This window comes from Jaculus jaculus, chromosome X (genome assembly GCF_020740685.1).
Source record: "Jaculus jaculus isolate mJacJac1 chromosome X, mJacJac1.mat.Y.cur, whole genome shotgun sequence".
NCBI lineage: Eukaryota > Metazoa > Chordata > Mammalia > Rodentia > Dipodidae > Jaculus > Jaculus jaculus.
Window position 1 is genome coordinate 56,964,284 of NC_059125.1, and position 72,089 is coordinate 57,036,372.

General features: G+C 40.2%; 2 protein-coding genes and 1 pseudogene across 2 annotated transcripts; 2 read left to right on the forward strand and 1 right to left on the reverse strand.

Moving 5' to 3' along the window:
* The first annotated feature begins 429 nt into the window (after positions 1-429).
* On the forward strand, positions 430-4,964 carry LOC123456725 (zinc finger X-linked protein ZXDB-like). Its single transcript, XM_045140972.1, has one exon. The coding sequence runs from the start codon at positions 430-432 to the stop codon at positions 2,869-2,871; it is 2,442 nt and encodes an 813-aa protein (XP_044996907.1). The 3' UTR covers positions 2,872-4,964.
* Positions 4,965-20,698: 15,734 nt separating this feature from the next.
* Positions 20,699-21,105, forward strand: LOC101607557 (annotated as a pseudogene).
* A 32,366-nt stretch (positions 21,106-53,471) lies between these two features.
* Positions 53,472-56,470, reverse strand: LOC101607259 (zinc finger X-linked protein ZXDB-like). Its single transcript, XM_004660920.2, has one exon. The coding sequence runs from the start codon at positions 56,468-56,470 to the stop codon at positions 54,029-54,031; it is 2,442 nt and encodes an 813-aa protein (XP_004660977.2). The 3' UTR covers positions 53,472-54,028.
* Positions 56,471-72,089: the final 15,619 nt, after the last annotated feature.

The window sequence follows — 72,089 nt, forward strand, 5'->3', positions numbered from 1 at the left end:
ACCCACTGACGTGCTTAGCCCCAGGAGAGACCTGCATGTGTGTGCTTGGCGTAGACCAGGGTGAAGTAGGGCTTGAAGAGGAGTTCTCCCTGGACAGCCAGCCAGGCACTGTAGTATCCTTATGAATGAGCTGTCATTCATCCCTCCCTTCACTTCAAAGAAGACCTGGATTATTTTCTAATGTCGACGGTGGGAGTCCTTTATTCACACGAGACTCTGTGCCTGGGCTCTCTATTCTGTTCCAGAGCCCAGTGCGAGAATATTTAAATCAGTGTGGCGTTAAATACGTTTTAATATCTGATAGGGCCAGTTTCTGCGCATTGCACTTTTTTTTTCCCTTTCAGGGACGCGTTTGGGCTCGCGGCAGGGGGCGGGGTCGCGCCTCCGCCTCGGCTCTGGTTCCAGCCGAGCCTCACGGCCGCCGCCGAGATGGAAATCCCGAGGCTGCTCCAGGCTCGCGGGCCACCCCAGAGCGGAGGCGGCGGCGGCGGCTGCTGCCCGGCGGCCGGCGGCGGGGTCCACCGAGGCCCGGGCTCTGTGGCTTGTCAGGTCCCCGCGCGCCGCCTCCTGCTGCTCCGGGGGGCCCAAGATGGCGGGCCCGGGCCGCGGAGCGAGGAGGCCCACAGGGCCGCACGGGGCCCGGGCCCGAGCCCGGGTCCCAGCCCGTTGGCGCCGAGGCCGGATCACCCGAGCGGCGGCGGCGGCGACGACTTCTTCCTGTTGCTGCTCGACCCGGTGGGTGACGAGGTGGAAACGGCGGGCGCGGATCCGGCCGGAGGGCCCGTGTGGAGGGAGGAGGCCGAGGCGGGCCTGGGGCCCGAGGGGAGCGAGAGCCGTGCTCAGCCCGCGGGCCGCCCGGCGCCGGGCCCCCGCTGCCCGCCCGTGGTCTCGGCCCCGGTGCCGGTGCCGGTGCCGGTGCCGGCCCCAGGCCCGGGCTCGGGCCCAGCGACGGCCTTCGCGGGCACCATCACCATCCACAACCAGGACCTGCTGCTGCGCTTTGAGAACGGCGTCCTCACCCTGACCACGCCCCCGCTGCCCGCCTGGGAGCCTGGGGTCGCGCCTGGCCCGCAGGCCGGGGGTCTCCTGGCCCCGCAGGCGCAGGCCGGGTTTCCGGCCGCCTCGCAGCTGGGCGACTGCCCCGAGCTGCCGCCGGACCTCCTGCTGGCAGAGCCCGCGGAGCCCGCGGCCGGCCCGGCGCCCGCGGAGGAGGCGGAAGGCCGGGCCGCCGCCCAGAGCCCCCGCGGGCCGCTCGTCCCGGGCCCGGGCGTGGTGCTCTACCTGTGCCCGGAGGCGCAGTGCGGACAGACCTTCGCCAAGAAGCACCAGCTGAAGGTGCACCTGCTGACGCACAGCAGCAGCCAGGGCCAGCGGCCCTTCAAGTGCCCCCTGAGCGGCTGCGGCTGGACCTTCACCACGTCGTACAAGCTCAAGAGGCACCTGCAGTCTCACGACAAGCTGCGGCCCTTCGGCTGCCCGGCCGAGGGCTGTGGCAAGAGCTTCACCACCGTGTACAACCTCAAGGCGCACATGAAGGGCCATGAGCAGGAGAACTCCTTCAAGTGCGAGGTGTGCGAGGACAGCTTCCCCACGCAGGCCAAGCTGAGCACCCACCAGCGCAGCCACTTTGAGCCCGAGAGGCCTTACCAGTGTGCTTTCTCCGGCTGCAAGAAGACCTTCATCACGGTCAGTGCCCTCTTCTCCCACAACCGTGCCCATTTCAGGGAGCAGGAGCTCTTCGCCTGCTCCTTCCCTGGCTGCAGCAAACAGTACGACAAGGCTTGTAGGCTCAAGATCCACCTGCGCAGCCACACTGGCGAGAGACCCTTCCTGTGTGACTTCGACGGCTGTGGCTGGAACTTTACCAGCATGTCCAAGCTCCTGAGGCACAAAAGGAAGCATGATGACGACCGCAGGTTCATATGTCCCGTAGAAGGCTGCGGCAAGTCTTTCACGAGGGCTGAACATCTGAAAGGGCACAGCATAACCCACCTGGGCACAAAACCTTTCGTGTGTCCCGTCGAAGGCTGCTGCGCCAGGTTCTCTGCTCGGAGTAGCCTCTACATTCACTCCAAGAAGCACCTGCAGGACGTGGACACTTGGAAAAGCCGCTGCCCCGTTTCCACCTGCAACAAACTCTTCACGTCCAAGCACAGCATGAAGACCCACATGGCCAAAAGGCACCACCTCGGCCAGGATCTCTTGGCCCAGCTAGAAGCTGCGAATTCTCTCACGCCCAGCAGCGAGCTTACCAGTCAGGGACACAGCGACCTCAGTGGCGCAGAGATGGTGTCTCTCTTCTCCGATGTGCCTGGCGGTGGTTCTGCCGCAGTGCTGGACACGGCGCTGGTTAATTCTGGAATCTTGACCATTGACGTGGCATCTGTGAACTCGACCCTGGCAGGGAGTCTCCCTGCTGACCATAATCATTCCTTGGGGCAGGCTGTGGATGCGCGGGCCTTGAGGGCCACCAGTGACCTTCCTCAGAGCCTGGATACCTCTCTCTTTTTCGGAACCACGGCCACTGGTTTTCAGCAGAGCCCCTTAGATATGGATGATGTCGCCGGTGGGGGTGTGGGGCTCTTTGGCTCTTTGGCCATGAAAAACTCGAATCCAGAGCCCCAGGCCTTGACACCCAGCAATAAGTTGACAGTGGACACTGAGGCCCTGACTCCCTCCAGCACCCTCTGTGAAAACAGTGTCTCCGAACTACTGACGCCAGCCAAAGCAGATTGGAACTTACAGCCTGACTCTGACTTCTTTGGGCAGGAGGAGGAAACCCACTTTGGATTCTCCAACCCAGCAGGGCACCATTGTTCTCACAAAGAAACAGACCTTATCACAGTGACTGGAGGCTCGTTTTTGGTATGAACCAAAACTCTACTTGTCCCTTGCCGTGTGGCTCGCTTTTATTACACTCAGTTTGGAGGGTATTCTTCCGCATTGAAGGCTTACAGGCACTCATTGCTTCCTGGTGTGCAAAAGAACACATCCCTGGACTGCCAAGGTTGGAGAGAGATGTCAGTGCCCATCTTGAGTCTGGAACTGACAAGTTCTGGGACCCTGAGCAAGTCCTTTAACCTAACTGAGCCTTAATTTTCTTACTTACAGAAAGGAGGTGGTTTGAATTGATTGCTTCTCTGATAATTTCACCTCTATTTTTATGATTTTTCTGCTCCTTTTGGAAAACTGTAGGGTATTTTACAATGATTGTATATGCTTATATATATAAGAAAAGGACATTGCCCCTTTTGAACATTATAAAAGGGAGGAACTGGTGTTTAAATTTTTTTATGGTAAATTTCCATAGTTCTCTGGTATTAATTATTAGTACAGTACAAAACCGATAAAATGTGAGTTGTTTTTATCTTTTCAGAACTCTAGTGTCATTTTTCCTTCTATTGCTTCTCTTTCCTCTCCCTCTGCTCTCCTCCTTTGTTGTTTCTTTTTCACGGCTTTGATATAATACAAAAACTGAAATATTGTTTTCTTCCCGATTTAATAAGTGGCCTTATCTACTTAGTCTTGCAGAGCCTTACTTTCCTAGTTTTAAAATAGTCAAAGAAGTGTACATTCTCCTGGTACACATTAAACCTTTTCTATGGTAGTAATTGGTATTGAAAGTAAAATCTTATATTTTGGCTTTGGTGAATCTATTATGTTTCTGGTCCCCATAGCTCCCTTCTCAAAGTGAAGTTTCCAAAATGTAATATACTTTTGCAGGCAATGAAGTTTATGATGGTTCAGAAGCATAGATGAGAATTTATTTCTTCCATAAATTATGAATGCATTTCTTTCTATATGTTTCTTATGTAATACTGCCCGCAGTTCCATTAGTCACATTTGCTAGTGCCTGCTCTGGGTTCACAGCCAGCTCTTTGCCTGACTGTATAGTCTACTGTTCCAATAAAGTCTGGGAATGGGCCTGAGGGAAATTTTTTCTCCTTTGCCCTGGAGACAACATTGCTTGCCCTCTCTGTAATGAGAGCTTTGGTCTGCCCTATGTTGAAATATTATTAATATTAACATGAACAGTAAAAATTTATATAGAACTGGCTCAATTACTGTATTTCATCCTCACAATCCTGTTTTTATGACAAAGTCTGAACTTCAACTGACATTAAAATTTAACTGATACCACAAATGAATTTAATTTAGTAAATATTAATATATATGCATACATATTGCAAAATAAGGAGGAAATATTTCTACCTCTTCTATTCCATTTTTCTGAATTTCATGATCATTTTGTTTATGAATATTTGATCTGTTCTACCCAAATCTGTACCTGTTGCATTCTGTCTGTCCTGGTTCCCCTTTACTCTATTCCTTTGTATATGTACCTCAGTCCTTGCAACCTCTCTGTTTTATTTATTATTTTAATTAGATAGATCTCTTTTGTGGTTACCATTTCTCAAGTCATTTTCTGCATGGTCCATTCTTTAGTCAGTATTTACTACAGTCAGTGCATTCACTGAGAAATTATTTTCTGGATTCAGATGTAGTGTTTACAAGAATCAAATGATGAGGGGGTTATTTTGTATAAGTTCTGGTGGCAAGTGTTTCTACTTTTCAAAATTTCTTTCACTATGTAGTTCAGCTAGCAGATACTATTAGTTGTTTTAAAACATTCAAATTCAGTACTGTGTGCATGTAGATACTTGAGGATAATAATTGTCATAGTACTCTGACAGTATACTTTATAATTTGCCACTTTGAAATGCATCTGTACTATCTTTATAATTTTTAATTGGTTGTACTTATTCAGTAAAAAGGTGAAAATATACATAAATTTGTAATTCAAAGAAGTAGTCAAAATTTTATTGTGTCCAAGCATTTAAGAGGTAACAGCACTTTGGAAAAAAAATTTAAGCCTGTTTTAGAAATGCATGTCCACTAGAAAAAAATAATAATTTCTTGTAATCTCCTTTTCCCAATAAAATGACTGCAGAGGCCTGACATAAGCACAGAGTTCATGGGCATCTATTAAAATATATAACCATAAAGATGTCTTAAAGCATTTCCTCCCATTAAAAAGTATATGGGGGTGGGAAAATGGCTTAGTGGTTAAGGCATTTGCCTGCAAAGCCTAAGGACCCAGGTTTGATTCCCTAGGACCCACGTAAGCCAGATGCACAAGGGGGTGCATGCCTCTAGAATTCATTTGCAGTGGCTAGAGGCCTTGATGTGCCCATTCTCTCTTTCTCTCTCTCAAATAAATAAATAAATAAAATTTTTTTTTAGAAAGTATATGGTATAGTCTATAGAACTTCCAAAGGACAGATTTTATTTTTCTTGGGATAAAAATCTTATAATTGTCTTTAAGATTTCCCTCAATACAGTTTTGACAGCAGGATGATGGCAATGATATCATAGTCAGAATTGTGACTATAAACATAATGGTTACATTTCTGTTGTGATATAAGTTTGCCCTTTTATAAACAATGAGGGATGATTTAGTTTTATCTCCTTTGCTTTTTGTGGCTCTTCAAACTTTCTTGATTTATTAAAAAATTTCACTTGAATACATACATAATACAAAAATGCCTTGTAAGAAGGTTGATGTCAGACAGCCCTGTTAAGCATGTTGATCATATTAATCTTGACATTTTGACACTGATTTCATGATAATATTGCATTATATATAACATGCATTATAATAAGCCTTGCGTAGCTGAAATGAAACCTAATAGAATATGAGAATCATCTTTTTTTGGTGGAGGAAATTGTTCATATTTCCATCTAGGAGAAAGGATTTCATTTAACAGGGTATTTAGATTATTCCTTGATTCCACATAAAACAACAAATTAACTCTCTGCTTGGGGATACTCTTAAGCCTTTAGTACTAAGCATATTCATTTGGCTATTTTACAGTACAAAATTATAATTTATATGCAGCTCACTCAAAATTACATGATCATTTAAGTAAAACAGTTAAATTTTATTAGTGTATTGCTTTTACAAAATTGGGGCTTGGGGAATTGGAAAAGAGGAACAAATAATAATGCCCAGTAACCACAAGTCTTTCTTGGGGATACTGACATGGTTTAAATGGAGGTAGAATTGAGGAAGAGAGGTAAGAGGTATGCATATTTAAGCAGTCCTGGTCAAGATGTGATCTAGTTGATCATTGTCTCAGCTCTGGTTCAGCAAGGTGGTCCTAAGAAATTGCTTGAGAGGATCAGTGTGTTCCCAACAAGATAATTACTTTTCTTCTTTATGGGTTATTACCTCTTGGACGTGGGCAGGTTATTGTCCTGCAGTTTTGTTCTTTCAGGACTCCAAGATACATGTTTAGGATTATGGCCCCTTTATGCCTTCAGCCAAAGTAAAAGCAATAGATAAAGAAGGCAGATAGCAGACTCTTATTCTGTTCTTAGTTACTTATTGCCCCACATGAGGAAATGATGCTCTTTAGCAAAAGTAGCATCTAACTGCCTGTTTCAGTGATTGAATATGTAGATCCATCAATCAGAAAGAGAAAGAAACCAAAATTAGAGTATTTACAAGCCTCAGAGGACACCAATAATGAGCCACATCACCTTTTCTTGCTATTTGTGTCTTACTACTGTTTCTTAATACAGATATCCAACATATTTTATATGGTTTCTTAGTAATACTACACATCTTTTCTCCATATTTAAAATTTACTTATTTATTTGCAATCAGAGAGAAATAGAAGAGAGAAAAAGAGAGAGAATGGGCATGCCAGGGCCTCCAGCCACTGCAAATGAACTCCAGGTGTATGCGCCTCTTGTGCATCTGGCTTACGTGGGTCCTGGGGTATCAAACCTGGGTCCTTTGGCTTCGCAAGCAAATTCCTTAACCTCCAAGCCATTTCTCCAGCACTTTCTCCACATTTAAAACATAATTTAATCATTAATTTCAATAGTTTCTCATGAAAAAATCTTGGTTATATTTTTACTTACTGTTTTGTGTAAGATTGGAAAAGACAAGACCAGGAGTGTTCACAAACCAATTTCATTGTGACTTTGGGTTTTTTAACAGTCCTCTGTTAATAGCTTACATTGTGTATCAAGTGATGGTGTGAGAATTCAAAGGGATGATATTCTGTTTTCTTCTGCACACTCCCAACATATTCTCTACAATTTGTAGTTTAAGTAACAACTAAGGGAAATAACACAAAGAGAGTGGATGACAAAAAGAGACAGTGAATAATTAGCATAAATCAGTACCTAGTGATTTAATTTCCTTTAATTATGAATTTTCTGTCCTGAATTGTAGCCCAATTTATCTCATTCTAGTTTGCTGCTGACATTAATGGACATATAAAACACATTGCTGCTGCACCTATGTGAAAGAAATGAGTATTTTACTAATACATTATTTAAGCTAATATACTCTTGAATATTATAATAATGCCTCTTATTAATGTCAGCTTATTAAGCAGCTGTTAAGTTACTTATTTTTGAGCCCAGATGTGACATTCTGCCTTTACGCACACACATATGACTTAGACAAAAAGAAAAGGAAATCAATGGAACTATATATAATTAGTTTTAATTGCTCAAATATTAGAATAATATAGGTATAAATAGATTAGTACTTGTCATTCTAATTGTATGGACTGAAAATTACAATAAAGGAAAATTTAATGTGCAGACTATTATAAGCTATTTCATAAAGATATAATAGCCCCAAATTTGTATATTTTTAAAGACAGCATCTTCTTTACCAAGGCTACCTTCAAACTTGCTAAGTAGCAGAAGACAACTTAAACTTCTGGTTTTCTTGCCTCTACCTCCCAAGTGCAGGAATTACAGACATGTGTTACCATTCCCAGTTCCTTTCAGTGTTAGAGAATCCAACTCGGGGCTTTGTGCATGCTAGCCAAGCACTCTGCCAAATTGAGCTACATTTGCCACCCTCCAAAGTCTAAAATTAATATAGCATATTGCAATAAAGATAAATTGTCCTTAATTAAAATTTAAACAGAACTGAGAGTAGTAGTTTTATATTAAAAACACTTGGAAGTAAGTCATTGATTGTGTTCTATTTAAATGTATTTTATATTTGAATATTATGTATTATATCAGATATTGGTTTTCAAAATTTATAAGACACATATGCTATTTTCAAGTAAGGAAATCATAGCATGTAAGCAAATCTATAAGGCTTTTATTTTTCTAAATAAAACATTATTTTCCCAGATACAAAAGCAAATTTTAGCCGGGCATGATGGCACACACCTTTAATCCCAGCAGTTGGGAGACAGAGGTAGGAAGATTGCCATAAATTCAAGGCCACCCTGAAGCTACCAAGTGAATTCCAGGTCAACCTGGGCTAGAGCGAGACCCTACCTCAAAATAACAAAACAAAACAAAAGCAAATTGTAATTTTCAGAAAAAAAAAAACACTTTAAGTAGAAAGTAATTATTACATGTAGGTACACTAGAAGAAAAAAGCATATAAGCTTCAGGTGATATGGAACTGAGAGCTAAAAGAGCTAATATTTCACCAGTTGTGTTGAGGATGGATGAGCAAACATCAGATTCTGAACACATTATTAGTAACTAAACATAGTTGGCAATGGAAAAATTATCCTATGCAAAACAAAACTTTCGGGACAGCACTAGATGTTCAAGATTCAAAACAATCACAAAATGCTAGCGCAAAATGAAAATATTCCAACTATCAAGCATTCATACTTTGGAATAAAGACAATAAATGATTAACAGAATAGCACTTGTCATTCTCACAGCATGGACAGACTGAAAACATCAATAAGGAAGAAGAAAATATTTCAACTTAGGCATTTGTGATTTGGAATAAAGACAGGAAGTGATTAATGGAATATCAGAATCTTCTTTAGCAGGATCTGTGTCCCATTCCTGTTTACATAAACAGTGAATGGATATAATTGCAGTATTAAAATCTATTATCCTACATGTGGAAGAAGAAAGATGGTCACGTGTCCGTTTGTGGGAAAATCAGCACAAACAGAGCTGAAATGGAAATTCCACAGGCAATGACTCAGTAAGTATAGCAGCAGTTCATTCCAGGCTAAGTCCAATTTTAGAATATGTACTGCCAAACACAGGGAGTAGTGTTGGCATTAGTTAATTAATGCTAAACTTAGCACTTGATATTTTCAGATAAAACAGTTTTCCCTTAAAGTCATCTTGTGTTCTTGTGCATTGTGGAGCTATCATTTTGATTAATTTATGACAATATCAATATGAATTGCATCAAATTTCATAGTATTTCTTATTTAGTCTTCATTTTTAAAAATCTTAAGTAAATCTTTTCTATTTTTAATATGAGATATCACTTTCCCCTTATTCATGTGACTATAGTTTGTATACTTAACAATAAGGCTTGCTAAAATAAGTGTTCACCATTATAACTTTAAATTTTTGCCTGCATTGAATAAGAGAAACCTATCTTAGTGAAATTCTTTTCTTAGATACCAGAAATGGCTTACAGAAAAGAATGAAGTGCAGATTCATTTGAAAAATATTCATTTCTATTGTAGAATCAGATTTTGTGTATATCAATTTTTCTAATAAAGCCACCCTAATACATCATTCACTATATTCGTCCATTTTAGAATACTACCTGCATAATTGAATCTTTATGTGGGAGCTTTAAATTTTGACATACTTAATTGCTTTGTAGTTCCTTTTTATTAGTATAAAACAATTAGGATTCATTATATTTTCAAACAACATTTGGGTTTTTTTTGTAATTATTTATTTATTTATTTGAGAGTGACAGACACAGAGAGAAAGACAGATAGAGGGAGAGAGAGAATGGGCGTGCCAGGGCCTACAGCCTCTGCAAACAAACTCCAGACGCGTGCTCCCCCTTGTGCATCTGGCTAACGTGGGACCTGGGGAACCGAGCCTCGAACCGGGGTCCTTAGGCTTCACAGGCAAGCGCTTAACCGCTAAGCCATCTCTCCAGCCCCATTTGGGTTTTTTTGTTTGTTTGTTTCTCTCCCTCCTCCCCATTGTGCCCTCCCTCCACTATAGCTTCCTTTCCACTTTCATGTCAAATGTATTCTTCTACCCCTGTTACCTCCTTTTCTCAACACCTTCCTCTCTTGTGGTCTGTTCCCTAGTTTCATAGCCCATACCCATTCTCACATCCTCTTACTTACATATACATGATCATTGAAAGTTAGGATCCATATGTGAGAAAGAATATGCCAAGAAGACATTTCATTTTCACAATGGTTATTGGACAGTCCTTTTCACTGTTCGTCTTTGTATCAAGATTCAATTTTGTCTATAGCCAAATGTTTTGATCTTGTCTAAGTGTTCTTGTTTGAAAACACATTGATTAAAAACATAGTGGCAATTGTGAAGCATGTTCATTGTTTTCAATTTACAGTTAGCAATAAAAATTCATCAAATAGATTGTAGCATTGATCATCTGTTTCCAATACTACCTGACTTTTGAAAAGCTAATGAAGTTAGTAAGAAGTAAAGAGAAAAATTTCCAATTTTGTAGGACCTGGCTATGACACGGTGAAATTCTGTCAAATCAGATAGTGTTGTAAGTATGCTATGTCAGAAACATAGATGGACATATGTGTATCTTTTCACAATATCAGCACTTATTGAACAATAAGTTTACAAGGTATGGTGATTTCAATAGCAGCAGTTTGCCAGATATTCCAATTTCTTTGACACACTTGGCCAATACAAACATAGGTTCTTTTATTCCAGTCTTACTAATGTTAGCTCTCAAATCACTGATTATGCTTAACACAGTAAATATATCTACAATATGTAGGTTACAGAATGACTACAAAGGATTAAAAAGGCAGATTTTCAAATAAACCTGAAGAGGAGAGCTGGGAAACTGATAGAAATGCAAAAGTCTCTGTGTTGGTAAGATGACCCGTTGCAGTAGAGGCTAGAGGAGCTACTGCTGCTAAACATAGAGTGGAGCCAGGCTTCAGGTCAGCTGAACTGCAGAACCAAACAAAGTGAATGGCAGGACTTGATCCAGAAGAGTGGACAGATGGTGTAGAAGGGTGGGTAGGCAGCTGGGCAGACAGCAGTTGAGTAGACAATATCAACAGTGGTGTAAAAGTTGAACTGAATCGTCTGGAACAGTCAGGAGTTCCCTGATAGACAAGCTGGGTGATCAGATAACAGGACATTGGAGAGGACATTAACATTATGGTGCAAGGTGTTCACTTCATAAGTCTAAATGAGGGAGTTACATCCTTTCCTTTGGTGTATCCAATAAGTTCTCTTGCCTGGTTTTACTGATGTGATTGTAATATGCTCATATAATCCCAATTCACCCCAATAAATGTACAGAGCACTACCCTTTCTATTCCCAAGAGTAAGTCATTTATTAGTCTATGTCACATGGGTGTTGCTGGAAAGATGGTACCATTCATGTGTCCACCCAGGTACGGCGTTAACCCCTACCCTCAAAATGGAGTCAAATGCTCCTTGTAAAATGGAGTGTCTGATGGCAAGGCACAATCTGAAAAGCCACTGCTTCACACTATCTAGAGGGATTTAGAGCACAGTCTGATCTCAACAGATGGTGTTGATTATTTTACACGATAATCTTAAGATGTGAATTTTTAATTTTTTACCAGTTTTGTTTTAAAATTAGCATAACAAAATAATGGAATTCATTATGGAACTTTCATACATACTTCGTTATTGTTTAACGTCTTACACCAATTCCCCCCAAATAGTTGGTGTTGTTCCTCCAAATATTTTTTAAAATATACTAAACTCAATGTGAATCTTTGATTTATGCCATTGAGTTACTAATAAATTTTTATTTTTCTCTTGAATATTGTCAGATTATTCATTTCAATAAGCATTCATGTAACAACTTATGAATTATTCATTTTGAAACTATATTGTATATTTAAATCTTTCCTTGATTTAATTTTACCATATATTGAATTATAACTGGCCCTGTAAGGCATTCCTTAATCTTTCAAATTTATTACTTTTCATAATTTTTATTTAAATATAACATACACTACAGCACTGCACAAGATATAATAGAGGCATGTGTAGTTTCACAATGTGAATGCAAGTATGTATCTACTACTCACAAGAAATAGAACAATATTAGAACCCCCAAACTTTTTCAGGTCCTCTTTCAGTCACTACTATGCTGAACCAAAATTAAATCATCTTAGCTTCTAAAAGTACAGATAGAAGTTTGTTTATTTTTTATTATTCAGACTGAATTTATTTAACACTGTTTTAAAGTGCACAAATCAGTGGTTTATCATATATTTCCAGTGTCGTGGAGCCATCTCAACTATGTAATTCCTGAACATTCCATCATTCTAATAATAAACTCTCTAGTTCTTAAGCACTCATTCACCAGTTCACCCATCTTCTGGAAAACATTAATTCAGTTTCTCTGTGTAGATTTGCCTGCATTGTAAATTTCATATGAATGAAATTACATTATCGCTGACCTTTGTGTCTGCTCTTTTTTTTTATTAGTTTTCTACTGTGCAAGTACAGGTAGTTAGGTACCATTATTAGGCTCATCCATGACCTACCCCCTCCCCACTGGCCCCTCCTTGTTGAGGTATATGGGTCATGCATTGTGGGGTTAGCCCACAGTTATTGGTATGATAAATGTCTCTGTATATCATGACCCAACATGTGGCTCTGACATTCTTTCAGACTGCTCTTCCGCAAAATTTCTCTGAGCCATGTTGGGTTCATATTTGGTCTGCTTCAGTGATGAGGTGTTGGGGGCCTCTGGAGCTCTGGCTCTCTGATTTGGTAGGCGTTGATTTTTCTCTGTGTTGGTCTCCTTCCCCCTTGTGCTGGTATCCGGTTCATCAGGAAAATAGCACCCTTGCTTGTTTTGCCAATTTTCCTTATTTTCAGTCAGGGCCCTTTTGAGGTATGATGGGGTGGCTCTCTCCTTAGGGTCTACATCTATCTGAAAAAGAGAAGCAGGTTCTCCAACAGAGAGTAAGTTAGCACCAGGTCAAATGAGATAACCCTTACTTTTTTTTTTAATTTTTTTTAAATTAATTTATTTATTTGAGAGCGACAGACACAGAGAGAAAGACAGATAGAGGGAGAGAGAGAGAATGGGCGCGCCAGGGCTTCCAGCCTCTGCAAACGAACTCCAGACGCATGCGCCCCCTTGTGCATCTGGCTAACGTGGGACCTGGGGAACCGAGCCTCGAACCCGGGTCCTTAGGCTTCACAGGCAAGCGCTTAACCGCTAAGCCATCTCTCCAGCCCAACCCTTACTATTTTATAGAGAGTTTAATAAGTGTAGGCCCTCTTGTAGCCCATGATTGATGGTAGCTTGATATTGGAGTGTGGGCTTATGTTTGAATATGGTTCTTGACATGTTTCCCAGCTCCAGCTATGGGTCTTGTACCACTGAGGGGATCAGTGGGCCCAAATCAAGAGCAGCTGGTTCCCCACCATGGCTGTGCCACTATTTGCACTTGTGTGGGCATCACAACAGGTTATTTGCTGCTATGTACGTTGGACCATGAGTTGCTTGGACAGATATTGGTCGTTTCCCCCAGTCGCCCATGTAGCACCTTCTGGAACTATGTGTCTGCTCTCTTTTAGGACAATATTTTTAAGGTTCACTCATGTTTGAGCAAGGATGATCAATAATTAATTCTTTACAGGGCTGAATTATATTTTATTATATAGAAGTGCCAAAATTTATTTATTTACTCATCTATTAGTAGACATTTGGGTTGTTTATACTTTGGACTGCTAATAATAATTCTGTGAAACTTACATGTATGTTATTACATTTATATGTTAAAACTACAGATCAGTTTAACTTTTAAGCTTCATTGAAAGTGTACTTTTTTGCTATTTGTCTTGTTTTACTCAATATTTTGGTTATGAGCTTCAGCCATATTTTTTCATGTAGAATACTTGATCCATTATTGTACAGAGTTCTAGTATATGCCTCTCCCATAATTATTTATACTTCTTTTATAACCTTTTTATCTTGTGTCTGATTACTGACAAGAGCTAATCATATGTGACAAACTTTCAAATGTACCTTTTTTAGTGATTGTACTAATACAGTTCTAAAATGCCAAAGAAATGCATATTAATATACTTTTCAGCTTTATTGAAGCATAACTGACAAATAAAAATTACATGTATTTAGGGGCTGGAGAGATGGCTTAGCAGTTAAGTGCTTGCCTGTGAAGCCTAAGGACCCCAGTTCAAGGCTCAATTCCCCAGGACCCACATAAGCCAGATGCACAAGGTGGTGCATGCATCTGGAGTTCATTTGCAGGGGCTGGAGGCCATGGTGCGTCCATTCTTTCTCTTTCTCTCTCTCTTACTCTCTTTCTGCCTCCTTATCTCTCTGTCAGTCTCAAATAAATAAATAAAAATAAACATAAGTTTTATATAATTAAAGTGTACAATGTGATGCTTTGATAAACATACATTATAAAAAGATTGCCACAACAAAGCTAGTCAGCAATCAATTTCCTCAGTCACATTTTTAGGGAGGATGAGAACATTTAAATTCATTCTTTTACCCAATTTCAAGTTCAAGCAAATTATCAAGCATGCTTGACCTATTATCTTGACTCTATTAGCTACATCACCATTCTATCAAATAGCTCAATGTTTGTACCTTGTCATTGCCATTTCACCATCTCCTCCTCCACCATTCTGCTCCCTGCTTCTTATGAATTTTAATATTTTGGAGTCTGACTTACAAAATTATGAAGTACTTATCTTTCTTTGCAAAGCTTATTAAAATCAAAAGCCTATTATAATGCTAATTTGTATAGTGACTCTTTTTATAGTGCTGGAGAATGAATTCCAGGGCTTTGGGCAAGCTACCGCTGAACTATATTCCTGGCAATTCAACAGTTTAAGCAATATCTCTGTATGTTGTTACTGTTCTCTACTAAGTCTGTGTTGTTAAAGGCCTTGAAAATATCTAATTATAAAGTTATTGGAGAATTTTTAAGATAAAATTGAATTTGGGTCTGGAGAGATGGATCTGTGGTTAAGGCACTTGCCTAGAAAGCCTAACACCTGGTTTCAATTCCCTGGGACCCATGTAAAGCCAGTTGCACAAAGTGACACATGCATCTGGAGTTAATTGCAGTGGCTAGACCTTCTGGTGTGCCTATTCATATTCTCTCTCTGCTTACAAATAAATAAATAAATTTGGTATGTGATTTTGAAGTTCCTTTGAACATTAGGAGATAATATATGAATAAAATATTCACATAAAGCCCACAGTTTCTATGTGATGGAGTTTTTCTAAATATTATGCAGCACATAGTTTGCCTGAAAATGTCCACTTGCCTTTTCCATACCATATGTGAAGGGATGAAAACATTAAAAATATAAAATATGATGGCAATGCAAGGTCAATAATCAGGAGACAAATGTGAGACATTTGCAGGGAGCACTGCCCATTTCACATCAAAGACTCAAAACATTTCCATAATGCAAAATTAGTTTCTAAATAAAATACTGGTGCTGGGAATATAACTCAGTTGGAATGCTTGCTTAGAACATATGAAGACCTGGATTTGATCCCCAGCATCACATGAACCAGGTGTGTGGTGCACTTGGGAAGCAGGGGTAGGAGAATAAAAAGTTCTAGGTCATCCTGAACTACATAGCAAGTTCAAGGCCAACCTGTGCTACATAAAACCTTGTCTCAGAAAATAAAAAGAAAATGAAAAATAGACATTATTTTGATATAAATAAGTATGGCAAATCCAATTATGCTCATTAAGGCAAGTACTTGTACTTGGTGGAGAAAGCACTATTTCAATATATAGCACTGGAACTTTTACTCAGAATTTTTAACTGAACTCTAGGTGCCCAATGTCTTGGATTCAAATTCAGGTCTGCATCTTTATAGTGGAACATTGAGCAAAAAGTTTTCATCACTAAATGGTCCCTTGTCTTCATGATCAGTCAAAGTTGAGTGTATATAAAATATATTTGCCTTTTATATTAAATATAAAAGTCTTTAAACTTGTAATAGTACATAGATCAAAGGAAAACCTAGAAATAAAGAATTATTAAATCTATTTTTAGAATAACTAAGTTTTGCAAAGCACAATTCTAGAGAGAAAAAAACAAACAAAATCTAATCTAACTAAAGAAACTGGTCAAACTAAATCAGAACCAGGTTAGAAGATATTTATAATTTAGATTGGGTTTAAATTTTAAAAATCTAGATAAAAGTTTTAAAATAAAATATACATTATGCATAAATGGTTGCCTATTTGTACCAACCTATGCAATGAACTCAGGAGAACTTAAATAATTTACTGTATATTATAACTTTGGCAAATAAGATAACCGTTTCTATTTCCATTTAGCAGACAAAGGAACTGATGAAAGGACAGATCCAAGGGCAAGACTGAGCTCATGTGGTTACTTACTGATAAATCAAGCAAAGAATAAAGGCTCCTCAACTCTCTGACTTGTGATATTAGTATTAACACTGTGCAGTGTACAAAATTTTAAGTAGCATGGAACACAAAGCAAAATTTAACTTTACTAAAAGCCATGCACTTTTGAAATGTTATATTCCTATTCTGTTATGCTATTCTCTATTTTATTCTATTCTAGTCTGTTCTTGACAATTCTATTTCATTTAAAGGAAATGCTGGCCATGACCCCCTAAAATGATTATATAAAAATATTAAATTTTTACTGCTGTATTACCTATTACCTCAAATTTGGCACTGTAAAACAATATTTATGTATTAGCTCTCACTTACTGGTCTTAAGTCCAGGCACATTGTGGCTAGATTCTCTGCTCAGAATCTGTCAACACAAACACACATCTCTCACCTTAAAGGCATTTCCTTTAGTTTATAGCTTCTTCTGGAGCCAAACATGAGTGACCATAGCCTGGGACCATGGATTCAGGTTACCTCAAATAACATTGCAATGTTTTAACAGTTTCTTCAAGTTTTCATAATCATAGAACAAAATCAAATAAATCAAAACATTTTTCACATATGTTGGTGCAAATATCAGGTAGATGAACAGTTATAATAAAGCAAAGAAATGTCTGCTCTGGGTGTCAGATGCTATCTGATGAAAATTTTAGCCTATGAATTGGTGGGATCTAGAGATCTTCTTGCATATATATTAAAGAATTTACCTAGTAGTCCCTGAAGTGGTTTGTTGCAGGTGTCTCCCATAAACTTCTTTGTTCTGATGGCAATATGAGAATTGGAGCCTCCTAGACATGATGTACTGTTGGAGGTGTGCTTATGGATGTTATAGCCAGCTTCTCCTTAGCAGTGTTTGTCAGGCTGATCTGTGGTTGTTGTTCACCTAATGTTGGCCAGGGGATGATGTCCACTCTGCTCATGCCATCATTTTCCCCTAACATCATGGAGCTTCCCCTTAAGTCTGTAAGCTAAAATAAACCATTTTGTCTCACAAGGTGCTCTTGGTTGGGTGTTTTCTGATAACAGCATAAAGCTAACTGCAATAATAAATTGGTACCAAGAGTGGGATCATTACTGCTAGAAACCTGACTGTATAGCTTTTGACCTTTTGATCTTTTAGAACTGATTTGTGGAAAGATTTGAAACCTTGGCCTAAGAGATGCCTTGCAGTACTGTAAGTATGGCTTAGCGGTTAAGCGCTTGCCTGTGAAGCCTAAGGACCCCAGTTTGAGGCTCGGTTCCCCAGGTCCCACGTTAGCCAGATGCACAAGGGGGCGCACGCGTCTGGAGTTCGTTTGCAGAGGCTGGAAGCCCTGGCGCGCCCATCTCTCTCTCTCTCCCTCTATCTGTCTTTCTCTCTTTGTCTGTAGCTCTCAAATAAATAAATTAAAAAAAAAATCCCATGGCAATAACCTCCCTCCCCTCACCTTCCCCATTGAAACTCTATTCTCCATCATATCTCCTCCCCTTCTCAATCAGTCTCTCTTTTATTTTGGTGTCATGATCTTTTCCTCCTCTTATGATGGTCTTGTGTAGGTAGTGTCAGGCATTGTAAGGTCAAGGATATCCAGGCCATTTTGTGTCTGGAGGGAGCATGTAAGGAGCATGTAAGGAGTCCTACCCTTCCTTTGGTTCTTACATTCTTTCCACCACCTTTTCCACATTAGACCCTGAGCCTTGGAAGGTGTGATCGAGATATTGCAGTGCTGAGCACTGCTGTCACTTCTTTCCAGCACCATGATACCTTCTGAATTATCCCAAGGTCACTACCAACTGAAAAGAGAAGATTCTCTACCAAAAGTGAAAGAAGCATTAATATAAGAGTATGAACATTAAGAGAAGTGCTTACCGGGCAGTTTGATAAGCATAGTATATACATTTATCCAGACAGCAGCAGATGTTACACCCCTAGGGCTCATGACTACCCCTGTTTTAAGTTTTCAGTATCAGGGATGTATTCCTTTCCATGGAGTGGGCCTCCAGTCCAATTAAAGGGCAATTGGTTTCTACCGTGACAGATGTGCCACTACTGTACCTGTTGTCTCATTTGGCCTGGATGGCCAAATATAAAGCTTGTAGTGTCCACTGTTGAGTATCTTCTGGGCTCATTTTTCTAAGTATTGTAAAGATGAAGGTCCTTGAGTATTATTTATGAATCTACCTGGAATCAGTAAGGAAGGGGTTGTTTCCTTAAAAAAAAGCTTAGGCTTTTTCTTTTTTTATTTTTAGTTCTGTGATAACTACTTATTTTTATAAGCTTTTCTAATTGTCCTATCTTTTACCTATTACCTTTTAAAACATTTCTATTTTTAAAATTCAGTATCATTTTAGTTTTGTGCAATTGTATGTTGACCATATTTTCTCTCATATCCACAACCCTTTTCTCATTCCTCCCTCATACTGTTGGTCATCTTTATTCCACTAGACAGTCCTACTGCTACTTACATTGTGTGGTGGTTTTTTTTTTAATTTATTTATTTGAGAGCGACAGACACAGAGAGAAAGTCAGACAGAGGGAGAGAGAGAGAAAGGGCGCGCCAGGGCTTCCAGCCTCTGCAAACGAACTCCAGACGCGTGCGCCCCCTTGTGCATCTGGCTAACATGGGACCTGGGGAACCGAGCCTCGAACTGGGGTCCTTAGGCTTCACAGGCAAGCGCTTAACCGCTAAGCCATCTCTCCAGCACTGTGTGGTGGTTTTAATGTAAAATGTCTTCTATAGCCTCAAGTGTTTGTGATTAAGACTCATACTTGATTCCCAGCAGATGGAGCCTTGCTGGAGAAGGTGTGTCACTTAGTGGGGGCCTCTAGACTTTATAGTTTAACTGGCTTTCTATTGCTAGGTAGCTCACTCAGATTACTTTCTTCATGATGCTATGACACTATGTGACACCCTGGCAGTCTGCTCTGCTATGCTACCACCACCATAATGAAACTTCTTGCAAAATTGTAAAGCAAAATAAACCCTTTCCTTCCTTAAGATACAACAAATCAAGTGTTTTGTTCCAGCAACTAGAAGGTAACTGTTGTACATGTTATATATACATATATCATTTTTTGTATCTATATGAAGTCTAAGAACCACAAATAAGAAGAAAAATAACGGTACTTGTCTTTCTGAGACAGGCTTAATTCATTTAATGATTATCACCACTTGAATCCATTTTTCTAGAAATGACATGATTTCACTTTTCATTGACTAAAAAAAATCTATTGTCCATGTATAACACAGTTTTCCTTCCATTCCTCTGTGAATAGCTAGATTCCATAATTTTTATTGTGAATAGTGCTGCAATATAAAACTGATGTGCAGGGAGTCCTTTGGGTAAATACCTAGGGGTGGTATAGCTGTGTCATATGGAAGATCTATTTTTTAGTTTTTTGGGTTTTCTTTTTTTGAGGTAGGGTCTCACTCTGATCCTGGCTGACCTGGAATTAACTCTGTAGTCTCAGGGTGGCCTTGAATTCACGGCGATCCTCCTACCTCTGCCTCCCAAGTGCTGGGATTAAAGGCGTGCGCCACCACGCTCGGCAATTATTTTTTAGTTTTTTTGAGAAGTCTTCATTGACTCCCACAGTGACTGAACTAGCTTACATTCCTGCTAACAATGTATAAGTGTTGTCTTTTGTCCCCATTCTTAACATTTGTATTTATTTGTGTTTTTTATGATTGCCATTGTGAATAGGGTAAGATGGCATCTTAGTGTAGTTTTTTCCCCCTTAATTGATGATTTTATGGTGGTAGTGTTAATTTCCTCTATTGTGTGAAGATTCAAAATGATGCTTTCATTTAAGACATCATTTGTCTGTTTCATTTTTTCCATTACAAAAAAAAATTACCCTGCAAAAAAGTAGTGACGTACCTTCTAGATATGACATGGCTATTAAACTTAGGAACTCATAGTAGCTTTGGTTTTCTGCACAAGATTGAACCAGTCAATACATCACATTCAATAGGGGAAGGATACATGCAACCCCACACTTCCCAGTGTAGCTATGACAGAAAATGGTTGGATGGACAGGGAGTCTTGTTCATTGGTGGCATTGCTACTGGCAAGTTGCTCATTCCACAGTAAAAACCTTCCATCCATGATCATGCATGCAACCGTAATTTAACTCAGTGGGATAAAAAGCATAAAAGTAATATGGGGATTAATGGGGAAGAAGAAATGTGCCAATGGGAGAGAGACAGGAGGGTAATTGGAAAGAAGATCAAAATACATGATATGCATGTATGAAAAGGTCAAAAAGTAAAAAAAAAATAAAATGTAGCAATTTGGCTATGGCACTGAAGGGCATGGGAGCGAGAAATGCCCACATCCTCTGAGGGATCCTCTCTGGAGTCACAGCTAACAAGGTTTCCCAGAACAGGACCAGAGCACTGCAGAGCCATAGCTCCCCTGGGTGCAAGGAGCAGCCTGCATCCCTGTCCTCTGTACTGGAATACATTCCCAGAAAGAGAGCCAAGAACCCCATAAAAGCTGTGGGACTATCCTGGGCCATTGGCTTCCCCTGTGTTATTCTACTCTTCATCCTCATCAGCGGGAAGTAGAAAAGGACTGTTTGAAGCAGATGAAGCCTCGGCAGAACATGCGGGTGTCCATAATCGACGAGTATGAGAGCCAAAAGATCAGGGCCTCCTCCCAACCTGCCCTGTTGCGTGATACTGGGACTGGGTTGCGGACTTGAGCACAATTCTGCACTAGGTTTACTTTGATGTCTGTCCTAATCCTGGTCCCATGATGTCAGACCAGCTGTCAGCCCCTGCCCCTTCCACCCCAGATTGAGGAACCAGCCAAAGGCAAATGAAGTTGGTTCACTGAGTGGGGGAAAAATGTAGCAATTCCAGCATGCCTAATACTAGATGGGAGGTGAAGACAGGAAAATGTTCTGGAAGCTCACAGACCAGCTAGACTGGTTAATGGAGTGGTGAACCAGAGGCCCTGCCTCAAATTAGGTGGAAGGTGAGGAATGAAATCCCTAAGTTGTTCTCTGACCTTTAAACATATGTTGTGGTATGTGCCCAGCCACCATACATACATATGAACTTGCACATGCATACATCACATTCACACACACACCCAAAATAAAAATAAATAAAAAATTTAAAAAAGCAAGTAGTACAGTGGGGGAGCTAGGAATGCACTGTCCAACATTTTAGTTTTATGGTTCCCAAAAAACACAATTTATAGGACTGGCCACTTGGCTACAGCTGTAAAACTTTGTTGGTGTCCTTGTGGAGTGAGTTCTCCACAGATCAAGAAAACCAACCTCTCCCTTTTGATAGTACACATACTTCTCAACTTAAAAGTGGGTTACCTCTTAACAAACCCATCAGTTGAAAATGTTCAAGTCTCAAATTTGTTTAATCTATACAATCTACAGAACCCACAGATTGTCAACAGGACATTGTGGTGTGAATTATTTTCCTGACATGGCTATCAGGAGCTATAGCTCACTGCATCCACCATCACCTTTAGAATATTATGTCCCTTACTATCAGACTTGGAGAAGATTAAAATTGGAAGTTATGGTTCCAACTGAGTCTGTATTGCTTTTGTACCACTATAATTCAAAAAGTTATAAGCCAAGCTGTGGTAAGATGAGGCCTGTCAGAAAAAAAAAAATTGACAGCTTTATAAGAATAATCTCCAAGGAGTTGATTCTGTGGTATCTGAGACAGAAGAAGGCCTTAATAAAAATGCAAAGCTAAAGCCTCACTTACAATACCAGGCAAGCACACTGCATAATTAGTATTATGATGGACTTATCACAAACACAGCATGATTGCCCTTAAACAGACTGGCACATTAAACAAGTAAGTTTTACATAGCAACTGGATTATTTAATTGGATTATTCAAAGACAAACTATGTTATATTTAACATTTCTTTCCTACTGACAATAATATGTCAGAACCTGCTAGTAACTCTTTAACTTTAAGAGAATAAATAAAAAGATAAATTATTTTTTGTTGAGCAATGGTATCACTATATAGCTCAGGATGGCATCAAACTCATAATTCTCCTGCCTCAGCCTCTTGAGTACTGGGATTATAGGAGTGTATTACTCCTGCAGGCAAAATACCAATCTTGAACTGCTTTTAAAACATCTTTTAATTAATTGATTAATTAATTTATTAGAAAGGAGAGAGAAACACAGAGAGAATAGACACAGCAGGGTACCTAACCATTGCAAACAGAACTCCAGATGCATGCATCACTTTGTGCATCTGTATTTACATAGATATTGGGGTCAGAAATAAATTAGTACCAATTCAAAGTAGAAAAAACAATGGTACCAAATAGTAGGTTCATAAATATATTTATAGATGTTGACCTTCAGTTGAAAGACACTTGAAGATATTCTCTGTTTGAAAACCTTCGCTTCAGATCACTGAGACAATCTAATTTCCTGTCATTCCAACTATTGAAGCATAATGGTTTTTTTCCCTACAAAAGTCAGGTGGGTAGTCTGATGATGGAGACATATACATTAAAGTTCAAATGTAATCTCTGTTTCACACAGCCACAGAAGGTACTGTTTGAATATCTTCCCATCTGTGCCTGATACAAATACTTCCAAGACTGGTTTCATCACTTGGACCAAGGCAGCCATAATGGAGTCTTCTGTACTCCAGTCACTGATAGGCTCTGAGATGTAGCCAACAGCCTCAGACTATCTAGGCCTCTGTCACAATCAGGTCTGTGGTGACTTGAAAAGCAGCAATGAGGGAACTCAGCTGAATTTTCTTATTGATTCCAACATTTTGGTCAATGAATATATCTGAAGTAAAGATAGAAAGTCAAATCTGTGTACAAACAAGGAAACTCAGCCAATGTATCATGTAATAACATCTCTTTTATGAGTTTTCAACTCCATATTACTATAACCATTGATGAAGTCTTTTTTGTTGTTGCTGTTTTGGTTTTTTTGAGGTAGGGTCTCACTCTAGCCTAGGCTGGCCTGAAATTCACTATGTAACTTCAGGTTGGCCTCAAACTCATAGCGATCCTCTTACCTCTGCCACTCAAGTGCTGGGATTAAAGGTATGCACCACCATGCCCAGTAGTGAGATTGAGCAAATAGACATGCCAAGGCCTCTAGCCACTGCAAAAGAACTGCAGATGCATGTGCCACTTTGTGTATCTGGATTTACTTGGGTACTGGGAAATCAAAGTTGGTCATTAGGCTTTGAAGACAAGCGCCTTAACCACTGAGAAATCTCCCCAGCCCATTGGTGAAGTTTTGATTCAACATATAGTACAAAATGGAGGAGATTTCTGACTTGAGTGGGTTCCCAGTGCAGGTAGAATATCTTTGCTGTCACCTTTTCAAAGTCCATATTTGAGCTCTGCAAAATACTCAGAGCCCTTCACCTGTTCCAGCTAGACAGTGACAAGGATCTTCATTCCATCTTCACATACTTATTTACTCTTCTTCTACGACATGTTGCGGTTGGGGAACCATGAGTTTGCACATCAGGGGGTTGAATCAGCACTGAACCTTGTGCACCACAACTGCAAAATGCAGATGTAGGACAACTTGTTACAGCTGAGGCAAAAGTTGGTATTTTTCATGATGTTCAAGATGATTTTGGAATTTTGAGTGATGGTGTCAGCTTCATTGAGGATCATTATTCCCTTTATAGATATTGTCCTTATACTGGCAAAGGTTGGCATTTGTTTTTTTTTTTTTTTGTTTTTTTTTTTTTAAAGCCCAGTGTGGTGACACAAGCCTTTTTTTTTTTTTTTTGCTTATTTATTTGAAGACACAGAGCACAGATAGAAAGATAGAGAGACAGAATGGGCGCCCCAGGCCTCCAGCCACTGCAAACGAACTCCAGATGCGTGCGCCCCCTTGTGCATCTGGCTAGCGTGGGTTCTGGGGAATCAAGCCTCAAACCGGGATCCTTAGGCTTCACAGGCAAGCGCTTAACCGCTAAGCCATCTCTCCAGCCCCGGCATTTGTTTTTGAATGATATCTATGCCTTGACCATTGAAGCACTCAGCTCCAAGAAGGTAGAGTCAAATTCTTTATTTCTGTATGGTTGCTTAGCAAAGAATGATAGATACCTTTCCTGCCCCTGGTGGGCCAGAAAGAAGCAGGTGTGGCAACGAGTCTTTACTGCTAACCTTCTGAATGGTACTCAGAAAGTGCTGATAAGAAATAAGATCATTTAGTGTCTGTGGCTGGCACTGTTTGCCCTAAGGCAGGTTCCTGACCTTTGCTGTCATTGGCTGCTGCTGCTGCTTGAGCACTGGTTTCCAATGCAGGAAGATCAAGGAGGTCAGGGTTATAATGCTGCCGTGTTCCTCAAACCTCTGTGTAACTACCAGCCATGATATCCCTAGAAACCCACACTTAAGAGCTCTCATTGTAGACTCAGTGTGAATTTCTCTGATGGCTAGTGAAGTTGAACATTCTTTGATATATTTACTAGCCATTTGTATTTCATCTTTTGAGAATTGCCCATTTCATTAGCCCATTTATTGACTGGGTTGTTTGATTTTATGTTCATTTGTGAGTGTTTTGTATATTCTAGATATTAATCCTCTGTGAGATATATAGCTAACAAACACTTTTCCCATTCTATAGGCTATCTCTTCACTCAATTTATTCCTTCCTTTGCTGTGCAGAAGCTTTTTTAATTTCATAAGGTCCCATTGGTCAATTGTTGGTATTATTTCTGAGCAGCTAGAGTCCTACTGAGAAATTCCTTTCCTATGCTTGTGTCTTGAAGTGTTTTCTCCTAACAGTTTCAGAGTTTCAGGTCTTCTATTAAGATCTTTGATCCATTTGGAATTCATTTTTGTACAAGGTGAGAAATAGGGGTATAAAGTAATTCTTGTACATGTGGGTATCTAGTTTTCCCAGCATCATCTGTTAAATAGGCTGTATTTCCCACAATGTATTCTTTTCCACTTATTTAAAAAATCAGGTGGTTGTAACTGTGTGGTTTTATTTCTTTGACTTCCGTTTCAAAGACCTATGTGTCTGATTTTATGCCAGCATGATATTGTTTTTTTGTTTTTGTTTTTACTTATTTGAGAGCAACACACAGAGAGAGAAAGAGGCAGAGAGAGAGAGTGTGAGAATGAGTGTGCCAGGTCCTCCAGCCACTGCAAACAAACTCCAGATACTTGCACCCCTTTGTGCATCTGGCTAACGTGGGTCCTGGACAATTGAGCCTCAAACCAGGGTCCTTAGACTTCATGGGCAAGCACTTAGCTGCTAAGCCATCTCTCCAGCCCAATGATGCTGTTTTTATTACTATAGCTGTATAGTAGAACTTGAAATCAGGTATTGTTGCAGTTACCTTCAAGTTGCTGGGACAAACACCCAACTAGAAACAGTTTATGGAAGGAAAAACTTTATTTTAGGCTTCCATATTCCTGGAGAATACCATCAATACTGAAGAAGCTGACTCATAGTTTCAACCAGAGAGATACCACCAAATAGCCAGAGCTCCAAACCACTCTCCACATACCTTGGGACTGGACTTAAGATCCACTCCCAGTGACATAGCTCTTTGCAGCAGGGTTCTGCCCATTGGAGACTCAAGTTGCAAATCTGAGTCTATGGGGCCATTCATTCAAACCACCACAAGTATATGGTGACACCAGCAGCAGTGCTCTTTTTGTTCACAACTCATTTAGCTATCCAGGGTCTTTGTTTCCCATTTCTTAATTCTTGGGACAAGTTCCTCTGTTATTGGAGTCCTCTTCAGAAGATTCTTACATATGCTTATAGTTTACACTGTATTGCCTATGTTTTTATCTAGTCATGTCAGTGTTCTTGATTTTATGTGAAGGAATTAGATCTATTCAGAACTTATCTTTGGGCAGGGTGAAAAATGTGGATTTAATTTTATTCTTCTTTAGGGCTATCTATTGAACAGGCTTTTCCCCACTTTGTACTTTTGATGCTCTTTTCAAAAATTATGTGACCATAGCTGTATCAGTTTATTTCTGGTTCCTTTAATCTACTGCACTGGAAAACATGTCTATTTTGTGTCAGTACCATGTTGTCTTTGTCACTGTCAGTCTATCATACAATTTTACGTCAAGAATTGCAATAATTTCAGGAGTATTATGTCTGCTTAGGCTATGTGTGTTCTATTGTGTTTCCATGTAAATTGTTACATTATTTGTTCTGGTCTGGAGAAGAATGTCATTGAATGTCAATGGGAATGGCATTGAGTCTGTATATTACTTTGGGTTTTTTTTAAAGTAGGTTCTCACTGTAGCCCAGGCTGACCCGGAGCTCACTCTGTAGTCACAGGCTGGCTTCACACTCACAGTAATCCTCCTACCTCTGCCTACTGAGTGCTAAGATTAAAGGCATGTGCCACCATGCTCAGCTACTCTTGAGAATATAGCCATTTTCACAATATTGACTGGGCCATGGTAAGTATCTCCAATGTCATATTTAGTCTTTTCTTTCTTTTTGTCAGTGTCTCAAAGTTTTCTTTATCATTTTACATCAGATATCTTTAACATAATTGGTAAGGCTTATCCTTATGTACTTTATATTTTGGGAGCTATTATGAGTGGGATATTTTTTCCCTATTTTTTTCTCAACAAAATTATTGTTGGTATATATGAAAGCTACATATTTTTGATGTGGATTTTTTAAATGATTTTCAAGATAAGGTCTCACTGTAGCCCAGGGTGATCTGGAATTTACTATGCAGTCTCAGGCTGTCCTCAAACTCATAGCGATCCTCCTACCTCTGTCTCCTGAGAGCTGGCATAAAAGGTATGTGCCACCATGCCTGGTAGATGTTGAATTTTTTTATCCTGCAACTTTACTGAAATCATTTATTAAATCATAAGTGTATTCTGGTAGAGTCTGTATGGTCACTTATTGCTCCCCTCATTACCACATGCACGTCTCTCAAGGTACCTAGTAGAACCACCACTCCAGGTCCTTTCCCCATCCTTCAGCAGTCTTCCCCAAACCACATTCATGAGGTCCTTTGGGTTCCTCTTGGAGCCACCACTGTGGGTTAATCTCCTGACTCTCAGTGGCCTTCCCCCAAGCCCACCCTCATCCATGTTACTTTCTTACCAGCCTGGATGAACCAACCCCTTGCAAGTGAATTCCCCATTTCTAGTACCCCCCTTCACTCTGCCCACTTGTCTAAGTGTACCAATCCTCCAAGTAAAGTAACTAATATAGGGAATATTTAGGAAGAGGAAGCAGAAATGTATGAAAAAAATGAAAGGATAGTAAATGAATATAAGACATTGTATATGTACATTATACATATACATGAAATGTCATAATGAAAGCCATATTTTACAATGAATACATACTAATAAAACCTGTTTTCATTTTTATTTATTTATTTGAAAGCAACAGACAGATAGAGAAAGAGGCAGAGAGAGAGAGAGAGAGAGAGAGAGAGAGAGAGAGAGAGAGAGAGAGAGAGAATGGGCATGCCAAGGCCTCTAGCCACTGCAAATGAAGTCCAGATGTGTGCGCCCCCTAGTGCATCTGGCTAACGTGGGACCTGGAGAATTGAGCCTCCAACCAGGGTTCTTAGGCTTCACAGGCAAGTGCTTAACCACTAAGCCATCTATCCAGCCCAGAAAATTATTAGCATTTTTGGAATTAAAAACACAATAAAAATCAAGTGGCTTAATCCTGAATATATATTTTTAAATTCCTAAAACTCATAAGAAAAATATACACACAGATAACACAAAACTGAAAGAATTACTTACAAAAGAAGAAATTCAAATGTACAATAAACATGAAAATTTTATCAAGGCCATTATCTATCAGAGAAATGGAGAAGTACAGTAAAATATTACCAATCAATAGAAATGGTAATTTTTTTATGTTTCACATAATATATACCATATATATATGTATATGTATATATATTTATATTATTTATATACTATATATATAATATATATTACATTTTAATAAATGTATGCTACACTGCCTTCTTTTAACCACTTCAACCCTTAAATCTCATGGTATTCCTTCTCATTGCTTACCAGTGGCTATACCACAGAAGTGAATGATTCCCTTTCTCACAGCAATCATTAACTCTCATTAGCTCATTAGGGAGGGAGTGGTCTGCCAAACCAATTCCCCTTTCTATAACAGAATGTTGAATGGTCTCATCAGGTTCAGGTCTTGTGCAGTAACCACAGCTTGTGTGACCTCATGAGTGAAATAGTCTTATCATGCCTGGATGCCAGAATTCCATAGTGCTTCTCTTCATCTTCCTGCTCTTACATTCTTTGCATCCCATTTTCCATTATGTTCCCTGAGCTTTGAAGGGAATGATGTATATGAAGAATAACCACATATTTTTTGTTTATTTATTTATTTGAGAGTGAGAGAGAGAGAGAGAAAGAGGCACAGAGAGAGAGAGAGAAAGAGAGAGAGAGAGAGAGAGAATGGGCACACCAGGGCTTCTAGCCACTGCAAACAAACTCCAGATGCATGTGCCCCCTTGTGCTTCTGGCTAACATGGGTCCTAGGAAATCGAGCCTTCAACCAGGGTTCTTAGGCTTCACAGGCAAGCGCTTAACCGCTAAGCAATCTCTCCAGCCCAAACAACCACATTTTTAAAACTGAAAACACCAACAATGAATAAAGCTAAGGAGCAATTAGAATCTTCAAATAATTGTAAATCATTTTGGGGAACTAGCTATAATGTCTAAATCTAAGCATATGCTAACAAAAGACTGCCATTTTTCCCTACATATACAACCAACAAAAATCCATATAAAAATATAATGATGTATATACACATTATGTAATAATCAGTATTTATAGTAGCTACAATCTAAACAGTAAGTATGTCCATAGACATTTGAATATATACTAGATGATCTATGTAGAAAATCAAATGGATGAGCAGGTGCACTCAACAACATCTCCAAATACCACAAACATAGTATTGTGCAAATGAAGCCAGGCACAACAAATTATTTAAAAAATTAATACATGATTCAAAATAGTCAAAATAATATAAAACATTACAAGTCAGTAGAGTAGCTATTACTGAAAAACAGTGGAGACTTTGATAAGGACAGGATAGAAGATTTAGCTTAAGGGTTGGTGAAGGTGTATTTCTTGAGAAAAGGAATAGTTACCCAGGTCTGGTTTTTCTTTTCGTATTTATGACAGTTCAAAATACATATTTATACACATTTCTGAATGCATCTTTCAGTAACATATAGAGAAGAATATTATTTCAGAACATAATAATTAAAAACTTTTATTTGTAGCAACAAAGGTATAATTGGATGATCTTATGTTACGTGAAATAAGCTACAGGAAGATAAATTCTACATGTGCTTGCCCATATGTAGAAGCTGAAAATGTTCATTTCATAGAGTGTGTATTCAAAAGTGTTCCCTAAATGTTGGAAATAGTAGGAAGGTGAAGGGAGAGAGGGAAATTGAATAACACATAACATAGGAAGAATAAGTCAATCTTATAAAACACAGTAAGATGACTATAGTTTATATTTTATTCAATTTTTATAAAGCACCAAAGAAAAGGGGTTTGAAGGTTTCAAACACAAAGAAATGGTAAATGCTTAACAACATGAAGATGTTAGTTATCCTGGACTACTGATTACACATTGTATGCCAATACTGAATTATCACACTGTACACCCAAATATGTGGAATTATTATGTCACTATATTTAAAAACGTATAATTGAAACAATATGTGAAACACTTTGTAATTGTTTCAGATAAGATAAAGTAAGACAGGCTGGAGAGATGGCTTAGCGGTTAAGTGCTTGCCTGTGAAGCCTAAGGACTCTGGTTCGAGGCTTTATTCCCCAGGACCCACATTAGCCAGATGCACAAGGGGGCGCATGTGTCTGGAGTTCGTTTGCAGTGGCTGGAAGCCCTGGCGTGCCCATTCTCTCTCTCTCTCTCTCTCTCTCTCTGTCACTCTCAAATAAGTAAATAAAAATAAACAATAATATTTTTTTAAAAGATAAAGTAAGACATCATTGGAATATAGGAAACCAACTGCTCTTGATTTGGCTAACTGATCTGCTCAGTGAAACGGAACCCACTGCTGGAGCTGGGAAACAAGTCAGAATCATACCCCAAAATGAGTCCACTCTCCATTATCCATCTCCCATGAATTGTGTGCTACAAGAGGGCCTACACCTATTAAATTCTCTCTAAAAAAAGCAATGGTTATCCCATTTATCTGGTGCTAACTTTACTCTCCATCAGAGAATTTGCTTTTCTTATTCAGACAGTCACAGATCCTAAGGAGGGAACCACCCTATCACATCTCAAAAGGGCCTCAGCTGAAACTAAGAATAAGTGTGGAAACAAGCAAAAGTGTTGCTTTCTTGGTGAACCTGGTACCAGCAGAAGAGTGAAGAAGATAGACACAGAGAACAATCAACTCCTACCAAACCAGATATCCAGAGACACAGAGGCTCCCAAGGCCTCATCACTGAAGCAGACCTAAAATGAACCAAACATGGCTCAGGAAAATTTGCGGAAGAGGGGGCAGAAAGAATGTCTAAGCCACACATTGGGTCATGATACACAGAGACATTGCCTCCTAACCATAACTGATGGCTGACTCCACAGTGCATGACCCATATTCCCCAATGAGGAGGGTCCCTGCATAGCGGGGAGGACAGGGAGGAAGCTAACAATGGTACTACCATCTTGACTGCATTCACTGAGTACAAAACTAATTAAAAAAAGAAATATAGGCTCATAAATACTGAAATATATGCAATTATCACAATGCATATTGAAAAGAAAAATAAATGTTAAAGAAGGACAAATAAAAGTATTTAATGTATATGCAATAAACAAACAAAATGAAACGGCAATATATAGTACCTAGTGGAAATGTGTGCAAGCCATATATCTAACACAAGTTTAATAATCAAAATATAAAAGTAATTCCTACTGCCACCTAGGAAAACATAACAAAACACAAAATACAAACAATCTAACTTTTATAAGGGCAGAGTCATTGTCCAGACATTTCTTCACTGAAGACATATAGGCACATTAAAATAAGATGTGAGTAAAGGAAAACCTTGTCATTATTGGTGGACATGTAATTTAGGGAAGCCACGATGGAAAGCAACATAAAGGCTCCTCAGAAGTTTTAAAATAGAACAGCCAAGTTATCTTTCTTCCAGGAATATATCCAAAGGAATAAAGTGTGTTATCCATAAGAAATGGTATGTCATTTCCCTATAAAAATAAAGCCAATCCTTCTGTTTAGCAACAGAGAACATGGTGCTAAGTAAAACAAGTCAGACACAAAATACTACATAATATCATGTGTGATAGGCAAATAACTGAATGCAGATAACAGAATTGGAGAAAAATATTACCAAAAAGGTTATACAATTTCAGTTATACAAGATGTATACACCTAGAGATCTACTTTACACATTGTAAACAATATATGATATTTTAAAATTTGCTGCAAAAAATAGATGTTCTGTTGTTTTCTTATCCCAACTAATAAGAATGTTGTTCATAATACCATGCACAGTTTATTAACTTCAAAATTTCTGCTTCATATTAGAGTAACTAAAAGAAAGCACAAGCACTGAATGGAGCAATAGCTTTACTTACATAGAGCAAAGATAGCCTTTGATAGTGTTCACAGATCTCCCATGGCTCATGGGTGACTTCTGGAAGCTGATTGGACATTTTCTATGGCACAGTCCTTTTCTGCTGCAGGGAGAGAGAGAGAGAGAGAGAGAGAGAGAGAGAGAGAGAGAGAGAGAGGGAGAGAGGGAGAGGGAGAGAGAGAGAGGGAGAGAGAGAGAGAGAGAGAGAGAGAAAGAGAGAGACTCTTTTCCCCAGGAAGAAGAGAGAGCTGTAGATAAAGGCAGGTGCCACATGAAGTATACATACAAAACAAAGACATACACACACCGGTCTTGCATCATGGAAAAGTATTATTGTGCAAGTTGATAAACCCAACACATGGTATGGGGACATTTATCTTCACATAAGGAAGTTTTCCAGGCCCAAGGTCTATATATATATATATGGACCAAAAGACGGTGGGCATGAGTTGTCTTTCCCAGCAAATGATAATAATGATGATGATGACAATAATAACAATGAAGGAAAGGAAATTTTGAGTGTTACTGATTTTAATAATCCAAATCAAATATCCACTGGAAATGGAAAAGAAAAAACTACTCTAAACGGCCAATCTCATGAAAAGCACCATCTGTTCAGAGGATCAAATGAGAACAAACATCTAATTTGACTAAATTTTGGATTAAAAAAAATATTTTACTTATTTACTTGAGATAGAATGGCTGTGTCAGGATCTCCAGCTGCTACACACGAACTCCAGATGCATGCACCACCATGTGCATCTGGCTTACGTGGGTCCTGCAGAATTGAACCTGGATCCTTTGGCTTTGCAGGCAAGTGGCTTAACCACTAAGCCACCTCCAGCCCTACATTTTGGGATTTAATATGTAGAAACTAGTTAATATGTATTCTGAGTGATTGTTGATGTCAATAATCTAACAAACATTAAATACTGTAATGATGTCTATTTATTATATATTCTAAGTGTACCTGCAAAATTCTGGGGCACATTCACAAAGTACTTCTGATATTTTAGAAAATAAAAACAAGTGACACTATTAAAAACAGTAATATATTGTGGGTTGGGGGTGTTGTGGATTAAACTCAGAACCTAGCATGGGTAAAGTATATGCTTTAAAATGAATATTTAACTGAAAACTTAATGTAATGTTGGTCACAAATCCACATGATATTTTACTTATGAGAAATATTTTAGATGTGATTCTCAAAGGATCTACTACAAGTAACAGTATCACCAAAATGTAATGTTTAAGGACTATATATGTTTTATATATGGATTTCAAAGCATAAATGCTATCAAATGTCTTTTATAAAAATAAAACTATACTAGTTGGCTACATTTTTAAAGTTATAATTGATTATTTGATGTTTATATGCTACTGTTACAATAAGGCAAGGCAATTGATGCAATTAATATTTTTAATGAAAATAAAATCATTAATAATTCAATCCATGAAATCCAAAAGTATATGTGAATTTAAGGGGAAAATACTAAATATTCTTAGAAATAGGAAGTGCTGGGACTGGGAGGTACCTCAGTTGGTAAATTTTTTGTTGTATAAGCATGAGAACCTGAGCTGGATTCCCAAAACCTACGTTTGCAACAAAAAAAAGCCAAGAATGTATCCCTTTAATGTGCATCTCTTGCCTTATGCTAGACTTCTAGTACTATATTAAATAAAAGAGGGGACAGTGGACTCCCTTGTCTTATTCCTGATTTTAATGGAAAAGCTTCCAGGTTTTCCCCATTTAGTAATATGTTGGCTATAGGCTTGTCATAAATAGCCTTTATTATATTGAAATATGTTCCTTCTATTCCCAGTCTCTGTAAGACTTTTATCATGAAGGGATGTTGGATTTTGTCAAACATTTTCTCTGTGTCTAATTAGATGATCATATGACTTTTATCCTTCAGTCCGTTTATATAATGTATTACATTTATCAATTTGCATATGTTGAGCTATCCCTGCATCTCTGGATAAAGCCTACTTGGTCAGGGTGAATGATCTTTTTGATATATTCTTGCATTCTGTTTGCCAATATTTTGATGAAAAATTTTGCATCTATGTTCATGAGGGAGATTGGCCTGTAATTTTCTTTTTTTGTTCTATCTTTGCCTGGTTTTGGTATCAGGGTGATGCTGGCCTCATAGAAGGAGTTTGGTAGAATTTCTTCTTTTTCTATTTCCTGGAAAAGCTTAAGAAGCAATGGTGTTAGCTCTTCCTTGAAGGTCTGGTAAAATTCAGCAGTGAATCCATCTGGGCCTGGGCTTTTTTTAGTTGGGAGATTTTTGATAACTGTTTGGATCTCCATACTTATTATAGGTCTATTTAAGTGATTAATCTCATCTTGATTGAATTTAGGTAGGTCATATAAATCAAGGAAGTCGTCCATTTCTTTCAGATTTTCATGCTTAGTGGAGTATATGCTTTTATAGTATGTCCCTATGATTTTTTGAATTTCTCTGGCATCTGTTGTGATGTTGCCTTGTTCATCTCTAATTTTATTAATTTGTGTCTCTTCTCTCTTTCTTTTGGTCAGATTTGCTAAGGGTTTATCAATCTTGTTTATCCTTTCAAAGAACCAACTCTTTGTTTCATCGATTCTTTGGATTTTTTTGTTTCTATTTCATTAATTTCTGCCCCAATCTTTATTATTTCTTCCTGTCTACTGGTTTTTGGTTTGCCTTATTTTTCTTTTTCCAAAGCTTTAAGGTAAAGCATTAGGTCGTTTACTTGCAACCTTTCTAATTTCTTAATATAGGCACTCAAGGCTATAAATTTACCTCTTAGAACTGCCTTCATTGTATCCCAGAGATTTTGGTATGTTGTGTTCACATTATCATTTGACTCTGACTTTTTTGATTTCCTTCTTGATTTCTTTATTGACCCATTCATCATTTAGTAGTGTGTATTGTTTAGTTTCCATGATTTTGTGTATGCTCTATAGCTTTTCTTGCTATTGATTTATAGTTTAATTCCATTGTGGTCAGAGAGAATGCAAGGAATTATTTCAATTTTCCTGTATTTGTTAAGATTTGCTTTGTATCCTAATATATGGTCTATTTTACAGAATGTTCCATTGTGCTGCTGAAAAGAATGTATATTCTGGAGCATTTGCATGAAATGTCTTGTATATATCTGGTAGGTCCATTCTTTCTATGACCTCATTTAGTCCAGATGCCTCTCTGTTTATTTTTTCCTGGGATGACCTGTCAATTGATGTGAGTGGGTGTTGAGGTCACCCACTACCATTGTGTTTGGTGCTATTTGTGACGTTAGTTCTAACAGCGTTTGTTTGATGAATTTTGGAGCCCCATGTTAGGTGCATATATGTTTAGGATTGTAATGCCCTCCTGTTGGAGTGTGCCCGTAGTCAATATAAAGTGACATTCCTTATTTTTCTTAACTAACGTTAGACTGAAGTCTACCTTGTCAGATATTTGGATAGCAACCCCTGCTTCTTTTCTAGAAACACCGTTTTAAAACCTTTCACCCTAAGATAGTGTCCGTCCTTTTTAGAAAGGTGGGTTTCTTGGAGCAACAAATTGTAGGATCCTGCTTTTTAACCCAATCTGAAAACCTATGTCTTTTGGTTGGGGCATTGAGGCTGTTGATATTAAGAGATATTATTGAAAGGTGTATATTTATGTTTGCCATTTTTTGTAGTTCTTATGGTTCTCCCTTTGCTTTCTTATGTTAAGTAGTATTTGAGTATTGTTTGTTTTTTTCCAGGTTCCTTATATGTGTGCCTTTCTTTCTCTTCAGCATGGAGGATTCTTTCAGTAATTTCTGTAGAGCTGGCTTTGTGTCCAAATACTCCTTTAGCCTGCTTTTGTCATGGAATGTCCTTATTTCTCCGTCTATTTGAATGGATAGCTTTGCAGGATAAAGTAACCTTGGTTGACAGTTGTTATCTTTTAGAACTTGGAATACATCACTTCATGCCCTTCTGGCTTTTAAAGTTTGTGTTGAGTAATCTGCTGTAATCCTGATGGGCTTGCCTTTGTAGGTAGCCTGATTTTTCTCTCAAACTGCTTTCAATATTTTTTCTTTGGTTTGTGTGCTTGGTAGTTTGATTATAATATGGCGAGGAGAGATTCTTTTCCTGTTTCATCTGGTTGGTGTCCTAAAGGATTCCTGTATCTGCATTGGCACCTCTTTCCCAATTTGGGGGAAGTTTTCTTCTATGATTTTGTGGAAGATGCCTACTATCCCTTTGGAGTGAAATTATTCTCCTTCTACAATACCCTGAATTCTTATGTTTGATCTTTTCATAGTGTCCCGAATATCTTGAAATTCCCATTCATACTTTTTTATAAGTTTGTCTTTCTCTTTGTTGGACTCTATTACATCTGCCACCTGGTCTTCTAGCTTAGATATTCTGTGGTGCATGCTTGAATCTCAGCACTGGGAAAGCATTCAGTAAGATCTCTGAGGCTCACTGGCTACCCTCTACCCTATTTGGTGAGCTCCAGGATAATGAGAGACTTTATATATATAAAGGTGGATGGTGGGCTGGGAGATGGATTAGAGATTAAGGTGCTTTCCTGCAAAGCCTAAAGACCTAGCTCTAATTCCCTAGTACCCACATAAGCCAGATACATAATGGCAAATGCGTCTGGAGTTTGTTTGTGGTGTTTGGAAGCCCTGGCATGCTCTCTATCTGTCTAATAAAACAGATTAAATATTTTTAAAAGGTGGTTAGTGCCTGAAGAATGACACCCAAGGTTGTCCTCTGGCCTCCACATGCACATGCATTTGCACCTATTCCACACACATATCCACATAACACTAATGTACACACACATCCGTGCAAACACACACACAGAGAAAGAGAGAGTGAGCGAGGAATGAAGAGAAAAATTAATGAGGGCTAAGACTTGATTCTAGTTGATCTTAATTAACTAATACTGAACTTTCAACAAGAATGTTCTCAATATGCTAGTCTTAAATTTGGAATTATCCTGGGATTAACTGTGACTGCTTACTTTACTTCTATTGACTTCTGTTAGGGTCTGTTCTGGTCAATGTCCAGAAAAACATAGGGCTTGCTGCCTTCTAGCCATGTGAGCCAAATAGCACTCTAAAATTATCTTAAAACTTTGTATTATAAACAGAAGAGAGGAATTGGCTTATTTAAAATAAATGGTGTTCTTTTGATATAATGCTATAAAGAAAATATCTAGGGCTGGAGACATGGCTTAGAAGTTAAGCCCTTGCCTGTGAAGCCTAAGGACCCCGGTTCGAGGCTCGGTTCCCCAGGTCCCATGTTAGCCAGATGCACAAGGGGGCGCACGCGTCTGGAGTTCGTTTGCAGAGGCTGGAACCCTGGTGCGCCCATTCTCTCCCTCTCCCTCTATCTGTCTTTCTCTCTGTGTCTGTTGCTCTCAAATAAATAAATAAAAATGAAAAAAAAGAAAATATGCAAAAATTGAAATTATTTTTATCTTTTATAATTGTTTCATTCATGGGATGTTTAAAATTTCTAATGGAATAAATATTTATTGGGCTATTCTGGAGCATTTTCCTAATTTTTCAAATATGTTAAGCTACTATTTATTACCTAGAAATCAGAATAATTGTTTATTTATCTAGTATGTTAGTTACTTTTTTTTGCTATGACCAAATACATGGCAAAACCAATTTATGGAGCATTTTATCTTGGCTCACTTTTTGAGGGTATAGTCCACCATGGCAGGGAAGACCTGATATTCAGAATTACTCATGGTTGTGCTGGAAAGTGTATGAAGCTTCTTGCTCACATCTCAGTAAACAGGAAAACAGAAAGAGAGGAGAAGGAAAGGAAGAGGGATAAAAAGAAGAAGGGAGGAAAGAGAGAGAGAGAGAGAGAGAGAGAGACACAGATAAGTAGATAGAGAGATATTGGGTAGGAAGCAATGCTGGGCTATAACCTTCAAAGCCTGCTACTCACTGACACACGTTTTCCACATAGGTATCATCTCCTAAAGGTTTCACAATCTCCAAAAGCTGTATAATACCAACAGCAGGGGACCAAGTGCTCAAACACATGGGCCTATGGGGGCAATTCACACTCACAACATTCTGGCCCTTGACACCACTGGATTATAGCTATGTCATAATGCAAAATACATTCAGCCCAACTTCAGAAGTACCTATAGTCTTGTAGTACCAACATGGTTCACAAAAGTTATTTCAGAAATCCAAGGGAATTTTAGATGTGATATCATGTAAAATCAAAATCCAACATACAGAGTAAACAGTCACAATCCAAAAGGAAGGAACTGGAATATATTAAGGAAAGATTTAACCAAACCAAGACCAGTAGGGAAAGTGTTACACACTTTATGTCCATGTTCAGCAACTGGCTCGTCTTGTGCCATCATTAGGGCTCCAATGGTCTTCAGTAGCTCATCATATAACTCAGCCTCCTGATATACATATGGGCTATTAGGCTGGCTCCACTATGTGCCTAATGTTTTCATAGGCATATGTCTCACATTCTTGAGGTATGCAATGCAATATCTTGGAATGTCCATTACAACCAAAGTTTCACCTTTATAGCTTCAAACTCAATGGCCTCTCAGGGTCTCCTTACAGGGAATCTGGCTCTGCAACACATTTTCTAGCCTCAGTGGCTTTCTGTGATGATGGTGAAAGCCTCCATGATTCCATAACTCTTTCAGCCTGCATGTCTTCTGTAATGGATAATCTCTAATTGTCAATTTTCCAGGGTTTAGAATCACCATGGAAACAAATATCTTGAAATATCTATGAGAATTTTTCTATATTAGGTTAATTCAGGTGGCTGTATTCACCATGACTCCACAGCACAATTCCATAGTTTGGGGCCCCAGACTGAATAAAAGGAGAAAGTAAATTGAACAGTAGCACTTATCACTCCACTTCATTGTGCACTGAATGTGGCCAGCTGACTGAAGCCATGTGTTCTCTACTATGATTGACTATAACCTTAAACTGTAAGTTGAATCAAGCCCTTCTTTCCTTAAACTGATTTGTGGCATGTATTTAGTACTAACAATTAGAAGAATAACTACTATAGAAACGTGGTACCAGGAGTGTAGGTTCTGTGCTGTGATAAATCTGCTTATGTGAAAGACCTTTGGAACTGCTTTGGGAGAGCAAATAGAAGTTTGAAACTTTGGGATAAAAAAGTCCTAGAATGTTAGACAGTGGAGGGCTAGCTCATAATGCTTTGGAGGGGAAGAAGTAATCTATCCTTGTTCTCTATCTAGCATAGAAGCAGCTACTGTTACATATGTACTAAGAACATGAGTGAAGCTGAATATAATACCTTTGTTTAGTGGAGGAAATCTCAAGATAGGAGAACATTCAGCCAGGTGCTGAGGAAGCAGGTATAATTGTTAAAGAGATCAGCATCATTAAAGAGATGTCTCTTGTACTGAGACAATATAAAAAGTGCTCTGATGGTAAGATCCCAATCCATTGAAGGCTCTAACTTGTGGGAATGCCAATAAATTTAAAAGGAGAAAGCCTGAAGTGAGAAGTCCACTGAAGAAATTGCTTGTTAAGAAATAACCACCTATGCAGCAGAGGTAACCACAACTGTGTTTAAAGAGATCCAGGGTTCATCATAATCTGACAGTAAAAATGCGCAGCATTGTCCATGTGGTACTGGTTTTGGAGACAAGAAGTTGCAAGGGGGTTATGGGTTCTTGCATTATAGATTCAGAGAGCTACTAAAACCAGACCATGTGTGTCAGACTTGATGTCTTTGCAACAAGTCCCTGAGAGACCATTGTATGAAGTTATGAAGATAAATCCTAAATTACAATGGAGATTTCAGGAATTTGGAGGTATCAGAACTATAGAACATCTGCCAAGAAAAGTTTAAAGCTCAGAGTTAAGCTGTTCAAAGGATACACAAGCTATAGGCAGCACAGCTGGAGGAGTGGCGTTATCCAATTTCTCTGGGGTTCAGATGATTCCATCATGAGTTCCAGATGCCAGACATGGAGCTACAACTTTTAGAGTTTGTCCTATTGAGTTTTGAACTAGTTTCAGTCTGCTCTTTGTCCTCATTCATCAGTTTCTGAATGAGGATGCTTACTTGTTGCCATTCTATGTTAGAAGTATGTAACTTACTTTTTATATTATAAGAGCTCACAGTTAAGAGTCTCAGAAGAAACTCCACACTTACACTTTTGAATTGTGCTGGCACTGTTAAAAACTATGGGGAATTTTGAAGTTATGCTGAACACATTTGCATTACAAGATGGCTATAAGTGTATGGAGACAAGAAGTGGAATGTTATGGCTTGTAAGTTATTATATTTGAATGTCAAGTTGAGAAGGTGTGCACTTGTGATGATTAATCTGATTGTCAAATTGACAGGATTTAGAATCACCATGGGAACAAATCTCTGGGAATGTTTATGGGGGATTTTGTTTGTTTGCTTTTCAAGGTAGAGTCTCACTCTAGTTCAGGATGACCTGGAATTCACTATGTAGTCTCAGGGTGGCCTTGAACACTCAGTGATCCTCCTACCTCTGCCCCCCCAAGTCCTGAGACCAAAGGCATGTGCCACCACACCTGGCATTTATGAGGGATTTTATTATTTTTATTTATTTTTATTGAGGTTGGAAGACCCACTTTAACTGCAGGCAGTACTATTCCATCAGCTGTTTCTCAGACTGAATAAAAAGGATAAAGTGAACTGAGCAGCAGTATTCATTGCTCTCTGCTTTCTCACTGTGGTCTGAATGTGATCAATGTCTCAATATATGCCTTCCTTGGCATGATGGACTATAATCTCAAATGACAAGCCAAAATAAACCCTTCCACCCCTAAATTGATTTTTTTCCAATGTAGGATCTCACTCTGGTCCAGGCTGACCTAGAATTCACTATGTAGTCTCAGAGTGGCCTCAAACACAGTGATCCTCCTACCTCTGCCTCCTAGGTGCTGGGATTAAAGGCATGTGACACCATGCCAGGCCTCTAAACTGATTTTGGTCCGGTATTTTGTCTGAACGAGAAGGTTTCTAATATATCTGCAAAACAAGCAGCACATAGATACCAAGTTCCTTTGGATCTATCTCCTTTGGATCATAGTTGCAGGACCTATGTGCTTTTGAGCCACTTCTACAGGTGGCTGTTTTCCAGCAGAGCATCATAAGCATCATCTATGTTTATAAACATTTTTCTTTCAGGTGAAATGTTTTTCAATTTTACATGCTAGACCCTTTGATGGTTAGGCTTTTGCCCTGAAAACATTTTTACCAAGACAGAGGTCCAGAGGCTACAGACAGCACACACTAAAGCAGATCTCTAACCTGCCCACCAAGGCTCAGGGGCCAGAAAGTCAGAGCCTCAAGGTGGGTGGGCATAGCCTGAGGTACTATCTCCTTACCCCCAAAAGAGACTCACTAAAGCCTTTAGGAACCCATAGTGAAGACCAATAACCCCCACTGAGGGGGACCCACAATAGAATGGGGATAGGGAATAAGGGATATAAGAGTATAACCTTTTATAAAAAAATAATTAAAAAATAAAAGCATGCTTCATTCATTTTAATTAAAATGAAGGAGATCAGTAAAACTCTCTAGGATCACTTTTTGTTTTGTTCTGTGTTTTTGGTTTTTTGAGTCACGGTCTCGCTCTAGTCCAGGCTGACCTGGAATTAACTATGTAGTTTCAGGGTGGCCTTGAACTCATGGTGATCCTCCTACCTCTGCCTCCCGAGTGCTGGGATTAAAGGCATGCGCCACACCCAGTTTAGGATCACTTTTAAGAATAACATTTATCAAGTCAAAGACTATAATTTATAAATTCACTGATTTTATAATTTTATTTATTATTTTCAAAGAGAGAAGGAAAGGGAGAATAGGCATGCCAGGGCCTAGTACCACTACAAATGAACTCCAGACACATGTGCCACTTTGTGCATCTTGCCTTATGTGGACACTGAGGAATCAAACCCAGGCCTTCAGGCTTTGAAAGCTATTGCCTCTGACTGCTGAGCCATGCCTCCAGCCTGATTTTCAATTTTTTGCTATAATTCACCAAGTCTTCTCAGTAGCATGTCAAAGTTTTAAAACAATTTTGAAAAAATAATTTTGCTCTAAATTTATACTTCAAGTGACATTTTAGATGCTAGTTAAATAGAGTATTTGATGATGACTGATTTCCTCCTCTCAATATTTATGTTCACATATGAAAATTATATGTCTTATTCTGGCCAAATTTATGATATACATCTTAGAACCCAGTGACAAATTGGTTTCAATGGTGTCCCATCTACATCTCAATATCACATATTTGTACATAAGGACGATCCCTATTATAGAATAGTCAAAAATATTTAGTGGGTTATTGAAGTATGCCTGTGTACAATACTGCATAGAATCTTCTCAAAAATTATGTAATCAATAAGTGATGATTGATGATTTAATAAATAAATCAGATGGTCTTATTTCAGAAATTATATCCCTGTATGTTTTGTTTTTAAAATACTGAGTTAATTAATACATATTCTTGGACATTAACATCACCTCACTGACTACAAAGATCTTTCCTTCCTTCCAGATGGGACTAAGGCAGCAGTGACTCTGTAACAAATTGGAAACATATAAACATGTAGGAAAAAGCTCTTGTTCTGGCCCTGAAGGCTGGGAAATGGGCTTTGCTGTGGCTTCTCCAGACAGTTTTCTTACATTAGAGAAACTCTCACTTTTTAGAATGCTCCTACTCATATAGATGAAACATCTACATTATTTATCCTGGAGATCCATGATATTTTTAATCTTTGTAGTAATTTAAAGTCCCTATGTCATCAGATAGAACAGACATGGAAAGACTCAATCTGGGTGGCCTTTCTGTTCTTTGAAATTTAAATATCATCTCTGGAAGCAGAGAGATGGTAGACAAGACATATACAGCAACTTCCTGCATCACTACAAATCTGAAACAAATTACTGAATGCATGCCCAGAGAAAGAAATGTGTTGGCTGGAGAATGAAAGGAGGAAATTAGTAAACAGTGTAGAATTAGAGACCAGGTGAAATCCCAAAATACTGAAGTTAATGTTCATAAAGGAAGCACCGGGTCCTAAAATAAAGTGGTGAGCAAAGTGATTAGGGAAGAGAGGGGACCCTAACAGTGGAATTACAGGAAAAGAAAAAGGAAACCTATAGGATGTCAATGGGTGTATCAGATGAAACTGCAAAAATTAAGATTTGCATGGGAGCCCTTCATACTGTGTCACAAACACACACTGGAGACTGATTATGCTTTCCTAACTTTCTAAAAACTTCAGCAAAGAGATGCCATCCTGTAACAGGCTTACAAACAAGCCTCCCAGCTGGGAACAAGACTAAGTCTGTACATTTATGTCTTCCAATACCAGCACTCCATAGACAAAGCAAGAGAAGCTATGTGGCTTCAGAAGACACGGATTTGTAAATATGAATATGAGTTTGGAATGTAGAGTGAAGACATTGAACCCAACTGGGCTGGAGAGATGGCTCAGCAGTTAAAGGCACTTTCCTGCAAAGCCTTATAGCCTGGGTTCCGTTACCTAGTACTCACAGAAAGTTAGATGCACAAAGTTGTGCATGCACCTGGAGTTCATTTGCAGTGGCAAGAGCTTCTGATACACCTACCCATTCTCGTTTTCTTTCTCTTTTTCTCTCTCCTCTCCTCTTCTTGTAAATATAATATTTTTTTTTAAAAAAGACAATGCTAAACTGCTGAACTGTGGTAAAAGAAAGCCTAGCAATTAGCACAAATACAAATGATAAGTAGGGGTCCCTCAGACTCAGGACAAAATACATTGTGGGAAAAGTGAGCCTTCAGCACTGCTAAAAGGGGGCAAGGATGGCATTATGAGCACAAGGAAGTCAAGGCAATAAAGGTCTGGAGGCATTCTTGTTGAGCTGATAGGGAGCAGCTTGAGGACAGCATCTGGAGAGGAATTCTACTCAGAAAGGAAGTCAGACGAAGTTCAACCTGTAAGCAGTCCTTTCTAGTCTGACCTGTTTGGACTTTAGGGAGATAAGCAGTTGTTACCTCACCCACAGATTAAGCCACAGAAGACAACCTTGGAGGTGAAAAACTCATCTCAGTAGGGAAGAAATATTCACTGATATATTATTTTCTATTTTCATTGTTTCTGGTTTTGTGGTTGCTTTATATTTCTGTACTTATCAGGTTCTATCTTATCATGTCATCACATATACTTTCATATCTTATTTTTTTTCCATATTGCCAGTTATTTTTACTTATTTTCTAAACACTTTTATTTATTTGAGAGAAAGAGGGACAGAGTGAGGAAATGGGTGCATCAGGGACTCCAGCAACTGCAAACGGACACCAAACACATGTGCCATGTGTGCATCTGGCTTAAATGGGTCCTGGGGAATCAAACCGAGGTCCTTTGGCTTTGCAGGCAAGTGCCTTAACCACTAAGCCATCTCTCCAGCCCTATTTTTACTTCATAATTATTAACATCCTTACAATGGAGATGTAATTAAGGTATACAATCATTTTATACTGTTTCAATACTATAATTGGTCACAAATTATTGCTTTTTTTTAAACTGCTGTCTTCTTTCTCCTTTCTAAGTGGTAGACTCATAAGCCTAAATTTAAGTGAGGATCATAGTCCTAAGAGAAAGATGCTCACTGAAAAGACTCACATAAATTAAGAGAAGTGGGAAAAATAAAATTAAAAAAATAATTTGAAAGACAGACATCCAAGTCACAACCACCACAAAAAAGCAGGCAGGATAACTCCTCTAAAAGCTCACTAGCATCTTAACAACTAAACCAAAATTTGCAGAAATAGCTGAGACGTCAAAAAAGCACTTAAAAGTATAGTTGTAGAAATTATCGAGGTCATTAAAGAAGATTCAAAGAACTAGATAAATGAAGTAAGGAAATCAATTCAGAAACTGAACAATGTCAGCAACATGCATCAAAATTTCAGCAAGAAAATTGAGATTCAGAAAAAAAAAACAGAAATGTTATAAATGGAAGATTAAGTAAATCAAATAAAAAACATAGTGGAAGCAGCAACTAATGGACTACAGTTAGCAGAACTATCCAGAATTGAAGACAAGGTCAAGAAAACATTACATTCAGATATCAATAAAGAAACATAAGTAATACAGAGAATAATAACTTTCAAAACCTCAAACTTGCTTATGAGACCACACCTAAGAACTCAAGGCATAGAAGGGGCTAAGAAATGAATAAAGGCACAATAAGCAACAATGACAAAAGAAATAGCAATTTTCTCTAGCATATCAGATCATAGTGGAATAAAATTAGAATTCTGTAGAGGAGAAACTATAGAAACCATAAAAACTCAGAGACAACAATACTCTTATAAAAAAAATCAGTGAGATATTGAGGAAATTAGGGAGGAAATTTAAAATTTGCTAGAATCAAATGAAAACAAAAGTACAACCCACAAATATCTTGGTGATGTAACAAGGAAGTTCCAAGGAAAGTTCAAAGCTGTAAGTGCCCATGTCAAATAATAAGAGAAAAATGTCACATAAATAACTTATCAAAGGTCTTAAAAACAAGAAAATGTCAAACCCAAAATAAAGATCAGGGCAGAAACTAATGAAAGGGAGAGTAAAAGAATGATACATGGGCTGGAGGGTTGGCTTAGCAGTTTAAGGAACTTGTTTGTAAATCCTGATTGTCCAGGTTTGATTGCCCAGTACTCACATAAAGCAGAAACAAAAAGTGGCACATGTGTCTAGTTAGTTTGGAGTGGCAGGAGACCCTGGTGAGCCTATGCCTGCTCTCTCTCCCTGTCTAAATAAACAATATTTTAAAAAAGAATGATAACACTAAATGATGACACGTGTTTCCCTATCACAACTTTACAGAGTGCAAATTATCTTCTAGCCTGAAATAATTCACAATTTTGATTATCATCTTGTGACATACCATGTACAATCTTCCTTAAAGGAACACTATAGTATATTTTTTAGTATCTATCTGCTGAATCTGAGCTTAGCTTCAGTCCTGGAACAGTATTGAAATGTCAGCAGACATAGGCATAGCCCCTATATAGAGTAATGCCAAAGTGATGATTTCAATTGTGTAACTAGTTTAAAACAAATAAATGATTTTAAATATTTTATTTTTATATATTTTACAGAGAAAGAGGGAAGAAGAGAGAGAGAAAAAGTGGGTGTGCCAGGGCCTCTAGCCACTATACATGAACTCCAACCGTGTGCACCCCCTTAGGCATCTGGCTAACGTGGGTCCTGGGGAATCGAACCTGGGTCCTTTGGCTTTGCAGGCAAATGCCTTAACTGCTAAGCCATCTCTCCAGCCCCAATAAATGATTTTTTAAAAAAGAGTGATACAAACAAGTCACTGAAACCAAGTTGGTTCTTAGAAAAGATAAACAGGATAGACAAATCCTTGGGCCCCAAAAAATGGGGCTGGAGAGATGGCTTAGTGGTTAGAGTGTTAAGGACCCAGGTTCAACTCCCCAGAAACCATGTAAGCCAGACACACAAGGTGACACATGTGCACAAGGTGACATATGAATCTGGAATTCAATTGCAGTGGTTAGAGGGCCTGGTGCACCAATTTTCTCATTCTCTCATAAAAAATGAGAGAGGGCTGGAGAGATGGCTTAGCGGTTAATCACTTGCCTGTGAAGTCTAAGGACCCTGGTTTGAGGCTCGGTTCCCCAGGTCCCACGTTAGCCAGATGCACAAGGGGGCGCACACATCTGGAGTTCATTTGCAGAGGCTGGAAGCCCTGGCGCGCCCATTCTCTCTCTCTCTCTCTCTCTCTCTCTCTCTCTCTCTCTCTCTCTCTCTGTCGCTCTCAAATGAATAAATAAAAATAAACACAAATTTTTAAAAAATGAGAGAAAAAAGCCAGGCATGGGGGTGTACACTTTTAATCCCAGCACTGGGATTCAGAGGTAGGACGACTGTCATGAGTTTGAGGCCACCCTGAGACTACATAATGAATTCCAGGTCAGCCTGGGCTAGAGCGAGACCTTACCTTGAAAAAAAAGGGGCTGGGGGTGGGGGACAAAATTAAGAAAGAGACAAAAGGAGAGACATTACAATTGCATCTAGCATTAATGAAATTCTGTGGGTCATTAGGTAATACTTTGAAAAAATATATATCTAACAAACCAGAAAATCTAGAAAAAATGGATGACTTTCTAGACACAAGTGACTTACCATCATTAATCCAATAGGCTATAAACAACTTAGATCTGTAAGAAGCAATGGAATTGATCAATAGTAGTCTCACAGGTAAGAATGTCTAGGGATGAGCAGGTTCGATGATGAATTTTAATAGAAAATTAAATTTGTGAGCCAGGTGTGGTGGTGCACGCCTTTAATCCCAGCACTCAGGAGGCTGAGGTAGGAGAATTACAGTGAGTTAGAGGCCACCCTGAGATAACATAGTGAATTCCAGGTCAGCCTAGATTAGAGTGAGACCCTACCTCAAAAAACCAAAATAAGAATAACCGTATGATTCAGCTATACTACTACTGAATATATATCCTAAGGAATCCAAATTACCATACAACAGATAACTATACATTTAATTTTATTGTGTCACTATTCAAAATAGCTAAATTATCAAATTAGTGTCAGTGTCCACCAACACATGAATGGATAAAAATGTGGCATAACTGCACAGTGGACTATCTTTCAACTATAAAGAACAAATTTATATAAATTTCAGAAAAGTAAACATAACTAAAGATCATTGTGTTAAGTGAAAAAAAAAGCCAGAACCAGAAAGACAAATATGTTTTCTTTCATATGTGGAAATGAATTTTTTTAAAATAAGACTTACCAGAGGGAGCATTATGTGGGAAGAGGAAGAAAATTGGAGAGTTGAGAGGAAGAATAAAGCAAAGTAATAGGTGAGTAAATATGATCAAATATATACATGTATGAGAGTATCCTAATAAAAATGCTATTTTGTACAATGAATTATGTGCTAATAAAAATAAATATTTTTCCTCTCAAATTAAAGACATGCTCTTTAGGAAACCTAGTATATTAAAGGTTTTGTACTTGTTGACCATTAAGAAGAAGCAATTTTAGTTGACAAATACATAATCAAATGATGAATAATCTCTGGAGAGTTGTTTATATTCATTCTTTTTTTGTTCTTTTTTGTAATGGGGATTGAACTTAGAGTCTCTCACACAGTAGGCAAGTGCTCTATTGCTAATCCCTCCTTTTACTTCTTATTTTGAATCAAGGTCTCACTAATGTTCCTAGGCTAGCCTTGAAATCCCAGTTTCCCAGACAGCCTTGAACATTGCAGTCCTCCTGTTTCAGCTTTCTGAACTACTAATATTATAGACCTGTGCCACCAACACTGGCTCTTCATTAATTTTCCTCATTTGCTTTTTACTACATCTCATCTAGAGCTCTCTGGTGAACAAAACTAAAAACTTGAAAGGCTATGATTGGGATTTTTATGACTAGGTTCTCATGACATCATTTGGCTCATGATTCTCTCTAGTGACAGAACAACTTACAAGTAAGGATCCCAGAACTCAATCACTCCAAGATCCACAGATGTTGACCTTTATAAATCCTACTCTTCTCTGATCCAATGAAAAATAAATATAGGTAAAATCTACTCTTATAATGTTTTCATGAAGAATTGCTGAAATGACAAGATACTGTCCCTTAAATTATCATGGGGTCCTTTATAACACATACTTTTTTGCCCCGATACTAAACCAAAACAACCAGAGAATTTTTAAAGCAGAAATAGAAAATACCATCAATAAAAAGGAGAGACAGCATACCTCATTTTGATATAGAATAGTCTGAGGACATACTATAACAACCATTTTGGCATTCTTAATAGAAATAAGAAGAGCCAATAGTATATTTTCATTTATTACATTTTAAGCTTTTGTAATTATGATAGGAAATATTTGTGTAGTTTTAAATTTTCTATTAATAATAAAGCTCACAATATGGTTGGGCAAGCATGTAGTCTCTGTACTCAGGAGGCTGAGACAGGAGAATTGTAAGTTTGAGGCCTACCTATGTTACATTAATGAAACCCTACCTCAAAAAAACTGAAATCATCAAAAGCAACTTAAAAAAGAAAAGTAAAAAGAAGCTGAAAATGTAATTCAAATAATGTTTTAATCAAATATATACAAATTATTATTCAGCAGGCAATCATTACTAAAATACTAATGTAATATTTAAATTTCTATAACATGTCTTTAAATTCTGGTTTTCATTTTACATTTACAGCGCATCTCAATTTTGATATCCAATTTTTAATGACTAGATACAAAACAAAGAATATAAAAATATTTCCCATGGCTAAGGTGAAATATGATCCTGCCAAAACAAGAGCTAGGCATAACAGAAAAAAAATATATTGCATCAGTATTAAAATTAAAACTTAAATGAATTATGAATTTAATTTTCTAGTTATACTAGTCATATTTTAAGTGCTTCATAGCCCTTATGACTAGTCACTACCATATTGTTCTATTGGGTAAAATTTTTTTGAAAGTGTATTCTTGAGGGAATCAAGAAAGAGGAAGTGGCCCTCTGTCATCTAGAATGTGAATAAATCACAACACTGGCATCTTATGCAACTTTTATCAATTACCAGTTAACTAAGTACAACAAATTTATTTACTCATTCACCCAAAGGACTCTTCTTTGCATTTCTTCTTCTGTACTGCTTATTGATTCTATTAAAATTCCCAAGGAAACTTGAGTTGCTATTCCAAATTTCTCAGCCTATTAGAGCACACATATTTATTTATTTTCCTCTTAATATTAAATAATATTTTCCCCTTAAGTGCAGGAAATATTATGAAGCAATTTCAAAAATACCACCAATATGTATACCTTCACTTTTAATCCCACTAATAACCATTCTAGGGTTCATGCTTAATCATGTTACCCTCTGACAGCTGATTGCTATAAAACCTTTTCTACTAGTTCCTACTCCAATTTTTTTCCCCACCTAGTCTACAATGCACACATCTATTACATTATCTTAAAACATTTTCATGGTCTGACTCCCCTATCCAAACACTCATTGGCTTTTCAATGTGTTCCCAACAAACTCCACATAATTTTTTTCACCTTTTCATCACTTTGGCACAAAATTAAACTTTTCTGTTCTTATCTTCCAATTGTATATTAATTTCCTATCTCCTCCTATCAACTGTGATTTACTTATACATCAAGGTAACACATTACCTTGACTCATAAGTGCCCCAATAAGTTGTGTTACATTTTGCACAGTGATATGTACAAAACATTAGTTAATTTGAAATAAATAGAATGAAATGGCCAGCTACTCATGTTTCATACATAGGAACATAAAGCGTAAATTACAGATAAATAATATGCATAGTCTTCCCATGATTCACGCTTATCACTCAAAGATTTTTTTATATTAATTATACTAGAGAAAAGCTACTAAAGTGCGCATGCATGCATGTGCTTTTGTAGTGTTAGAGATCAAATTTAGGACCTCATGTCTACTAGGCAAGTGCTCTACAACTGAGCTACATCTGCAACCCAAAGGCCAATATGTTTTTATCTCGTGATCAATGTGATCAATAGAGCCTTTATAAGCAGACTTCTTTTTAAGCCACCTTGTTACTGAAATTTCAATTAGCAAAGCCTTAACAAATTAACACTTAAAGACAAGCAAGAGAGGACAAAATTAAACTTTATCATTATTTAGAAGGAATGATGTCAACTTTTAACACCATCAACAGAAATTAACCTTCTTACCTTCAAATTACAAAGCTGTTCTCCAACATTTTGCTAGAAAAATATGTGAAAGAGACATAATTTAAACAAATTAGCTCAATTAACTTCTGGAGCCTGGTGAAAAATAAAATCTGCTATCTTTGAGAAAGGTAGCATCCATCCTTTGAAAATTCCAAAAAGAAGTAGAAAAAATATAATTTATGATTTTTTTATTGGGAATAAATTGTTTTAAGGAATTAAAGAAATGAAGTCACAGCATCAAGTTTCCTCCATGTTTATAAATTTACTTTATTTTCATGACTTGTGTATTCATTTTGTCCTTGACAGACTTATTTGCCAAACATGAAAAATAGTGGTCTATTTAAGAGGCTTCAATGAATAACACTTTTGAAATATATTTTATGAGTACAAATAATTCCAACATAAACAGGGTAAACTGTTGAGTGGGTAGACAAAATGAAATTATAAGAATTTCTGAATTTAAAAATTATGCCTACTTTTCATTTTTCACTAAATGAATACAACCACTTAAAAAATATTTATATCTGTGGGTGTGTATAAATACAAACATACACACAACAGAGAAACATTTCATAGAGGCAAATTTTTAGTGTACTTCCAAAGTCTGTCATCCACATGCAAACAATACTGGACTAGTACACTAGAACAAATAAGAAAGAATTAGCAAAACTCCATTGCAAAAACTTTTTAAAAACTGAAAATAATGAAAAGAAATCCACTTTTCATCTGAACAGGATAAAAAATAATCTCCTTTAAGCTTTGAATCATATATACACACAGTATTATCTAAGCTCAGAAAATAACTTCTTAATGTACACACTGAACTGTAGTATACACTCAGCAAATGCTAGGATTGGAAGAAAATATCCCATGAGAAGAATGTTGGATATTCTCAAGAAAAAGACCCATTAAAAAGCAACAACAACAAGAAAAGTATGCCAAAGATGAGAATGCACATGAAAGGGAGTGGAGGGCAGAGATAGTTAAGCAGAAGGTAACAAGTCAATTAAAGTGAGTAACAGCAACTAGTTAGGATATAGGAAAGAATCATAAAAGTTGTGGATAGGAGGTGTGAAAAGAATTTCTCTTCCTTGTTTAAAGCTAAATGTAGAATTGCCAGTTATAGTCAAACCCAGTCAGAATATGAGTTGGCTAAATTATAATATGAAATACACACAGATTTTGGGAATACTACAGGGTTGCTCTGAACAACAAATAAAACATAAGTTATGAGATGTTCCACAAACTGCAAATGCCACACACACATAAGATTAAGCTTATACAATATTTAGATTCAATCTTCTTTTAACTCTGGAAAACTATAAACAGTGAGCTCTCCAGACCACAAAGATTAATAAAAGCCCCTGTTCCATTACCAGATTTTGAAGGGAACAAAGGATCCAGTCACAGAGAAACCTGATGTCAAAAACAGAGCAAAAACAGTTGACAAATCAATTAGACAGGAATGAAGATATACATGTGAACAATGTCTCTACTCCTGGTATTTCCCACAACTCAGGGGAGATGATTAATTATTCAGAGTAAGGAATAAAAGGAACTCCTTTCCCTGCTTTACTCTAAACCTCAAAAATTTTGCACATGGATTAAATTATCTCTATTTCTCCCTTATAGCAGGAATGAGTAAGAATGTATAAAGATCACATAAAGCCATCAAAATGTGCCAAATTACATAATATTCTTTTTTTTTTTTTCCTGAGGTTGGATCTCAGTCCATCCCAGGCTGACCGGGAAGTCACTGTATAGTCCCAGGCTGGCCTTGTATTCACAGCAATTCTCCTACCTTTGCCTCCCAAGTGCTAGGATTAAAGGCTTGCAACACCATACTCAGCCCAAAATACATAGTACTCTTATTCACATTTTGAAAACTGAATGAGAAAGAAAACCCAAGGAATGCTATGTATGTGCATGCACTGATCAATTAACAGCTAGGAAACTGAGGATTAGTGAGCCTACAATATTTAAGACTATTTGTCCAACACAACAGACAGAGCAGAAACTGGACCCTGAGTTTGCTTCATGTCAAAATCCTGGCTGGCAATTCTACAATACAACATCTCCCCAGTCATGAAAAGGCCAAAAAGATACAGACATTATTTTTGCTACATGTTGTGGTGAGTTTGAACATCATTTAAGAAAATATCCTGATATTGAATAATATTTCAATTATACTTTCATATAACCTAACAAAACGACATTCCCACCTCCCCTAATTTTAATTCTACAACAATTCAGATGAGAAGGAACAGTAATCACAAATAAGAACACTGAGAAGTAGAGACTGCTAATATGTCAAAAGAAGAAAATTTAAAATGATGAGCAAAGTAATAAAAGAACACAGGATGGCCTATGAAATACTGATATAAAAATGATATAACAATTTGACCAAATCATTTGATTAAGATTAAGTGGGAACATAAGATTAAATATATTTTGGAGTTAAATATGTTAAATATATTCCAGACTTACTGATTCTAAATAGTAAGAAATATTAAGCCAGGTAGCATTTATGAAGACAATTATAAGTTGAAAAAAATGGTTGTATAATTACTGATAATATAGATTTTTTAAATATGATCATGGAATTATAACCTTATCTAAAGGGCCCCATGTCATTTGAATATATATATATGTACACATATACATATATGTACATATATATATACATATATATATGTATAAATACTGGTGAGGAAATAATAGATTGATATATATAGTACTTGTAAAAAGAACTATAGAGGTGTAATGTTTAAAGGTAGGTTTAAAAAGATGGCTCATGGACATGTAAATTATTGAACTTTCCTGAAAAGTGCAGTTGCTAGTTCTAACAGAATTTTATATAAGTTCAGAAAAAAAGATATATAACATCAACACTGAAAGCTGTCCTAATATTTCTGAAGGAAGAGGCATGTAATCAATAAACTAAAAGCTAAGAAAGAACAGAGAAGCAATCAATTCAAACCACCTCCTTTTTGTAAGTAAGAAAATTAAGGCTCAGTTAGGTTAAAGGACTTGCTCAGGGTCCCAGAACTTGTCAGTTCCAGACTCAAGATGGGCACTGACATCTCTCTCCAACCTTGGCAGTCCAGGGATGTGTTCTTTTGCACACCAGGAAGCAATGAGTGCCTGTAAGCCTTCAATGCGGAAGAATACCCTCCAAACTGAGTGTAATAAAAGCGAGCCACACGGCAAGGGACAAGTAGAGTTTTGGTTCATACCAAAAACGAGCCTCCAGTCACTGTGATAAGGTCTGTTTCTTTGTGAGAACAATGGTGCCCTGCTGGGTTGGAGAATCCAAAGTGGGTTTCCTCCTCCTGCCCAAAGAAGTCAGAGTCAGGCTGTAAGTTCCAATCTGCTTTGGCTGGCGTCAGTAGTTCGGAGACACTGTTTTCACAGAGGGTGCTGGAGGGAGTCAGGGCCTCAGTGTCCACTGTCAACTTATTGCTGGGTGTCAAGGCCTGGGGCTCTGGATTCGAGTTTTTCATGGCCAAAGAGCCAAAGAGCCCCACACCCCCACCGGCGACATCATCCATATCTAAGGGGCTCTGCTGAAAACCAGTGGCCGTGGTTCCGAAAAAGAGAGAGGTATCCAGGCTCTGAGGAAGGTCACTGGTGGCCCTCAAGGCCCGCGCATCCACAGCCTGCCCCAAGGAATGATTATGGTCAGCAGGGAGACTCCCTGCCAGGGTCGAGTTCACAGATGCCACGTCAATGGTCAAGATTCCAGAATTAACCAGCGCCGTGTCCAGCACTGCGGCAGAACCACCGCCAGGCACATCGGAGAAGAGAGACACCATCTCTGCGCCACTGAGGTCGCTGTGTCCCTGACTGGTAAGCTCGCTGCTGGGCGTGAGAGAATTCGCAGCTTCTAGCTGGGCCAAGAGATCCTGGCCGAGGTGGTGCCTTTTGGCCATGTGGGTCTTCATGCTGTGCTTGGACGTGAAGAGTTTGTTGCAGGTGGAAACGGGGCAGCGGCTTTTCCAAGTGTCCACGTCCTGCAGGTGCTTCTTGGAGTGAATGTAGAGGCTACTCCGAGCAGAGAACCTGGCGCAGCAGCCTTCGACGGGACACACGAAAGGTTTTGTGCCCAGGTGGGTTATGCTGTGCCCTTTCAGATGTTCAGCCCTCGTGAAAGACTTGCCGCAGCCTTCTACGGGACATATGAACCTGCGGTCGTCATCATGCTTCCTTTTGTGCCTCAGGAGCTTGGACATGCTGGTAAAGTTCCAGCCACAGCCGTCGAAGTCACACAGGAAGGGTCTCTCGCCAGTGTGGCTGCGCAGGTGGATCTTGAGCCTACAAGCCTTGTCGTACTGTTTGCTGCAGCCAGGGAAGGAGCAGGCGAAGAGCTCCTGCTCCCTGAAATGGGCACGGTTGTGGGAGAAGAGGGCACTGACCGTGATGAAGGTCTTCTTGCAGCCGGAGAAAGCACACTGGTAAGGCCTCTCGGGCTCAAAGTGGCTGCGCTGGTGGGTGCTCAGCTTGGCCTGCGTGGGGAAGCTGTCCTCGCACACCTCGCACTTGAAGGAGTTCTCCTGCTCATGGCCCTTCATGTGCGCCTTGAGGTTGTACACGGTGGTGAAGCTCTTGCCACAGCCCTCGGCCGGGCAGCCGAAGGGCCGCAGCTTGTCGTGAGACTGCAGGTGCCTCTTGAGCTTGTACGACGTGGTGAAGGTCCAGCCGCAGCCGCTCAGGGGGCACTTGAAGGGCCGCTGGCCCTGGCTGCTGCTGTGCGTCAGCAGGTGCACCTTCAGCTGGTGCTTCTTGGCGAAGGTCTGTCCGCACTGCGCCTCCGGGCACAGGTAGAGCACCACGCCCGGGCCCGGGACGAGCGGCCCGCGGGGGCTCTGGGCGGCGGCCCGGCCTTCCGCCTCCTCCGCGGGCGCCGGGCCGGCCGCGGGCTCCGCGGGCTCTGCCAGCAGGAGGTCCGGCGGCAGCTCGGGGCAGTCGCCCAGCTGCGAGGCGGCCGGAAACCCGGCCTGCGCCTGCGGGGCCAGGAGACCCCCGGCCTGCGGGCCAGGCGCGACCCCAGGCTCCCAGGCGGGCAGCGGGGGCGTGGTCAGGGTGAGGACGCCGTTCTCAAAGCGCAGCAGCAGGTCCTGGTTGTGGATGGTGATGGTGCCCGCGAAGGCCGTCGCTGGGCCCGAGCCCGGGCCTGGGGCCGGCACCGGCACCGGCACCGGCACCGGGGCCGAGACCACGGGCGGGCAGCGGGGGCCCGGCGCCGGGCGGCCCGCGGGCTGAGCACGGCTCTCGCTCCCCTCGGGCCCCAGGCCCGCCTCGGCCTCCTCCCTCCACACGGGCCCTCCGGCCGGATCCGCGCCCGCCGTTTCCACCTCGTCACCCACCGGGTCGAGCAGCAACAGGAAGAAGTCGTCGCCGCCGCCGCCGCTCGGGTGATCCGGCCTCGGCGCCAACGGGCTGGGACCCGGGCTCGGGCCCGGGCCCCGTGCGGCCCTGTGGGCCTCCTCGCTCCGCGGCCCGGGCCCGCCATCTTGGGCCCCCCGGAGCAGCAGGAGGCGGCGCGCGGGGACCTGACAAGCCACAGAGCCCGGGCCTCGGTGGACCCCGCCGCCGGCCGCCGGGCAGCAGCCGCCGCCGCCGCCTCCGCTCTGGGGTGGCCCGCGAGCCTGGAGCAGCCTCGGGATTTCCATCTCGGCGGCGGCCGTGAGGCTCGGCTGGAACCAGAGCCGAGGCGGAGGCGCGACCCCGCCCCCTGCCGCGAGCCCAAACGCGTCCCTGAAAGGGAAAAAAAAAGTGCAATGCGCAGAAACTGGCCCTATCAGATATTAAAACGTATTTAACGCCACACTGATTTAAATATTCTCGCACTGGGCTCTGGAACAGAATAGAGAGCCCAGGCACAGAGTCTCGTGTGAATAAAGGACTCCCACCGTCGACATTAGAAAATAATCCAGGTCTTCTTTGAAGTGAAGGGAGGGATGAATGACAGCTCATTCATAAGGATACTACAGTGCCTGGCTGGCTGTCCAGGGAGAACTCCTCTTCAAGCCCTACTTCACCCTGGTCTACGCCAAGCACACACATGCAGGTCTCTCCTGGGGCTAAGCACGTCAGTGGGTACTTTCTTTTGGGGGGGTGGGGGGGGCTGGGGGAGGGTGGTGTAAACATCATTTACTGTCTGTTCGCCCAGGTGGACTGATGGGTGAGAACCTTTCTGACAGAATAAACTGTGTCCCCATTAACCTACCACAGTACTAGGGTTGCTGGTGGCAGTGCCCTCCCCACATCACACACCCACACCCAACACCCACACCCACACCCACACCCACCCACCCCCACACACACACACCTGCTATATAGTCACTTAATTATCCCGAGCCAAAACATTGCCACAGAATTAGTTTTCTGGCCCGCCTGGTGCAGAGATGACAATAAGACATGGGACCAAAACAGATGGGCACTCTTCAGCCTAGAAGTAGGAAGCCTGGAGGATAACGCGATTTAGACCAGATTCTAGGAAACCCAGCTCGTTCCTGGGTCCCCTCTATACAACGTCCAAGGCAACTCTTCGTCGACGACTTTCACGCCCAGTCTCACAGCACAAATAAGGCGGGACGGAGGATCTGTTAAATGCATAAATAAGGTCCACTACCAAATCGCTGTCATGGCCTCCCTCCAGTAAAACCCTCTTCATGAGAGCGGCGCCTGCTCCCATTTGAGGAAGGTGGCCCAGTCTTACTGGAATGGGCTCAGTTTGGGATACCTGGCGGCAGTATGAACGATGAACTTCCTCCAATTTGTCAGCACCGAGTTGGCAATTGACCTAGGGTCCAATGTCTGCTAAGGGGAAAGTTTAGAGTGATGACTAGACTGTGAGTGAGTACTTGTCGATGAAAGAATCCAGGAACTAAGATCGACCTTCACCCCTCACCACCATCAACCTTTTAGGGAAAATGGACATGTGCTGTGCTCATTTGCTGGGCTACAAAAACAACGGACTTTCTTCCGATCAAGTAACAAACTTCATAGAAAATTCTATTTCACCATAGAACACCGAGATCTGGGGCCGGACAGATGGCGCAACTGTTAAGGCACTTGCCTGCAAAGCCTAAGGACCTGGGTTTCATTCCCCAGTATCTACTTAAAGCCAGATGTACAAGATGGCACATGTGTCTGGAGTAAAATGGCAGGGACTAGAGGCCCCATGTGCCCATTTATATTCTCTCTCTCTCTCTCTCTTTCTCTCTCCTTTCTCTCTCTGAGATGGCTTAGTGGTTAAGCGCTTGCCTGTGAAGCCTAATGAACCCGGTTTGATTCTAGATTCCCCAGTACCCAAGTAAGCCAGATGCACACGGTGATGCATGCATCTGGAGTTCCTTTGCAGTGGCTGGACAGCCTGGCACACCCATTCTCTCTCCCTCCCTCCCCCCCCCCTCTCTCTGTCACTCTCAAATAAATAACTAAAAATAAACCAAAAAAACTTAAAAAAAAAAATCAGCATGCAAATTCACCAGCTTTCATTACCAGTAAGCAATATGGGGAGAAACATATCAGGGAAGCAATCGTTTTCACAATACCCTTAGAAGGAGATATCTAGAATTAATCCCAAGAAAGGTGCCAAGAAACCAACACAATGAGCGCTTGAGAAACACTGAAAAGTCCGGCCTGGGGACACAAGCCTGTAATGCAAGATACTTCTGGGGTTGAGTGAGGATGATCTCAAATACAAAGCCAGCCTGGGCAACTTACTGAGGCATGGTCCCAAAATAAAAAGTCAAATGTGAGGGGGTCAGTGGACACACAGTTCAGTGAGAGAGATGTTCCCTATCCTCTGTCAGGCTCTAGGCTTAATCCAAGTAGCACACATAAACAAACACTGGAGAAGGTAAACCAGGATGACACCAGAAGATGTGGAGACCTTCCTTGCTCACGAACTGGCAGAATTTATGTAGTGAAATTTGGTTACATTGCCAAAATCAACCTGCAGAGTCAACGAAAATTGCAAGGATAGTCTTCAAGGAAGTCGAAGAAACCATCTAATATTCATATGGAAGTACTAAAGTCCCCATGAAGCCCAAGTAATCCTGAACAAAAGGAGCAATTGCGGGGCCATCACAATATCTGGCTTCAAACTTTCACCGCGGAGCCATAGGAACAAAGCAGCATGGTACCGGCACAAAAGTAGAGCCACGGCTTAGAAGACATGATCCACAAACCCGTGCAGCTACAGCCACCTGATTTCTGATAAAGATGCCTACAACATTCCCTCCAGAAAAGACAGCTTTGTGAGCAAATGATCCTTGCAAAGCTGGATATCTGCACCTCAAAGAATGAAACTACAGCAACACCTCTCACCGTGTACAACAGTTCATTCAGAATAAATGTAGACCTGAAAACTACTGGAGGAGAATACGCCAAGATAAAGGCATAGTCATGAAGTTTGTGAAGATTACCCCAACAGCCCACAAAGTAATGGCAAGCATTGACACATGGGATTTCATTGGATTATAAAGCTCCTACACAGCAAAGAATTTCCCCTAATAAAATGAAGAGTCAGCCCACACAATGGAAGAAACTCGTTGCTAGCTATATATCTGACAAAGAATGCAACCACCCAAATTAACCAGTCAGTAAACGCACAAATGAACTGGGATGATCTCAAAATATGAATTACAAAAGTAGCCAGCAGTGGTGGGGCACTCCTTTGATCCCAGCATTCAGTACGAGGATCTGTGTGGGCTTCAGAGCAGCCTGGAACTACAGAGTGAGTTCTAGGTCAGCCTGGGCTACCGCGAGTCACTGCATAGAAAAAAAAAAAAAATTCATGAGTATGTGGGGAGGGGGTGTGCATGTGTGTGTGTGTGTGGTGTGAGTTACATACTGCCAATATGCAACATCTTTATCCATCAGGGTGTGCAACTCAAAACTGCAAGATGATTGCATCTCACTCTACTCTGAATGTGTTTCATTAAGGAAACAAGAAAGGGCAAACGTTGGCAAGGATGCTGGGGGTAAAAAGAATCTTTACATACACCTAGAGGGAATGTAAATTAGCCTAGCCGCTTTGAAAATCACTATGAGGGCTCCCCCAAACGTTAAAAATACAACTGCTACATGATTTTTCTGTAGCACTCCAAGAAATATACCTATAGGGTTCTAAGTTAGCATACCAAAGAGACACCTGTATGCCAGTATCCATATCCTTAGCAGCACAATGCACAATGGCCAGGTTTTGGATCTCTCTCTAGGCATACCTCAACAGATGAGTACATAGGGAAATCAGCGTGTAAACACACAATGAAGTTTTGTTCAGTCACAAGAAAGGGCAAAACTTTATCATTTGCAGCAACATGGATAGAACTGTAGGTCATGAGATCAAGTGAACTAAGCCAGACTCTGGAAAACAAATGCCATGTGCTTTCTCTCTTATGTGGAATCGACATATCTCATTATCTCTCTCTTCCTCTCTAAACAAACACATATATTCATATATATGTAAATATACACCCACACATTAATGAATGCGTATGTGTGGACACATACAGAAAAATGGAATGGGGACCATTTGGAAAGAGGGATGGGACTAATGGGAAGGGAGGAGTGGACACGAGAAGGTACTGGAGACCAATATGTTTAATGAAGATGGAATGATGAAAACCATCAATTTGTACAACAACTATATGCTAATAATTTTTAAAAAACTTGCTCATTTTTATTTATTTATTTGAGAGCGACAGACAGAGAGAGGCAGAGAGAGAGAAAGAGAGAGAGGGAGAGAATGGGCGCTCCAGGTCCTCCAGCCACTGCAAACGAACTCCAGATGCGTGTGCACCCTTGTGCATCTGGCTAACGTGGGTCCTGGGGAAGCGAGCCTCAAACAGGGGTCCTTAGGCTCCATAGGAAAGCACTTAACAGCTAAGCCATCTCTCCAGCCCCACTACTAATTTTTTTAAAGTACCCCTAGCATTATATTTGGTTTACCTTGGAGCTAAATCGCTCAATAAAATCCGTAGATTATCTCTGACAATAGTCAACATACCATGATGTTCATAATGTCAATAAGGCTGTTTAAATCAGGGTTCTCTAGAGGAACAGACAGACAGAAGGAATTGTACTAAAAAGGGGATGAATTGGATTATCTTACAGCAGTCCAACCTTAGCCAGTCTGCTGGCCCAAGAGTCAAGGAACCCTGTAGCTGCTCAGTCCACGTGGCTGTATGCCTCAGCAGTCCCAATGCAGCACTGAAGGCCTGAAGACCTCCTGGACAGATGCTGCTCTTCAGCCCATGCTGGTCCTCAGTCCACACTGGAAGGCTGAGGAAACTTGATTCCAATTCCAAAGAGGGAGAGCTGAACACTGAAGCACTCACCAGCAAGCGGACCTGGCTGCCTGGTGGGAGGAAGGGATTCTTTTCTCCCAGAGCTTCCTGACATGGAGGTCCCCCTGCCCCCCACTCCAGCCCTCTGGTAGGGCCACCCTCTCTGGGGGAACTGCTCACTGTGGAGGAAGGACATCCTCTTTCAGTTAATCCGCCTTGGAAATTTCCTCAGAGATGAAACCAAGAGGAATGTCTGTGGGTCCCTAATCTCATCAAGTCAACAATAGAACTTAGCCATGACAGACAGTAAAGGCATTTGAGCCAACATTTGTCCTTCATACTATTAATAAATACTTGCCTTTCTTTCTCTGTTGCTTGAAATGGCATGTAGATTGATATCTTTATTAGTTCTTAGGTGTGTTCAGAATTAAAGTACCAATAATTTTATGCATACGCTGGTATGATAGTTTGGGCAACTTGACTCCGGCTCCAACCTGAACTAAATTTTCTTATTTTTACTTCCTCCTTCCTTGAGTTTCTTCATGTGGAACTTCAGGACAACTGATACGATGACATTAACTATCTGGGCGATGTTGTCAACCACTCTGTTACGTTTTAAGTACACTACTTTTCTTCTACCTTCTCTGATGTTAGACTCTGACATTTTTCTTCTCCTTTCATCCTGGCCCTCTTTATGATCTTTATATGCTGAATACAGGATACTTGCATGGACTTAAATCTTTGCCTATCGGCATATCCGCCATGCACTTTATTATTGGAGGTATTTGATCCACCCATCTCATGTTCTTTCCCTTTTACATTTTCATTCCCTTGAAGAATGCTTAGGAAAAAATAAACACACACACACCAACATCCAAGAGAGTTGACTATTACCTATGAATACTAAAATAACGAGGGTGATAGCATTATTTTTCATGTGTATTATCTCAGAGCCGAAGGGGACAAGTTTGGGTTGACCATGTTACAACTATTTTAGTTTTCAAAACAACATTACTATACGCCCATGCTCTGACATCTCTGAGCCTACTTTGATTGATATTTGCTAATCTAATAGGTAGCAAATGACAATATTTTTATGATGCGGAAGAAACTTACGTCCAGCACTTCTCTAAAGCTGGTGCTCTGAGCATTCATACTGTTATTTTCAAGAAAAATATTATGTTATATATTGCCACTAAGCCCCTTGTTTTCAGCCCAACGTAATATTTAGGACAAAGGTATGTCCAGATAATGTAACGCCCCATGAGTTTATGGCAGGGAAAGAACAGAATTTAGGTGAGAATATTTTGAATGAAATCTTCTCTTGAGAACTAAATGACCTTGGGAAAATAGCAAAATGTATCTCCAAGTTATGTATCCTTCCCCCTAAAATGCATTTATCCAGCAAAAAATGTAACAAATGCTGTTACATGTTAAGGACACTATTGTTCCACCACAAGTCTCTGATGGTAAATGTCACATTGGAAACATTTCCGATTTGCTTCCATCCTGGCTGTACATAGCATCCGGGTGTTATGGTTCCTCTATAATTAGTCATGTTTATCCCTTTATGTAACAGTACCCAGTTGGAGGCTTCATTATTAGTGATCCTATTATGACAATAACTTCACCAGGCATTAGAAATAAATAAATAAATAGCTTCTTGAAAGAAATGGAAGGTTGGGGCTGGAGAGATGGCTTAGCGGTTAAGCACTTGCCTGTGAAACCTACGGACCCAGGTTCGAGGCTCGACTCCCCAGGACCCACGATAGCCAGATGCAAGTGGGGCAAATGCATCTAGAGTTTGTTTGCAGTGGTTGGAGGCCCTGGCACGTCCATTCTCTCTCTCTCTCTCTGCCTCTTTCTCTCTGCCTGTCACTCTCAAATAAATAAATAAGTAATTTTAAAGAAATTTAAAAAACAAAAGGAAATGGATGGTCGGGGCTGGAGACATGGCTTAGCAGTTAAGCACATGCCTATGAAGACTAAGGACCCCGGTTTGAGGCTTGATTCCCCAGGACCCAAGTAACTCAGAAGCATAAGGTGGCATATGTAACTGGAGTTTGTTTGCAGTGGCTGGAGGTCCTGGCGCGTCCATTCTCTCTCTCTTTCCCTCTCTCTCTCTCTCTCTCTCTCTCTCTGCCTCTCTCTCTCCCTGCCTGTCTGTCACTCTCAAATAAATAAATAAATATAAAAGTATTTTTTTTAAAAAAAAGCAGAGTAAAGTTAATAAGGAAACACATTGTCTCTCATTTTGTCAAATCCTTGTGGGTCTTAAGATATTTTTTTGGGGAATCAAAGTAGGCATAGTTTAAAAGAATGTGTGGCCATTTCGTAACGTAAAACAAACTTTTGTGTGCACTCATTGGTCCACATCACAATCTAAATGGTAATCATACCCATCTACTCCATAAGTTTTCTAATCTTCCCGTGCGTGTACTTATCTTTAATCGACCACTCATCTGTCACTATAGCTTAGTTTTTTTTTTTTTTTTTACTTTGTAAATTTTTGCAGGAGTGGAACCTTACACGATATGCTCTTTTTTTTTAATATATTGAAAGCAGCATAGCTATTTGAAGATTCAGCCATCCTCTTATTTCTATCAACAATTTAAAACATTTTTATGTTATATTTTATTTCAGTTTATGGTTATTTGGGCTGAGTTGAGTCTTTGATTAATGCAGCTCTCAACACCCATGTATATGACATGGTGTGGCCCTCCTTTTTTCATTTCTCTTACATACAGGTTGAAATACACTAGTATGGCCATATGCTATTGTTTCCAGCGAGTCAGGGACCCCTGCATGGAATTCTTAGACTCAATGAGGAAACAATTTACAAACAGACTCATAAGGAAGCCACAGACAATTTTATTGGAGTGTGAGAGAAAAACAACAGGGCAGGGAAGCTGTGAATTTTGGTGGCTGTGGGAGGAGGGAAGTGGAGGAAAGTAAGAGAGAAAGTCACACTTTATGTGTTAAGGTTAGCTATGGAGGTCTTTTAGCCACCGTAGACAGCAGAGAGTTTTCAGAGAAAACACTGAGAAAGCCCAGAGTGTGATGACCACCATGATTAGGATTTCAGCCAGTATCCGAGAAAGAGTTAGAAAGGGGAGAAGGAAAAGTTACATATTTGCTTTAGAACCTAGAAGAGTGGACAAAGCTTAGCAGTGCAATTCTTGGAGAATGTGAACCAAGACAATGACATTCTATGGCTTTATGTACATAATCTCATTAAGGGGGTAATTATTCCTCCCATTCCTTAGGCTGGCTTCAGGCATAGCAGCTTTCCTGAAGAGTGGTATCTTGTCCAGGGTCTATTAAATCCAGATGGGTGACCTTTTAAGTGAGGTGGCAATAGTATGTCTCCAATATTTGAAAATGCCATGTCTCAACCTGAGACCAAAGGGAGAGCTCAGGTTCTATTCTTTTGACCTGCAAGAAGTAGCTTTCCATCAATGGCACTCAACATGGCCCTGAGACCTCCATTATCCTCCTACTCATGTGAGAAAGAGAGTGAGAGCGAGAGCGAGAGCGAGAGCGAGAGCGAGAGAGAGAGAGAGAGAGAGAGAGAGAGAGGGAGAGAGAGAGGGGCAGGGAGAGAATGGTTGTGTCAGGGCCTCCAGCCTCTGCAAAGGAACTCCAGACGCATGTGCCTCCTTGTGCAGCTGGCTAACGTGGCTCCTGGGGAATCGAATCTGGGTCCTTTGGCTTTGCAGGCAATCGCCTCAATCGCTAAGCCATCCCTCCAGCCCATGCTTCCCTTTCTTAAAATTGGTGTTACCAAGGAAATGTTAGGTGGGGCCCAAAGCTAATTATAAGGAAGAGGTTCATTCTCAATGGCCTCCAAGCCAGCCAATGCCTATCTAGCACCATAACAGTCTCCCCTCAAAACTTGAGGTCCTATGTCCTCTAGGAGCTGTGTGTGGAATTGTGCAGGTTACTTCCCACTGCAATGAGTGTGGTGGGATTTTTTTTAAGTTCATTATATTACTGACAACCTCCACATTTATAGGCAAGAAACCATGACACTTCCCTCTCATTCCCTCACTTTCCCCTTCACGACTCTATCTTATCCCCTCCCCCTCTCAACCAGTCTCTGTTTTGCTTTTATTCTCCTTTATATTATTATTATTATTTTCCCAAGGAAGAGTCTCAGTCTAGCTCAGGCTGATCTGGAATTCACTATGTAGTCTCAGGGTAGCCTTGAACTCACGGTGAGCCTCCTACCACTTCCCTTTGTTTCGATGTCATCATCTTTTCCTCCTAGTTCACTGGTCTTGTATAGGTAGTTCAAGGCACTGTGAGGCCTTGCACACCGAGGCCATTTTGTGTGTGGAACAGTGCATTGTAAGCAGTCCTATCCTACCTTTGGCTCTTACAGCCTTCCCGCCACCTGTTCAGCAATGCACGCTGAGCCTTGGATGGTGTGACAGAGATATTTCAGTTCTGAGCACTTGTATGTCACTTCTTCTCAGCACTGTGGTGATTTTGAGTCATCCCAGAGTTCGCCACCATCTGAAAAGGGAAGCTTCTCTAACCAAAAGTGAGAGCAGCATTAATATATGGGTACAAACCTTAAGCACAGTGCTTACTAGGCAGCTTGGTGAGCATAATATATGTATTTGGCCAGACATCAGCAGGTGTTACACCCCCAGGGCTCATTACCTCCCCAGTCAGGTTTTCAGTATCAGGCATGTATTCCCTCCTGTGGTTCAGGCCTCCAGCCCAATTAGAGACATGTGACTATTGCATCTGTTGGCTCATTTGGCCAGGCTGGCCCAACTTAAGTCTTGCAGTGTCCTTTGTTGTTTATCTCCACTAATGACTTCTCTCTGTCTCATGGAGCCGCATGCAGCATAGCTTTTACCAGCTTTTTGTCAGTTGGTCTTCACAGAGGGTGCTTTCAGCTGAGCTCCAGCAAACATTTGTCAGTGACTTTGCAGCCCAAGCAAGTGAAGTCTTCAGTAATAGGGTCTTACCAGCTATTCCTGGTGGGAAACCGAGATCCTTGACAATGGCCTGTAATGTCTTAAGGGCATCAGGGACCTCCGTGCCCAACAACTCACTGAATGGTGTCCCATCCCTGGCACTGAAACGTTTCTAGCTTCTGGATGCACCATTGTACAAAAATGTAAGGTTCCATGTGACTTAGATTTCTTAGATTTTGATTAACCCTCACCCCACCTTTCCTTTACTAAGCCTCTTCCCCTGACCTCAGTTAGGGCTCCCCACCCCCAATAATCTGTTCTTCTACCTACAGATACACAAAACCATCCCATTAAGTCCTCCCTTCTCCTCCCTCCCTGAGAGCCACTTTTTAGCTTACTGGCCTCTGCTACGAGTTTTATTCCAACTCACAGAAAAGTCCAAACATTTGTAGCTAGGATCCACATATGCGAGAATGTGCTAGGGTTTATGGTCTCCATTCTTGCTAACTCCCTTGAGGGAAGTTCAAGGATCTCCAGGTAGATTGAGTTAGGTTGCTGTGAAATCATTATAGGGCCGATCCACTGTGACAGAGAGGAGATAATATTGACAGGGTTGGGCACACAAGCACCAAAAACTATAAGTACCTGCAGTAGACAGCTTCATGTAACTTAGATGAACTTTCAGAGCAGGCACAGTTATAGAGGAAGGGCTTTATTGAAGCTTACAGATCCAGGGGAAGTTCCACAATGGTGGACAAAGCTGGACTGCTTTTACAGGTCCGAGGAGAGGGGGTGGGAGAGAAAGAGAGAGAGAGAGAGAGAGAGAGAGAGAGAGAGAGAGAGAGGACAAAGCAAAAACCCAAAAGCCACACAACATACAAACTTAAGAATTCCAGACAAAACTCAAACATTTTACATATCTTTAGGCTGGAATTCCAAATCCACCACCACAACTTAGGGCTGGACCCTAAGATTTACCCAATAACACCTCCTCAAACCAGGTAGCTGGAAATCTAAAAAACTTTTATAAAACTCCTAAAACTGGGGCTGGAAGATGGCTTAGTGGTTAAGCGCTTGCCTGTGAAGCGTAAGGACCCCGGTTCGAGGCATGATTCTCCAGGACCTCCGTTAGTCAAATGCTCAAGTTGGTGCTTGCATTGGGAGTTCCTTTGCCGTGGCTGGAGACCCAGGTGTCCCCATTTTTTCCGTCTCCATCTCTCTCTTTTTTTTTCTCTCTCTCTCTCCCTCTCTCTGTCTGTCGCTCTCAAATAAATAAATAAATAAATAAATAAATATAAACAAAAATAATTTTAAAACTCCTAAATCTATTGGGGGCATTAACTCAAGTACCACAGTACCATCACTAAGAGTCTAATAGATAAGCAAGTGGTTTGCTTATACATTTTCAAAGGATTTACCTCATGGTCAGATGGACAATATGCCATATGCTGCACTGGGCAATAAATGGCTATTAACAGATCCAAGAACACCCAAGATATATTGTGGTCTCGCCCTATAATATTTTCGTTTTCTACCATCACAAAATTTCTGACCCAACCAGTCACCCTTGTAGAATGTTTAACATTGGTCTGGCATCTTTTTCTGGGAACTGCAATTTTCACTTCCCCTTTTTGGCTGATTTTAGACTGTGTCAGCAGGAAGGACATCCTCAGGAGAGAGAAATAGCTGGAAATGCCGTTAAAGAAGTTACAGTGTCATATGTAATCTATTTGTCATCATGATCTAGGTCTGAAGGCTTTTTTTCCTAATATCTATCTGTCATATCATTATGGTGTGATAGATAATTGGACTAATATACTTTAAACAAGTATGGACTAAATATGTCAAGGCAGAATATGAGGAAATGGGTATTCTAACTGTGGTGGTTTGAATGTGAATGTATATCCCCAATAGCTTCAGGTATTTTTAGATTAAGGTTAAATTTCCTGTTTAAGTCTCAGGGCATGTCACTGGGTTGGGATCTGATTCCAGCCCCAGAAAATGGAGAGAGCAGGTCTGAGCTCTGGCAGTGTTCATGTGGTCTGCTTGCTGCAGTTATTTCTGTTTCGATGTATGGAAGGAAGTAGCTTCTTCTGCCACCAGTGGAACTTCTCCTGGATTTGTAAACTGAAATAAGCCCGTTCTTCCCACTGTGTCTGGTTCAGCGGTCATCCCTACAACATGGAGCTGATTACAACCACACCAGCCAAAAATTTATAATGTTATTCTAGCTAGAGCAGAACTAGGTGAGTAGAAACTTAATAACCAAAACAGTACATAATGTTATGTTCATTTGTAGCTTTTTCTAACACCAAGATTAGCATTATAGTTTTCACTTAGCAACATACTAAGGATGCATCCAAATATCTTAGAGAATTTTTAATTGTCTAACTATAAAATAATTTAAGAAATACGAAAAGTGAGCTCTTCCTTCCCATTCAAAGGAAGGCTGACATTTCTGCTACTGGAGCTGCAGTTCCACACATGATTGGAGGCACCGTAATTTGCCATTAGCACTCTCTTCCTTTCCCCTCCTAAACAGCTGGCAATTCTGCCGCTGGATCTGCAATCCTATGCATGCATTTGGACACTGCTACACTAGTAGTGAGATCAAATCAGGTACTCCATCAATGAAGCAGCACCAAGTATCTCCATGTCTGACCCCCAAGCAGCACAAAGCAAACAAAAGTGAACACAAAGAAACACCACACAGTGTTGTGAATACTCAGCTGACACAGGTGTGCCAAAGCACCTGATCAATGCACTATTTCCAGATGTATAAGTCTCAATGCAAAATGGGCAATATGAAAAGCTAAGCCACTATGTCTCCCCCAAGAGAAAAGAATCCCATAGTAGAGGCCCTGAAGAGATCTGCCTAGATGAAAATTGAAGGAACTCAAAGAAAGGTCATCTATATATACAAAACACTCAAATGTGACAGACAAAAACACCTGAATGAAATACTGAATCAATTGAAAGACAACACTAGTAAAGGCCTAATTGTATTTCAAGACAAGAAAAAGAGCTGAATAAAATGAGGACGTCAAATGTGGAAATGGATTTCAATTAGAGATCAGATGCTGAAGAAAACCCAAGGTGTAGTAAGCCAATAAATCAAGAGTCCCTCTGCAGGCAACCCTCCTAGAGGTCTCTGGACCCTGCCATGTGTCCCTCTGGGCATCTTAGTCCATGATTTGACCCTTTTGGTGGGTTTGATTTCCTCTCAACTTTATAAGGTCTAAAATCACCTGTGGGAGATTTTTATCTTGATTAGGTTATTTGAGGTGTGAAGGCCCACCTTCACTGTGGGTGGCACCATTCCATGGGTTGGTGTCCTGGTCTTCATCCAAAGAAGGGAGCTGAGTTGGCCCAGCTAAAGCATTCATGGCTCTCTGCTTCCTCATTGTGTGCTCAGTGCCACCAGATGCTGTGCTTCAAGCTGCTGCCACCAGGCCTTCCACACTGGGATGGACTCTAACTTTGTACTGTACATGGAAACAAACCCTTCCTCCCTTTAACTGATTCTTGTCAGGTATTTGTTCCCAACAAGGAGAAGATACCTAACACAGCCTTAGTGTGCCATATATCTCCTATGTTTAGATGGTCCCTGGTGCCTCCTTAGGGTGACCTCCACTGGACAGGTTATGTTCTACCTCCAATCAGCAAGTGTCTAGACAGTTTGCAGCCAATCATACTTTTCCTGCTTTGCATTCCCCCCACCCCAAACTGAGCCTATCCCCTGCTATCCACAGCAAAGGCAAACTGTGGGGAGATAAATGACCCCATGCCACCATTCGTTTGTCCCCCCCCACCAAATCTCTGAGCCTGAGACATTATCTCTTTTTTAAATATTTTTATTAACAACTTCCATGATTAAAAAAATACCCCATGGTGATACCCTCCCTCGCCCCACTTACCCCTTTGAAACTCCACTCTCCATCATACACCCTCCCCATCTCAATCAGTCTGTCTTTTACTTTTGATGTCTTGATCTTTTCCTCCTCTTATGATGGTCTTATGCAGGTAGTGTCAGGCACTGTGAGGCCGTTGATATCTAGGCCATTTTGTGTCTGAAGGGAGCATGTTGTATGGAGTCCTGCCCTTCCTTTGGCCTTACATTCTTTCTTCCACCTGTTCCGCATTAGACCGTGAGCCTTGGAAGGTGTGATACAGTATTATCTCTTGCTGGTGAGCCAAATCACCTTGACTCCCATTGTTATTCTAGTTTTGAGGCTCAATTATGGGCTCAGGATACCCAGAGAAGCTCAGCTTGACCTGTCATCCCTTATACACAATTTAAAGTGATGAGTGGTAACAAGTGATTCACCCAGACAAATGTCATGTGCATTATATGGACTCATATGAACATCTTTCAAAATGCAAATAGTATCATCTTATCTAGATACCCCTATGCTGGTAACCCTCCTCACCTGGTAATGCCCCAACTCATGACCATGTGATGCTTGTTTCTCCATGGGCATACCTCCCCACTACCTTTTCTAGTAAACCAATCATTGTTTTTGTTTTATGAAAACAAAAAGGCTTGAAATGAGAGATCTCAGGCTAGATGCTGCTCAGGTAGTGCCCACCTGCAGCAACTGTCTCTATATCCAAAGAGAACAACTACCTGCTATGAAAGTAGACCCAACAAATATCTTCCTTCACCATGACACCCAAGAACCAGAAGCAACTTGGCTTCAAAGCTATACTATGAGCTTCTCACTATAGCAGTCCTACTTGTGAGACAGTACCCCCCTCCCTGCAGAATTCTTTGTAAATAAGACTAGGAGCTCTCTCTGGAATTCAGTTTTGCTGTGTGTGGTGTTGAGGTTTGTAACCCTCATTAATAAATGTTTTTGCCTCATAGAACAATTTGCTTCAGTCCTCGTCTTGAAACTTGACCATACATTGAGTAATAGTGAAAAACAGGGAGAGGAAATTTATTAATTGTGACCACACTGGGAATAGAAACGAATACAGGGGTCCAATAATCACAAGTCTGTTTGGGCGTACTAACATGAGCTTTAGGTTTAAATGCAGAAGTATTTGCTAAGGGGAAGAGATATATGCAAAATTAAGCAGTCCTGGTGAATGTGTGGTCAATCCTCACTATTTCACCGGTTCTGTTTCTCCAAGGTGGTCTGAAGCCCTTGTCTGTGTCGTAGATTGATGAGATAAGTCTGGTCCTCAGGTTATGATTGCTTCCAGTCCAGAGTGTGGCTTCACCTTCAATGATAATTTCCTCATCTGAAGGATAGAATTTCCTACTTGGAACCCAGGTGACTCAAGAGCAGAGTAAGAACAAAGACATCTCCCTCCCTTCAGCCAAAGTAGAGGAGACAGACTCAAAATAAGGGCAGAAATTTCAAACTTTCATTGCATTTTTAGTTCCCTTGTGTGTCCAAGTGAGGAGTCAGTATACTCCAGCAAAAGAAGCATTTTCACATAGACCAAGATTTCCTATTATTCCCTAAGCAATGGAGTAAGATGCCCAGAGATGACTGGCAGCAGAGGTCTGTTTGTTAAAACAAAAACGGTATCTAGAGGATTGAGCTGGACCTGACCCTTCTGGAATATCAACATTGAATGAGGAAACAGCCATATATTCAGTAATTGAAGTTAACTTACCAGTCTTCCCACTCCTGCACTCTATAAATGTCTATGTGAATGGTTATTAGTCTGAAAACAGAAAAAAATATATTGTTTTCTTTATGGATGGAATGAGCATAGCGCAAGCCATCTCCATTCGCCTTCTTCCCTGTTGCTGCCTCTGAAGGTCTCCTGTGGTGAATGTGGTGAAGCATCTCCCCTATGGCAACCTTCCTGTAGAAGCAGCCCAATAAAGTTCATTATGTCATGCTGCCCTCTGGTGGTCAGGTTATTTTCCTTGCTCAACTCCCTCCCCCCAAATTTTGCCACTCACAAGTAGACATGAACAAGAAATTAGCCTAGAAATACACCAGACACTAGGAAAATTCATTCATTGTCAACACAATCTTGGGAGACCATGAATGTTGGGACTTAATATTTGGAATCTTTGGTTTCATTCTGGCACAGCA

Excerpts from the sequence above, each read along its gene's own strand:
- LOC101607259 (XM_004660920.2), bottom strand. The coding sequence starts at position 56,470 with ATGGAAATCCCGAGGCTGCTCCAGGCTCGCGGGCCACCCCAGAGCGGA.
- LOC123456725 (XM_045140972.1), top strand. The coding sequence starts at position 430 with ATGGAAATCCCGAGGCTGCTCCAGGCTCGCGGGCCACCCCAGAGCGGA.